At 39.7% G+C, this 51,591-nt stretch overlaps 1 long non-coding RNA gene across 2 annotated transcripts; it reads left to right on the plus strand.

Annotated features, from left to right (window-relative positions):
* The first annotated feature begins 1,866 nt into the window (after positions 1 to 1,866).
* Positions 1,867 to 37,692, plus strand: LOC106017894 (uncharacterized). Of its 2 annotated transcripts, XR_002403369.4 has the most exons (4): positions 1,867 to 1,930; positions 25,300 to 25,396; positions 26,162 to 26,283; positions 27,413 to 28,293. It is a non-coding gene; the product is annotated as an uncharacterized lncRNA (long non-coding RNA). The 2 variants fall into 2 exon arrangements; XR_002403370.4 differs by lacking the exons at positions 26,162 to 26,283; positions 27,413 to 28,293 and adding an exon at positions 35,566 to 37,692.
* The last annotated feature ends 13,899 nt before the right edge of the window (positions 37,693 to 51,591 follow it).

Consider the following 51,591-nt stretch of genomic DNA (forward strand, 5'->3'; position numbering starts at 1 on the left):
GTGTTTTTTTTTTTTGTTTGTTTGTTTGTTTGTTTTATTTTTTTTCCACTCTATGGAATTACTGCTGCTGACTTTCAATTGGGTTTCTAAAAATTGCATTTGCCTTTCTATTCTGAACTACTGTGTTGGACTCTTGCTCTTATGGCTCAGATTATGACTCCCTATTTCTCTAATATTTTTATGACCACATTACACAAGTTGAAAACGTACTGGCAATAAAGAACACCTGAAGACAGAACTGCAGACAGGAGATAAGGGTTTAGTGTAGATACGGCTTTGCCTTTCGGTATTCTTTAAACAAGCACTTGCTATCTTTTGCCAGTGACAAGTTAGCCCTCATAAAACAATATAATACAATTTCCCTGTGAAATATTTGTACTAAATAACCTATTAAAATATTTTACGTGCTTATGTGCTCTGTTAGGTATATTATTCCGTCTCCTGACCACACAATATATTTTCTCACTTCAAAAAATGTGAAAACAAGGTATATTCAGTTGGAAATCTTGATTCTGAAGTTTTAATCATTTTTTTTTCTTTACATGAAATTCTCCTGCTGTTGGGATAAAATCATTTACTGATACCAGATTAATGATTTGTATCCATTACATGCTGATGTGGGGAGAGGGAACCTTGTATCCCTCTCTCTAATGTTTTAAAAGACATTAAAAGTAGGAGGAACCCTTCAGTCTCTGACAAATTCTTTAAATTGGTGCTAAAGGAAACAAACAAACAAAAAACACAACTACATGTTGACAGGTGGAGAACTAAGTTTGAAGAGCAGAAGGCAGCTGACCCATGACCCTGGCTTGCAGGATCTCTTCCCTGCCTGTGATCTGGAGGTAGAGGCCCACTGTACTCTTAAGGGCTCATGAAGCACAAAGTTTGTTATCAACCTGCTGGGTAGTGAGATGGAAGAAACTCATTTCTCTCTGACCAAGGCAGTCTTCACAGGTGTGACCCAAAATGCAGCAAGAGCTGTTGTTTTGGTGTGCTCTATTTATTCTTTATTTATTCTCAGGAAGTACCGTTTCCTAATAATAATTTATTCCTCTAATTTTTAGTTTCGGTGAGTCATGGTAGTATTTCTGGGCCCAACGTTATTCTCCATTTGCCATAACACAGCAGGCATATCCCGAAGGTATGTGCCAGAACCTCATTTAGCGATCTGTTTCCTCCAACTATCCTTTAGATCAGCTAGTCAAAGCAAAATGCATGTATCAGTGAGAACTAGGATGGGCTAGAAATATTACATTCAAGGCTCATTTTGCTACGCTGTGGGCTTGTTGCACAACCTTTGTGTAGCTTAGGAGCCAGTTTCCAATGGATCCTTCAGCTGATGGGGTCCCTTCATGCTTGCATATTAACAGCTGTCAATTCCCAGTGTCGATTCCCAATTAAACTGATTAGCAGGTAAAGAACTGCAAAGCACATAGTAAAGATTACAGGATAAACTAACTACAGGCACAAGTTGGAAGATATGAAATGTGTCCAGGTATTTTCTATTGAGGTCTTTTGAGCAGTATGCTTGTTTTTTTGTTTGGTTGTTTTTTTTTTTAATCATCTTCTGTAAAGGCTCTATCAGTTTTGTATCAGAGCAAACTAAGCAGCTCCTTGGTGGAGGAAGGGTCTAGCCTAAACTAAGCGTAAACTTTGAGTGTGTAAGTCCTAGATCAAAGAGAAGAGGGAGATGTGGGAGACAGTTTAACAGGTTTGTATATGGTGGCAGATACTGTAGGCAGTCCTGTGTGGTGAAATGCTAAACAGCAGGCATTACTTAGAGACAAGCTAGGGAACTGGTGGGAGGAATGGTGGGAGGTGAGTAAGGTTAAAGGTAGCTGATACTGTAGGGTCAGCTGCAGCTCAGATGAGGTCTTGTTACAAGCCTCAGGAAGTGGGATATGTCACTAGGACTTAGCAGCAGCAATGTGTGAGTGGGGTGTTACTCCAGGGGGGAAAACAGTGAGTTGCTCTCACAAGCATTCTGGAAAGGAGATTTTAAATTACAATTTCTATGCTTTGGAAAAGGAGTAGTATATGACTAAAGTGCCCTAGTTTCTTTTGTTTTCTATAAAGTGCATTTTTTTAAAGTCATTTGATTCAGCATTTGGGAGGAGATGGCGTACAGCTCATTGAACAGCCAGCATTCATTTCCCTGTATGTCTGCCTGAGAAATGAGGTTTGACCCAGTGTTAATGACACTGAAGAATTGAACTGCTTTGTTACTGCTAACGAAGATCTGACAGAAGGGTTAAATTTAGATGTAAGCCTCTGGGAAGAAAGTGTCTGGGTTTCTTTAATACATACCATATTAGGTAAAGAAAAGATTTTGGGATTTTTTTTTTTTTTAATTACTGTTGTTATTTTTTTGCTGTTTTGCCTAGCTTGCTTCTATAGGCTGTTTAAAACTGGAGGAGATGACAGTTCTGATTTCATATATACCTTCCTAATGAAGGGAATAACAACATTAGATTTAAACATCAAAATCTTGGGGTTGGCCCATAAATAGCCATTGTTTTCTGGCTTCTGCACGTCAGACTTCTGTGGTAAATACCACCATCATAAATGATTGGCTTAGGTTTTTGTGGCTATAAGTTGGGTGTATTTTCATTTGCAGATCGGGAATCATAACAAGGCCATTACAATGAATGTTTTTTTTTAGCTTGTCAAGTGTAATAATTATGGAAATGAATAAATGAGTATGCTTTTATTGTTCTGTTGACATGGCACTACTGAATTTGTGTGTAATAGCATAATGCACGATAGTTGGAAGACCCCTATCCTATCAAAAAGCTGTCCAATTAACTCTGAAAAAAATAAATGTTGTGGTTTTGTTAATATTCTTCTATCACTCTGGATAAAAATATATGTAACTACATTTCACAAATAGTGAAGCACAATGAGACAAGTCAGATGTTTAGCTGGAGCCATGGAACAGGTCATCGAGAAATTTAGAAGCTGTTTGACCAAAAAAACAGCAGGGAGACTGTGGCAAACAGGTTTCTCTATGTATTTAGTAGGCTTTGTTTTTCTTGCTCCTTGAGGGAACTGTTTTGTAGCTTACAGAATCTCTGAGGAGATACCCAGAAGATCTAGTAGAAGAGAACAGTGGAGAAGGATAGTAAGTAGGGAAAGAAGAAAAGCAGCTTTCTTCTTTTTTGTGTGTGTGTGTGTTTTTAATAAGATCAGAGGTCAGTAGAGTGGAAGATGAGGACAGTGGTATATGTAACACTGAGGAGGAACAGAAGGCAGGATGGTTTGCAGACAGAAATGAGAATGAAGACAGGGTCAGTCATGTCAATAGCTGGGGTGCTTGTTAGAAGGAGTAAAAGCCCTACTTGCTGAAAATTTGATTTCAGAGTTGCAAACTCCCATATATTTAATGGAGAGAGGGGAATGTAGTCAATTTCATGGCCTTTTTAAGAACTGCAGAGAACACTTTTCATGACTTAGGCTGTCAGTTTTCAAGAAAGGTGTGTTCAAACTCTATCAGTTGTACAGAATAGCTTCCCAGGTTATCTGGAAAACAGATAGCTTATCATATCAGAGAACACTTAAAAGATTTTGTTTAGACTGGGTAGATAAGACGAGTTATGATTGCTGCTTACTAATATGTCAAGGGAATAAACAACAGAGACCAGGAAAGTAAAACACTAAGCTTAAGGTCAATATTAGCAGAGGGACTGTGAGTAAGTTCAAGTTGAAGAAAAAGTGAGGGGAAAAAAGAAGTGAAAAGTGATTCTGGTGTGATTTTCTACAGTACCTGGAGTCTGGAATGGAATATTGAAGTCCTGAATGCACCCTGCTGTCAGATGGGTGTCTCAAATTTGAATCCGCCATGCAGTTCTGTTTCAGGCACTCTCTAAAGCCTGGACTTTTGTCCTTAGTTTACTTTGAGAGCTGAGGGTAAACAAAATATCCCATGGATCATAAATGAGTTTGCTGATGTGGAAACCTTAAAGGATTTCAGTAATTTGTTCACTTCTTAATGAAACAATCTCTTCGCAATCTTTTCATCAAAAGGCAGAAAGAAGAGTGTCTTATTTAGAAAAGGTAAATGTGTGACTGTGTTGGTTTTGCACAGCTGGAGTAAGCAAAAACACAGAGCTTGAGACTGCTGTCAGCTGCAGTTACTGCAACTCTGTTGTTTTTTGGAAGACAGTGGGAATAAATGAGGGGAGGGATCACAGCAACGCATACTGCTCTGTGGTGTCCTGGCCTTTCAGGTTTAATGTAAGCAGCCGAATTTGGACAATTGAGCAAATCTTAGATGTCCAGGAGAACTACAGAAGTGCTCTCAGGCCACTAGCAGTTGCCTAGGAAGTCAGCCACGTTGCTGCTCTCACTTGATAAATGTGGCTAAATAATTAATTTCCATCTGGAGGAGATGTTACTTCTCTAGTTTGTCTAAGCCTAGACAAAGAATTTGCTGACTCAGCTGTACATTAGGGAGCTAAGCTTCATTACTGCTAATGAAGCAATTAAGGAAGTATAGAAAGAAAGCTTAGCTTTTTTTCAACCAATAATACATGAAATTTTGATACCTAGCAGTATGGTATAGTTCTTGTTTCCTGGATTGTACCCTGGATGTTACACGTGTGACAATGCTCAGCCTCCCTCTTGAAATGTAACAGCTGTAGCGAAAATGGAAACTGCTGGAAAAGCTGCTGCCATGAGTGGAGGATGTCGAGCATTAATGTGTTGTTTATCCTAATGAGGCAAATGTTTCCAATTTTATTTTAAATCTATCAAGTCTTTGATTACTTTCAGTAGGCTGTGGAAACTGCTTACTATGTTCCAGATTCTTCTGGAAGTCTCTTCCATTACTTTTAGAAATGTGGTGTTTTGTTGTGTTTTTTTTTTTTTTTTTTTGTTTGTTTTTTTTTAAAAAAAAAAAAAAGCTGATATTTTCTTAAAGGGCCGTAAAAATGATAGTTGACTTCTCCCCCATCTGAAGAACTACCTTTGCCTAGAAAAGGCACTTATAAGAAGGCACTTACACCTGCCTGCAGTGTAAGTGATGCCAGTTTGAAAGATGGTTAACAATGGGAAACTGGAAACTTTTAAGTTAATCTGCTTAGGTAAGTAAGACTTTGGAGTACTGATTAAGTTAACTTTTGGCAACATCTTAAGAAGACTATGGTGAGTAATTACTGGTAGCTATGTGACAGGTCATCAAGTATGACAGATGAAACCTCAACCTGTTGTGGGGTAGTTTCTGTAGTACACAGAAGCTCATGAGTGTTCGGAGGTTGTATCACAGCCCCAAGTACAGAGCTCCAATAACTCTTCTGTGGGTGCTTGGTTCCTCTCCTGTGCAGCACAATCTCATTTTCTTTAGCCTGTTGTCTAATTAAATGCAATCCAGTTGAATGGGTTATCTTCCATTAGTTTTTTGAATATACTCTGGAAAATCTTTTGCACGTTTTCTGTAAGCTTAGGCACAATGAACCTCAAGGATTCGTACTATGCTATAAGTCCCTTAACCTTGGTTAAGTCACCGCTTGGGTTAGTTTGATCTTATCAGCCCTTTGGAAACAGCGCTGGGTTTTGATGCGATTATGGGTGAGAGCTGATGGAGATAGTTTTAAAAAATTCTTTCTTTGGAAGTTAGGTTGTTAGTAAGTGGTGGGAAGAGCTATATTTAATTTTTTATCTGACATAAAATGAGATTTCACTGATAATCTTGATTTTTGTGATGAAACATATGTCTAACAACCCGTGAATGTATAGAAATTCTGTAACCAGTGTGATTGGTGACCTACATTTCAAAACCATTATTTTAACCACACTATAAAATTTTCCATCTCTTTTTAAAAAGACTCTTTTGAATTTCTATCTTTTAAAAAACCAGAGTTTCTGACTAACATATCCTTAATTCTTTCCCACAATGTTCTTCCAGTTACATTTGAATCTCAACTTAAGTTTGTCAAGTGAGCAAAGCAGCAGTCTATTATGTGTTTACAAAGCCAAATCTGTGTGGCTATGCAATTTGCATGTGCTTTAAGTATCTCCAAATGAAAATCACATGTTCTGAAATCCAATTTTGCTGTACTGTACTGACTTTGTTTCCTGTTATCCTTCAAGCTCTGAGTACGGAACAGTAGAAGCTGAATGTGTTGTCTGTTCCTGTGTTTTATCTAGACCAGAGTGCAAGGTTAAAGTTCTGAGATGTCTGGCCGCATTTTTACATGAAATGGAGTCTGCTGAAAGGTTTGTGTAACTTGAGGCTTATCTCTTGCTTCTGTTAGGGTAGATGTTTTTGAATTATTTTTGATAAGGAACAGTTATTATGAATCAAGCCCTAGTTATTAGCCACCATCTGTCATTGTAAAGGAAAAAAAAAGGGCAGCCAGAGCATAGTAACAGTGTGAGGTAACTGAGAGAGAATGAGAAGAGCCTTTCTATTGCAACTTTTTATTTGAAGGTGGGAGAGAATGTCAGGGTAAAGACTAAAGCTGTGGAGAATCCAGTATGAGTTAGAGTTTTCAACATTAAGTTCTGGAAGAGGTGGCATGGATCTGCGTATAAGGCATATCTGAGACTAATCATCCCTAGAATGAGATAGCATATGGGAATACTGCAGTAGTATGTGATACCAAGATTTTAAAAACAGGTACTGCTGCTGTGTTACAGTGAAAAACAGTACGCAAGTACTTGTCTCTTTCTTCTCACAAAGCTGAATTCATAGTGTTTAGAAGACAAATTGCTAGCCGTTCTGCAACAGCTGTTTCCAAAGCAATAAGCTAATGGTGAGTTGGATCTAAGTTTGTGGCACCTGCTGCTTCCTTAAGGTAAATGTACTTAATTTAAGAATGTATTCTTCTCAGAGCTTGGTAAGTAACAAGGATTTATCACGTTATGAATATTGACTGTCTCTCATTTAAAAAGAAGAACAAAAAACAACATAAACAACTAACCTCTAGGTTGTAATCTAACTCCCATGTAGTTATTGGGCTGGAACCCTGCAAAAGAACTACTAATATAAACCTCATAAAGAGTATGTCTGAACCGCTTTTTGAAATATTTGTGGACAGCAGTTCAGAATACGCTGGGAAGAATTAAAAGCAAGAAAACGTAGGTGGCATTTACAGGAAACGGTTATTCCATTTTTATACAAGAAACCAATTGCAGTGATGCACTTAAACTGTTTGGGTGGGGGAGGTAAGGGGGTGTAAGGTGGGAGGAATCATGAAATCTGAACATATGTTAAGTGTTAGAAGTGAGACTTCCAATTTCATTTATATTTAGTGCAAACAGATGGGATTTTTGTTTCCTAATCCTTTGAGTTGCCTTTCAGAATTTCACCCTAGATTGTGCCCACGACACTTTCTTTTTTTTTTTTTTTTTTTTTTTCTTCCTGTGGCTAGTTGCATGTTAGGAAGAACTGGAGATTCAAGGACATTCTTATAATTTATTCCTTCAGAAATTTCATCGAATAGCAAATAAGTTATCTGCTATGCATATGAAACCTAATTCTATAAACAGAATGTAAAAGGGTAGAAAATAATGAAGACTGCTGGATTACTGATGATTGATGAAAATAGACTTGTGTTTCTTTTGAAAGACAGCAAATAGAGAAACTAACAAAGGGTAACTAACAAGTACCTTTTGAAAACCATTCTCTTCTCCATTTTCTGTGTTCTCCTGCTTTTACTTATTAGTGAGACTTCCGAAAGGAGGACCTGCGTTTTCAAAATCAGATGACAAATGTAGACTGAAACTTCCATACATGAATAATTTTCCAGTGCTGCCTTATGCTGATGTCATTTAAGAGACATGCTAATTTTTTTTATTTTTTTTTTTTGTGATACTAGAATAGGTTGCTTTGGAAGCTAGTTTTCAATCTCAGTCTAGTTCTGGAAACAAATAATAGCTTAAAACAAGATTGAATTTTTCCCCATTTACATCACTGCTTAGAAGACACAGATTTTTTTTTTCTTTTTTTGGCTAAGCAATATGTTGCTTGCATACATTTAAGCAACACTGTATAATGCCTCAAAGAAGTATGTACCATGATGGCAACAATAGGCAGTGTAAAAGAAAAAAAGAAAGGTGACCAAGTGACAGGTTTGTTTCACGTGATCCAATAAGTATGTCTACCACTGTGATTACAGTTTGAGAACTTCAGTAGTTGGGATTTGGGCTGCAACCTCAGTAGAGGCTTGACTTAATTGACTTTAATGATCTTTGGCCAGACACTAAGCATCACAGATTTAGACTACACCAAGCGACTTCTCAAATTCATAGTGAATGTAATCAGTGAAGAGTTCAGTGTTGGCTAATCTTCAGCTGAAATCAATAAATCAACCTAGACAAGGAGAGATTAACAAAGTCAGAAACATTTACTGTGATGTTTGCTTTTGTAGTCTTTTTGAGAGTTCAGATAATAGAGACATCAGTTAAGAGCAGGATAAATATCAGACGACTTCCAGTGCAACAGCCTTTTCCTTTCTTAATGGGTGGTGTGCATTTAGCTTTAGAGTCAGCTGCCAAATCACTGGGTATGTTTCTATCCAATATCACAGATGTGGCCAGTGAAAACGTCAGCATTCAAACTTGTTTAATAGAAACCGGAGGGTAGATTTTGAGAGAAAACATCCATGTCCAAACCTGCTTTACAGAAAGCAGGGCTTTTTCAAACTCCATTTTCAGTTTTTGTTCTAATTACCAGGAAGTCTTCAACGTTCAGAGTGAAAGTTGGTTGCAATGCATGGATGTGCATGAAGGAATAATTGCTTGAATAAAACAGAGCAATTGTCAAACAGTGTGGCAATTCAAGTTCCTTGGACTCTAAATCAAACTCAAGTGTGCTATCACCTAAATGTCTGTGCCAACAATGGTAACTTCCATGGGGTGAAAATACCGTATTTATCCACTCTTATTATCCAGGTTGTTTCATGCAAATATCCTTTCCCCCCACCACCTGTAGTTCTGTAGACTTGGTAGATACCATGGTTTCATCCTCCATGTGATGTGGTTTTGCTGTGTGGTGTTTTTTGGTTTTGTTAGTTTGTATTTAGGGCAGGAGGATATTTTGTTTTGCACAGCCTTGTTTTATAGGCCCCAAATAATGATGCCTCTGGTAGTCAGGTGTGATCAATGAGGTTGTTGTTAAACAGGCACAGTGTCTGCTGAGTCAGGATGTCTGAGATGGAAGTGGTTTGGCAGTGTTTGTCCACAAAACTAGAAACTAAGCTGGCTCTCCTGATTCCAGTGGTCTTTGGCTTGTGCAGGAGAGAGAGGTACGTGGGGGGTTTGATGGGGTTGTGTTTTGCTCCGTAACACGTAAAGTCATTTGGTTGTGGCTCAGAACATTTACAGGCAATTGGTCAGAAAAGTGAGCCAAAATACAGCACTGTGGTAGTTGACAGTGATTTTTTTACATTGCTTTTGACACTGTGATTAGCATGCAGGAGGGTATAGGCAGCTGTGAGACAGATGGAGCTGCATATGTTTCCACACCCAAGAGGGAGGCTTGCATACAGAAGTACAATCAGGAATAAGGCTGAGTGAATGATACAAAAGGGCATTCGTACTGAGATACCTGAACTTGCAGGTAAATTCAGTTTGGTATGGGTGATGATGGTTTTTGTGTTAACTTTCTGACTATAAATGTTTTTTGCATTGAAGTCCATAGAACAGTAGAGTGGAGAAGTACTAGGAAGTGATGACAGCAATCCAAATTAAAGACTGTTGTATTCCTTGTGCATCCAGATCTGGGAACGGCTGGACCTTCCATCTCCCAAAAACCAGTGGCGCCTTGCCACCACTAACTAAAAAGGTCTGGTGAGAAGAGCAATGCCATGGTCTTTTATTTTCTCTCTTGCTGTACTGCTGAAAATGTCTGCAAAATGAGGTCAGAGATGCTGCTATGCTGAGCCTTCAGGACAGGCTGGATGTGAAGATGAGTTGTTTATTTTGGGGGCTACCTTTTCTCCCATAGATCAGTGAGCCAGAGCATGGAAGAGCTCCAGAGGCAGGAAAACAGAACTCTAGCCAAGCACCTGCCTGCTTGCTGTACCCTCATGTAGAGGGACGAAACTTTATTCAAATGTTTTGATCTCAGGTCAGCAACAGCCCTTGGCACTGGTCAGGGCTATATGCAGGCAGATATACCCAACATGTATGAAAGGAGCGCTGCCTTCAGTGTGAGATCAAAAAAAGTTTGAGTAAGGATTCAGATTCGTATGCTCTGTTATCACTTCCTCCTTTAATCTTTTTTTTTGGAGATAATAGGACTTAAAAAAAAAAAAGTCTATGTTTCAGCCTTATTAACAGCCTGTTATGTCAGCATAAAATCAGAACAATGATATAGAGGGCTAAGCTCCCAGGGTGCATGCACTTGAACTGTGGAGAACCGAATGAATGCACCAAAGGTAGCTCACAGAGAAAGACCTGGACGTTCCTGAAAAATCCCCTTTCCTCTCACAGCCAGTCAAAGGTACCGGAGAGCCATTTCTTCCCTTTTTAATGAAGAAAAATGACCGTTGACATTAAAGTAAGCATAGAGAACTTCAGATAAGTGAGAAGACAGTTAAGGTTACAAAGCCAAATGTTGTCAGTAATCATACATGTGAAGCTTCCATTCCTATGATTTGGGGTAGGACATGAATATCTGCACACGTAGCCTTTTATGGAGTCACTGTTTAAAAAAAATAAAAATGGGGGGACAAATCAGGAAGATGAATCAGGTTATGATGCCCCAGTTTACTTGTGTGTTTCCTTCCAGCCATAGCTGTACTAGAAACAACAACGCAGGAGTGAATATGAGAACACGGTTTCTGCTGTGCGACGTTACACTGGGTACTGGATGACTTGGGACATGTAGAAATCCTGCCTCCTACTGTGGTGTTGTCCTAGATAACCAGACTTCTTGTTTGTTTGTTTTTCTGCTGTATCCTGTAAAATGGTTTATTAACAAATTCTGAGGATGAGACCGTACTTAATCGTTCAGTGGGTATCACAAGCACAGTGTTACTGCTACAGTAGATTAACTCACTTGGTTTCTGATCAGAATATGTCAAGCACTGTTTGAATTACCGAATATTAGATAGGCGTTTCACTACAAGTTCTCCAGATACATAAAGTTCTGCCTATTTCAGGAAGAGCAGATAAAAGCAGCTCACCTGAAATATGTGATTCCCTTTATTCCGGTTTGTCACAGGAAAACAGTAGTGGGACCAACATCTGATATTTTGGCACCTCTGTTCTTGCTTTCTACCCTTTGAGCTTCATTTCTGTTACTGCTCTTACCATGACAGCAGGAGCTAGAAGACCTGCCCTTTGTTCCTGCTTGGCCTTCACGGTAGCTGCGCTGAGCTGTCCTCATGGTGGTACCCTGCCCAGAAAGATGGGAAAGGCAGAGGAGCTAGAGCTACCAGATGCACAGTAACATCTGCAAAATACCAAACAATATATTTCAGCTTAACTTTGTTGCAATTGATTTGCTCCAATGTCCTGGGAGCTTTTAACTGAGTTTAAGGACATAGCTGAATTCAAGCAACTTGGAGATTTCCAATCAGCAGTCATCTGTGGTATGCTTTGAGTGCTTCAGCAGAAATGCATTCAACACAGCCATGCTTTGAAGGCCAACTAAGTGATCAAACTTTTTGAATGTCGTGTGAGAATCTAGTTCTGTACTTTGGAAATCTATCCGTCCTTCTTGTGTGCAGACACTGACAACAAAGAACGCCAGTAACACGATGTTGTATGCTCCTCAACTCTCTGCAGACTGGCTTTTTGGTTTGTCACCACCCACAGTTTTCAATACGTGCACTCTCACCCCACTCTAACCTGCAGTTCTTCAGTTTTTGATTACAGATAACTAGGGCAAAGCCCAGAACAAAAAGGAGCTTTTATAGTCTTCATGTTACATACAGGGGGAAGGAGGCACTGTGTTAGTACACTCTAGTAGCTGTGAGAACACTGCTGCTCTTGATAGAACTTTCAATACACCAAAAAATATACTTTAATCTCCACTGAACTGAACCTCAGCCAACTTGCTGTGCTGCCTGTGCAAGAGCGTGCTGGTGAGATGCTGAACCATCTAGATTGAGTTAGTGACCTACGTGAAACTTGACATTGCCGCAAAGATCTTGCTCTGCAGCTTAACCACAGGGTCTCTAAAAATAGGAGTGTCATTGGTCAAGTCTGATGGTATTTACTGCGACTAGTAAAGTTAGTGACACCACTGGGGCAAAGCACTGAAGGCTGAGAGGCTTTCAAATCACCACTGGAATGCACAGTTACTTATCTTCAGTTACTAATGTTTTATTCAAGAAACAAGACCCAAACTGCTTTATTGCAATACTATGGTAGTGGTTCAGTGTGGGCATCAGGGATGCCCATAGAGGTAAAGCTGCTAGCGGTGCTTCAGACCAGAAGGTTAGAATGGTATTGCTAATGCTACTGAATATTGAATATTAACATCAGAAGGAAATGACCAGTAACCTTTGGAATAAGGCACTTATCACCCAAAAATGAATTTGGCCTTTGTATATGGATTATATAATTTGCCACATCTATATACACCTGCATAGTGGGGGCTGGTTGAGCTGTCCACCACAAGATTGTTTTGCTGGGCAAGATTTTGTGTTTGCTGGTCTGGTATTGCTGAAAATTTCTTGGTCCTATTGGAACTGCAGTGTAGGAAATTGCGAATCTATAACTGGTTCGAGACAGGCTGCAGTGGCTGGCTGCCAAAACCATTTCATATCATTCTCACGAAGCTATAACAACAAAAAGCTACTGAGGACTTGATATTGTGCTAGGAGCCTAACCAGTTAAAGTTCCACTTTTGCCATATAAAAGAGCAAAGAAGTTACTACACGTTATATATGAGAAGAATGACAGTTTTTTAAGAGGTTCTATGTTTACAAAAAATAAATCAGCTAAGTTCAGGCCTGGCACTGCCTGTCCTCCTTTCTTGTCATTTGTTCTCAGATAAGCCCATCTGGATTCAAGGAGTGGCTCAGTGCTGTGCTTCCATGACCTGGAACTGGAGCAGTTATATTTGACAACAGTTCTGTTCCTCCTGTTTGCCTTGATAACAAAATCCTTTTCCTTTCAAAGATGTTTTTTGTGTATCTGGGTATGTTGCTCTTGTCAATATCAGTGGTTGTTTCTCTGCTGGAGCCCTTTGGACTCTGCACCACTCCTTATTCACATGATGCTCTTGCATTCCTCCTGGAGGCAAAAACACGTCCATGCTGCTAGAGAGTGAAAACGTACTGCCTGCGCAGGGGTTAGCAGTAGCTCTTCTTCCCATCTTCTGGCAGGAGCAAAGCAGCTTTGTTTTTATTAGTGGTAAGCTGATAAAAGCTTTCCGATCTCTACGCCCATGTTTCTTTGTCCATTCCTCCAAACTCACACCAAGTATGCAAAGTAAGAAGGCTTCTTGTTCCGATGTCTAGTCAGCGGCACTGAGGAAAGGTTTGAAGCAAATGGAGTCCCACTGCAATAGCATTTCTGTCAGAGCCTTGGAACTAGAACTGCCTACAGCAAGTGTGCAGATTGTATTTAATGTCTGACACATCCATTTATATTAACATATTATGGCAGAAGATGGAACTGTTCCTGAGGAAAAGCCTCCAAATGAATTACCAGTGCAAGCTGGCTTTCTAGTCTTTAGAGCTCTGTCCACGCTCCAGGTTTCAGCTCTATCTTAGCTGCAACCAAGACTATGGAGAAAACCTCAGTGAAATTTGGAAATGGTTCTTCTACTGTTCCTTATTCAATCACTGAATGATTTTTTGTTGTTGTTGTTGTTGTTGTTGTTTTTTTGTTTTTTTTTTTTTTTAATTATAGTATTTGTTTGCTTAAGCTATTGTTTGTAGTAGAAGTAGAAATTTGCTTCTTGCAAAAGCAGTATCAATGTGTGACTATATTGGAAGAGAACAGCAGAGATAATATTTCCCATTTTTAATTTTTAAAATGTTCCTGGTAGTAAACTTGAAGGAAGTGGTTCAAACTCACCTGCTGACCCCAAAGACATTGCTATGTAGATGCTTTTGGGGAAGGTTCGGTGAGGTATTCCTGAAGACTTAGAGCAGATGCAGACAGTTTGTACCTTCCCTGAGATGTGCTGTGGGCACTGACATGGCCATGCATGTCTCCAAACTTTCAGCTAAATATCCAAGACTAGCTTTTCAACTGGGTTGTAATAAACTTTTACTTTTGCAGGCATGCATTTGCATCCAGTATGCTTGAATTTGTGATATGTATATTATATATATTTATAAACCAAGCAGAACAAATCCTTAGTGATCTATAATCATGCTATTGAAGTTGCTAGTCTGATACTGGGACATTTAAATCTAAAAGCAGGTATTCTTATGGTGGTTCTTATAGGATTATAAAAAATATCAAAATGCTAAATCCAAGTTTGTACTTCGATTTACTGTATTTAGTAGTGCAGTACTGAATGTAAATACACTATCAACAAATCTCTGATGGGTATGAGTGCTGAGAGAGGAGGATTAGGGCTATACCATCGTGTTGAGGTGTACTTTGAAGACTTAAGAAGGTAAAAAACTGTTCTTATCAGCAAAATACAAGAGGCTTGGGTTCGATTTAAAAATTCTGCTTTTCCAAAAAATATTTAAAGCTCTTAAAGAAGGAATCCAGCTTCCACTTCCAGGAAGGTGAGAGAGATGAGGTGAGACTTTTCTCCTCCCTGTTGCCTTGTTCTCCTGCGTGGCTGCTGACCGGCTGTGCTGTGACTCGCCAGCCAGCCTCCATGGCGAGCCTTTGAGCAGGAAGGGAGCAAGGGCAGGTGGGTGGTGGGTGACTGTCCCCACACCTGCCAGACAGTTTCTTCCTGGCTTTGGGGGGAAGAGTGTGCTGCAACACAGGAGCAGACTCTGCACTGTTCCGCTGGACAAGTAGTTACAGTTTAGCCCTATATTTATTCAGAGAAAGAAGGCTCCAAACTTGCTAGTTTTTCAGCAAGACGTGGACAGAAGATTAGTTCTTCTGTATGTATTTTCCCTTCCCTTGCCACTTTCCCCTCTTTTAGCAATGCACAGTCATTGCCTTGATGTCACTGCAGATTTATTATATGCTGCCTGTGCTGCCTCACTTTTCAAAGAGGCAGTATATTTTTTTCCAGGCAAGTTCTACCTCCACTGAGAGGCCTGAACTTTTCTTGTTCAGAGTCACTTGTAATAAACACATGATAAGGAAGATGCTAGCTTGGCTAAACTTAAGTAGCCTCTGCAACACAGACAGGGAGAGTGAAAATGTCAGGTAGTGGATGGGTGGAAGGCCAGACAGCATGAAACCCAAGATGCTGTTTTCTTGTTGCTGTTGTTCATGAGCATTGTCTTCCAGTAGTTTAGTCTTGTTGGCAAATGATTTTTGCACTGTTTGCCTTATGTGAGATACAAAGTATTTTTATGGGAATCAATGGGTAAAGTTACATATTTATATATATATATATATTTAAATTGTTTTATGTAGCTATGGCTACTATGAGAGATTACATATTGAAGTACTTTTCTTAGCTAAAAATTTCAAGAACAAGTAAAACTCATAAAATGGAGAACTCTCCAATGCAGTGAGTGGCTGGGGGCTTTGTTCTGGTTAGCTTGCCTGATTTCAGCAATGAACAGGAATTTATGGAGAACTATAATGCAATAGAGACAATTACATGGATTTGCGAATACTAACAGCCTGCTGGTTATCCTTGAGAGGTAAGTCCTTGGTAGGAGTGCAAAATGAGCCCAGTGTGTTCTTCTGGGTTGGCAAAAGCTGTTTTGAAAATATCACTGCTGTGAATGGAAGAAGAAAGAGAAAGTTAGCGTGATCTGCCTAGAAGAACAGCAGATGAAGGAAGCAGTGTGCTGAGTCTGATATGGATGAAGCTGAGGCTAAGACTGAGCACTTGGATTTGATTGCCCTGCGGTGTGGTAATGAGTTCCCTTAAGAGTCTGATTGCTTCTAGGCCAGAACTACTATTAGCCATAACATAGGCTTCCTCTCCTTCTAACACCCAGCAGAATTTGGATCTGGCCTTTATGCTCTGCCTCCTATCTGACGTGCTACAGCTTGGAGGAAGTTGTTGTGTCGACAACTCGTGATAAGGCAAAGGGGAACTTGTACTGGAAACGTTCCCTTTTCCAGACAGTTATCAAAGTCCTTGCAGCTTCCCGTCAAAACAAGCAAACCCACAACAACATGTATTGAACATGGTCGTTAACCTGCAGTAGTCCTAAATGCTTTAAAAGCAATCAGCATAAAGACATCCTAATCTTTTTGGCTGGCACTGTTATGTAATTGCTATGAACATTTCCCATCCTCACCTCTTCCATTTTCTCATCTCCCATCTCTCAAGCTGCTACCTGCCACGTTTTGATCTGTGCTTATCAACTCCCTTTGGGCCCAGCTTCAGCTGGAAGCGACCGCAGCCTGGGGTAGAAAGGGCCTGGGACTGATTCGTTGTAGCAGAGACACATAAGAGCAGAAGCAGACAAGGAAGTGTTAGGCTTTCATGCTGCTTTCCAGCAAGACAGAGCTGAGAATTGAAGCCCTTTTAAAAGCAGTAATGCAATTACCAGTCATTTAGTGAAAAACAGGTCTTTTACTAGCAGCAGTGTAAAAGCACAATGTCCTCAGCAACTCGGTGTGTAAAGCACCGCCACCACTGAGATGGGTGCGTAAGGCACCTACTGGGCAGGTATTTGCCAAAGCTCTCTAACAGTACTTTTTAGCTTCCTTCTTTGCTTCGGCCAAGGTACCTTTGAAACAGCTTAAACTCTGCTCTCGGAAGTCCATCTGGAGCCCATGTAGTTGACAGGATTATTTCTGCTGCCTTCGTGGAGCTTTGATGTAACAGCAGATATGAAATGGAATTTGTGTATTTATAAGCTTTAGACAGAATTAGCTCTACAAGGAATTTGAAAAAGTATGTGCCCTCTATTAGTCTAATCTAAATGATTGTTTATATAAAGATGGAAACAGGCAGGGGTTTTTTTTGTTTTTTAACAATGCCACAGTTCATTTCTAATATTAGTAACAACTTATATAACCCTGTCGTGTGAGTCATAAAGAAATCTGGGCCAGAGTTGTCATTTTCCAAATAATGCCTGTTTAGAAAGCTTCCATTCACATGCTGCCCATATTTTTCTACAGATTTTTTTGCAATGTTAACTTGATGTCAGAATAATCGGATGTCATGGTGCTTCAAACATCCACTAGATTCAGTAATGGTTAAGACGGGATGAAATGTGTTTTGGCAAGAAAAAAAAAAGAGTGATGTGCAGCTTCATGGATGATTTTTCTGAAGCCTAGGCCTGGTTCATATTTCCAGGGTTTGAATTGCATCCTATTTGGGTCCCAACCAACTCATTGCACTGTTAGACTTGTCTTTATCCAGCACAGCAGAGAGCATGACGACAGCAGCATGATCACTGTGTCCTAATGGCGAGGTGTGCTGGCACAGGACTCTGGAGTAGCTGTCTGATACTGACTGCCAGGGTGCAAAATCCACAGTCACCCAAGCAGCTGTAGTTGTAGTCACTCACATTCTGTTTAATTAAACTATGGTTTCTGGAGTGCTTCATCAATGGGAGTTTTTTTTTGTGTTGTTTTTTTTTTTTCTTTTTTTTTTTTTTTTTTTTTTAAAAGTTCAGTTCATAAGCTAGTGAGACAAATACAGATTTTTATGCTGTATGTACAAGGTTTCTAGTTTGCCTCATTCTTTGCATTTGCAGCTGAAATGTCTCAGATATCTCCCTGTGATAATGGACATGTAGACAAAAATTGATTGGTAGCACTGAGCGTAACCTTAACGGCTCTTCTGTTCTCCTCCTTTAGCACTTCATCTTATTTGAAAAGATAATATGATAATGAACAAACTTGTTTGAACATGAAACATAGCTGAAAGGGACTAGGTCTTGTGTTGCACCCAATGCAGTAGTGCTCAGCTTATCATGAGAACTTTCCAGTTAGCTGCAATAAATAAGTATGCACTTTTAAAATCTAGATCTAAGAGAGTTTTCAGAATAATCAACATCGAACATGAAGCATTTTCACTAGAGATGGTAGTTCACAGTCTGTTCTAAAACCAATCATGAAGAACAGAATCATTTTACAATAAGATTTGGGAAGCAGAAGAGTCACTAGTCTCTGGAAAATGTGGACTGAGCAGAAATCCCAGTGACAGCATTCTGGAGAAGCCAACATTAATGATACAGCTTTTTGTTGCATCTCTGGAGGTGGAGATAGGATTGAGGCTCATTGAGCTCCATCACCAGGGAGGGCTGCGCATACACTGGAGGAAGTACATGAAATATAGAAATGCATGTGCCACGCCCTGGACTGCCTCATGGTGCAGCTTTACAGTACTCTACGTGATACTATATTTGAACAGGTCAGCCATGGTCACAGTTAAATGGACCAAAAATACTTTGGTATTAAATTATAAGACTGTTATTTAAATTATAAGCTGTAACCATTTATTCAGCCTGTTATAGAAGATAAATGCAACTGTGTGTAACAAATTACTCTGAACTGATTACTAGAACTTATCTTTGTCCCTCCCCTTTCTGCAAAACAGGACAGTCTAGAAGCGTCATTTGAAATAATTTATATTCATAGACCTTATATTCATAAATTTGTTCCTCAAAACATGCTTCACAGCATGAAAGTCTTCAAACATCTGAAAACGTAAAGCAAAACTACATAAACAAATTGTTTGCCTTTTCTAGGGTTAATGCCAGCATTTACAGGACAGGTGTTCCTGCAGGTGTTTAACCGAAGGTATGGGAACCAAGGCAGACTCAAACACTTCCCTTGACTCAGATCTGACTTGCTCAGATCTTGGAACAAGTTAATGGCAGACAAGGTTAAAAAAAAAAAAATAAAAATCCATTTTGGTGATTCAGAGATCTGCAGTTGTGTTATTTTCCTTCTGTTCTGGGAGGAATAAGCAAAGAGGGATAGGTAGTTTATGTTGTTGATCTATGTAGGCAGTGAAAATGTCCCAAGTGTATATGGTAGTGCTTTTTGATGGAAAAGGGAAGGAAATGTACCAGTGTAGCTGGCTGTGAGTGTTGACAGAAAAACACTGGTGCTTCATTGATAGCCAGGGGCACCCGTTCCTCTGACAACAGCAGTTCTGCTTCCCGGTGTAATCTACTCTCCTTGCTACCTAGTTTTATTTGTGTCACAAAAGCACCTTCTGTGCAAAATGTGCTACTGTGATGATGTTACCTAGTCAGCAGATTGGAAAGAAAGCAACCTCTGATAGAAAGTATGTATGGAGAGAATGGTACTTTTTCAGTTGTATTTTTTCAGTCTCTCTCTTTTTTTTTTTTTAAACTTTAATTGCTGGCTCAGTAACACTAGAAATCAGTGTGCTTAGTCTGGGAGACAAGTTCTGTTTTCGCTTGCTCTGATTAACATGTCTCCTTCCAGAGTAGATACAGTGGCATAAAAAACATGAATGAAAACAACCACCAGACTTAGGACAAATAAGATGTGTGTGCAACCCCTGAACTTTCTTGATTTGCAAGTTTTCAGTGTCCCCACATGCTGAGGGTGAGATGTTCTGCTACCGTGCTGAAATTGGTTAATTGGTTTCAGGGTACTGCTAATTAGAATTTTTTTTTTTGAATTTTTTGTTGAGAAACTGAGAAAAAAATAAATGAAGGTAGCCTATGCTATGCTTTTGGATAAGTGTATATAGCAGCTCTTGGCAGATAGCAAGTCAATGTGGGTATCAGAAGCAGTGAAGTCCTGTTAGCAGAGTTGTGGCTTAGTGCTGAATGCTACACCAGAGCAGCCGAGTAGCCAGTGTCCATTCAGCACTCTGTGCAGTGATGCTCATTGGAGTTATTGCTTAATTGAGGTGTGGTGCCCAGTTCTTTGTATGAAAACACTTTCATCTCAAAGGTCGCTGTTGAACCTCTTTGCATAAAGAGGAGAAAGAGCAAGGAAGCTAGCTAACATGGGGGGGAAAAAAAAGCAAAGTGAGCTGTTTTCAGCAGTCGTAGATCTCCCCTAACTTTCAAAGAGTGATGCCCAATTCACAGGGGTGAATTTGGCATACTTATTTAATACATTAGTTGTACATATGAATTTGGGTTACTGTTGAACAAGCAACTTAAAAGTGAGGTCACTGGAATTAATCCAGTTAGGAGGATGAATATTCAAAAGGCAGGATAATTTCATGACTAATGCTATGGGGCCTGCAAGCTCAGGGTAATTAGGTTTCATATCTCACTTCTTGCACTTGATCTGTTGCCTAAGGGACAGCAGAATTTCCTCTGCTGTTCATAAATACAGTCCTGGCTGGAGAATCTCTGGACAACTCACACGACAGGTTTCCAACATTTTGTTTTCGTGTTGCATCAGTACAGTCCTCAGAACTTTAGATAATTTATTGTAGTCATCACTTCTGCCTGAGGAAAGTTAGCTGCATCACCTGCAGAAGCAACCTGGCCTGTGGATCTCAGAAACTTTCTTGTAATTTCTTATAGTGAAATAGATTTTTAAGAAAGGTTGGAACTTCAGCAAAACCAATCCCTTCTTTGAAAATATTCATCAATGAAGGGTTCATGCCAGCTCTGAAAAAAGCCATACTTCTTGTGTGCAGTGTGGAAGAATGGGAACAGCAGCTGGCAGTGATGCAAGCGTGAGGCACTGGGAAGGCCTTGCAACCGTCTCAGACGTATCTAGGCAATATCCAACTCTGCTGGTAAATCTTCTGCTGTATTGAATTTCCAGACTCTGATCCAGGAAGGAAAATATCTGAAGACTGAGGACTAAAGGATGTCATTCTGGTATTTTCAAATGCTACATATTTTGAATGTTTCACAGTGTTAGGAAGTGTGATAAACCGACACTCCTGTCACTGTTGTTTAGCTGTAACACAACACTTAAAAACATAGGTTTTACATAAAAACATTAGTCTGACCATCTCCTTGGTCAGACTAACTGGACTTTACTGGTCCATGTAGCCCAGTGCTTTCTGTCTCTCTGTGGAGCAAAGAGATGCTTTTTAGGGAGACCACACCAGCCCGTCCACTTGCTGAAAGCCATGCCCTTGTATGCCTTCAGCAGCCACAGTTGCTTCATTGGGGATATCAGTGCATACGTCCCTGCCTACTCCTTTAAAAATCTGACCAATATTTGATTTCCTTTTTCTTTCCTTATGTCTTTGAGATGCAGACATCAGAACTGCAATATTGTACTTAAGATGTGGGCAAAACAAGGATTCATGTAGCAGCAAACTGATACTTTTCAGGTGGTTCTCTTATTTAAAAAAAAAAAAAAAAAACAAACAACTTTGCATCTTATCTCCCTTTATATTCCATTTCAAAATCAGTCCTAGAAAAGCAGTTATTTGCACAGCTTTTTTTTTCCTTTGATTCAGATACAGGAAGAAGTAAAAACGCACTTCAGGTGCAGTAATGATTTACTCAGATTGAATTAGACAGCAGCTATGCCTCTTGTATCATAGCCCCTTACATCAGTAATTGGCAGGAGGAGATGAAATAGCAGCTGTTCTTGAAGTGTCTGATTCCTTGAGTGGTAGTGGTGAGATGTCTTCTGTCTCACTATTTGCCTTCAAGACATGCATCTGACAAGGTGTCTGAAAAATAAGAGATGCTGTTTGGTGAAAGTATCCCATGTAAACAGGAAATTTACTTTTATGGCTGTTTTGTGGTGTTGCAGTAGCATCCAGCTCTCATGGCAAAGAACTGGACTCTGGACAATTAAAGCTGTAAGTCATCCCTGTTTGCACAGTCGCTCTTGATGGGGGTGAGGATCAATAATCTCTCTGATCAAGGTATAAATAAGATACTAGAAAGGGCTTGTTGCCCTCAGTTACTGAGAAATCTGTCTGAATTATAAAAACAAAACAACAACAACACAAATGTTTAATTAAAAGATTTATTCCATCTCGTAGCCAGAGAAGCTTGAAGCAGGCTATCTGAACGAGTGAAAGCCTGTTAAGACCAGTTTGTTCAGAGTACCACTCACAAAAACACTGGTAGAGGAATTATTTTGGGAACTGCTTTTTAAAGAGGAAAAAAAAAAATCCCATTTATTCTTACTAATGCAGGGCCTGTTGTTTAACAGCTTCTGAAAAATGTTTAACCCTTTCACAGAGGTAACATATATCTTATTGTCATGGTTGTTTTATTTTTCCTTTACCATTGCTAAAGGAAAGCAATTTAAATGGAAAACTTTACTAAGTAGGATTAAATAGGACTTCATCTCAATCCAGTCATCCTTCTATATGTATTGCCTGTGCCTAAAACTTCATTCGAATTCACCAGCAGTCCCTAGGTTTATTCTGGAGATCCACAATCTCTGGAGTCTGATTTCCTCATCATTAGATGCTAGAGTAAAATCAGGTTTGTTTATTCCTCCAGTCTTCTGTAAAATATCTTTCCCATTTCTTCTTCAAACAGAACATGAGGAAAAAAAAATATTCTTAATTTGAAGTTTTGTGATTTTTCTTAATCCTGAGCTATTGACGTAAGCTTGTTTGTCTTGTAATAATCTTGATTTCTCAGGGAAGTAAGTTTTTGTTGGGCTTATACTTTAATCTTTCTGAAGACCTCAGTGTGGTATCTTCTGTCTGCAGCACAGTTCTGTCTGCTCCGCCAGCACCAGTTTTGGAACAGCATCTCCTTTCGATGTTCACATGAGGTCTAAATGGAAGGGCTTGGTATAATGCACAAAGTCATTATGTTCTGATTCTTTGAAAGCCTTTGTATTCCCTCTCTGCCTCAGTTTCACAGTCTTTAAGACTAAGGATCTTAAAACTTCATGCTAATTCATAATTAAAACATCTTCTGCCAGGCATTTTCATTGCATACTTTGGACTTTAACACCAATAGGTGGACTGTGTGACGGAGAATCTCTTATAACCAAAACAGGGAAAATACCCCTTTTGTACTCTAGGAATACAAAACCTGCCCTAGAAACCAACACCACTGAGGAAAAGAGAGAGTCTGGAGGACAAAATTTACTATCCTGTGCAGACAATGAATTATATTAGACACATCCACCTTATGCTTTGAAGACTTAAAGAAATGACTCACTGCCAAACTTATGAACATGTAGAGCCAACCCTGTCTTATTCAATGGTCTGGAAGGCTACGACAGCATAGAATAACAAATATGTTTCTACCTTCTCTTGCCATCATGCAGGAAGGCTTCTGCTCCTCTTCTGTTCCTTGATCCATCGCAGCATCCTGGCATGCTCATGTCATTACCCCTAGCACAAGGCGTCCTTCCTTCTGCAGTCATGTAGAAAAATTCCTGGTACATCTAAAACCTAGAAAAACTTTCAGCCTCAAAGGGACTGCTTTGTCTAGTATAATAAATCCCTGCAATAAGCAGAAAGACATTTGTTTTTCTCATCGAAGTGCTGTATTTTTCAGGTATTTGATTTACTTTTGTCATTGGTATGGCTAAAAACGTACTACTTCATATTCACTAATCCTTTGACTACTCTCCTGCTTTCCCTTCCAGAAAATGTAGGTCGTACATATTGTGAGCCTTCTTATTACTTTCCATCTTCCACCTAATGTCTGTGTTTGAACACACTTCGTACTTTATTCTAGCATTTTTCAGGGTTCTCCTTATTTTTTATGGTTTATTCTATATTCCTTCTGTGATATCTGTCCCTTTCACCTTTAAGAGTAGGTGCTTTCTGATTTTTATTTTTTTTATTTTTTCCTGAACTCTCACCAGTCCATATTCCCCTTTTACACAAGTTGACTGCCCGGCGAAGACATGAGGGAGTGTTCGTATCAGTTCAAGGCTGCTTTCTGGTGAACAGAGATCAGGGCATTTCTCCATTAAATAAAGTCTGGCTTCACTTCCAAATTCTTGATGCTAATCCAGAAGACTGATCCTTGTTTCTCTTCTTACTTTCCAAAGATAGAGGTTCCACATGGTGATATTAATCACGGCTATCTTTGTCTCTCAGGGTTTAAGGTATGTCTCCATTCTGTCTACACGGATTCCAGTTATGATTCCACAAATACAGATCAGTGATTCACTGAGATTTTTCTGCAGCAACATTTTCTTTGAAAGGATGTTCAAAGTTTTACTTGAAAAAACAGTGGTACAGCCTGGCTGAATAAATCTGTAGATATTTCATTATCTTTGGTCCTACAATAGTCCTTCCAATGACTACTATACACAGGGTGTTTTTTTTGTTTGTTTGTGTTTTTTTGTTTTGTTTTGTGGTGTTTTTTTTTTTGTTTTTTTTTTTTTCTGTTATGTGTTCACAATTGTAACTTTTTTTTTCTGATGCTATTTATTTATTCAAGTTAATTCCTCCTGCTGTGTTTTTCCCAGCTTGCAGGATAGAACGTACTGAGAATAGAGAAAGATCATACTTAATTTACAGCTCTGGATCTAGTCTTATATATTTAAAGTCTATGTAGAACTTCAGGTAGGGACATGAGAAATCAAAAGTTTAAGACAGGAAATTCAAAGTAGTAACTAAAATTGCCACATTCTTTTCTCTGATCAGTGTAAAAACAAATGAAGAAACTACTCACTGAGGACCCAAGCGTTAAGACCACGGAAAGTATTTTAAGGTAGCACCGGATGAAAAATTTCCAGAATAAGCGGAAACTGAGGTGGTATTAAATTACCAACTGTGCCACCAACTTATCACTATTTCACTTCAATACATAAGTAATTACTGTAGTGTCTTCACCTTGGAACAACTCTTTTTGAGGCAAAAATCCAAAAGAATTCCCATGTCCATTCAAGCATTTGTCTATCTTTTGGTATTGCCAAAATGTCTCACAGTAATGCAGTGGAGATGATTTGTTTCCTGAAAATTGGGCTGGGAATGTAAATGAGTTGATCCAAGTCTCAGCATCAGCTCCACATTTCATAATTCTGATTTCCAGTATGATTTGAAAATGTTATTGTAACTGTTTCAGCTCCCTCTTTCCTATCATAGTGGTAGAAAATCTGTGAAAGAATGGACCCTTTAAATATCTCAAGATGTATACAAGAATACTACTTTTAATTAACATGGCAAGCTTTTCTTGAAGTAGCCGAGTGCTTAACAAACCCCGAAAAGGACCACTGCCTCGCTGTGATGCGTGGTAGAACCAGCCTTACAGACTGGTGAACTCAAGCATGACAAGTTAAACAAACCAATGCCAAAGTAAGCCACAGCCAGAAACAAACCAAAGCCAGAAAACAAGTTACATTCAGATGGTGAAAACAAATTCTAGAAATATGAACTCTCAATCTGTCTGTATGGTAATTACTTGTAACATGCTTTTTTTTTTTTACTTCCTTCAATAGCAATATTTGCAGCAGTGATTTGAGTTGGTGTGAATTCACTCCAGTCTAGCAGAACTAAAAGCAAAAAGTGGACTTCTTGGAGGTGCTGTGCCTCGTGGTGAGTCGGGTGACTTCAGCCTACTTACGTGGTTTGTGTGGACTGGCCTAGAAAGGTTTGTGCCTTTTGGGATATGTCATGAGGAGAGCTCCTGCTATTCTCTCTCTCTTTTTTTTTTTTTTTTTTTTTTTTTTCTCTGAGTTACCTACAAAACGATCAAGAACATTGTGGCCTTTGCCATCAGGTGTTGTCTGAATATTATTTACTGCATGCACCTTTTACAGTTTAAAGCTTGTTTGTTGTTGTTGTTTCTTTTGCTGTTTTTTCCATCTATGATGAAGTGTGCAGTCTGCCTTCTTATACGTGTGTAGCCAGTAGGTGGCTACACAGTGCAGCAACAAGGTGTTGCATGCTGCTTTCCTATTATAATAAACTTGCACTGAGGAGGTGTGTTTCCTCGTCACCAGTGATGTGTCTATACAGATTAGAGGAAAAAGGCAGCCTTATGAAAGGTGTTTTGACTGTGGAGATGCATTTGCAGATGAAACATTTTGAAATCACTGCTCCGTGTGTTCCACAGCTAATTGTCTCATTTTCTGTATCAATTTATTTTAATTAGGACAGCCAAACTTTTTAATTACAAAAGATTTACAAGATTTTGCCATATTTGAGTCTATAAATCTGTGTGTGTGTTTGAGGCTTCTGTTACATGAATTCATAAAGCAAACCCGTTTGAAAACAGATGATGTTTGCAATAATTTCTTCAGCCTTCAGGTGTTATTTCCGAACAAATTAAATAATATGTCTTACTCTGCATTGTGGTAGATACCTCTGACTGCTAAAAGTACACTGGATCCAAGATGACTTGTGGATGAGTTAGAAATTATGAAAGTTTTTATCACCTTGATGGAAGAGCGATATCAAGGCTGACAAGTGTTTTGGCTGTGGTATCCTTATGCACCATTCCTCCTCCACTTATCACTGATCTTCAGAGCTCCTTGCCAAGCTCTCAGCTCCACTGTTAATTTCAGGAAAATGCTGTCACAGGTTACTGAATGTCAAGGCAGGAAAAACATTCTTTCCACTCCTTGTTTCTGTTTCTGTCTTTCCTTGTCATTTCTCCAATACAGTGTCTGCTCCCAGCTGCACCATCTATACTAATGGTATAGCTCATCCTATGCAGAAAGCCCATATGATTTGTTTTTCTACAGGCTAGACAAATGAGGTAAGGAACATGTGCTCATATTAAAATATCTTAACTAGGTCCTCGAGCACTTATGAAGAATACTGAAGTGTTCCCTTGGTTTTACTTCTTTACTAAACAGATTATAAACTGTTTGAGGGTGGCACTTCTAACTTCTCTCATTTATTTTAAATTGTTTTATTTGAGGATTCCCCCTTAGATCCTTATATTTTATGTTACTTCTCAGTCTTCATTCTCATCTTCTGCTTCAGAATTCATGTTAACACATAAATCTAGGTAAAGTATACAAACGAATGATAGAAACCAACTGTTTCTCTTTTACATAAGGCAGACTTCTTAGCTAGAAGGTAGATTAACCACTGAGTCTTGTCAGTATTATTAAGTGTTTCAGATTTCCCTGTTCTACTGCAGATCTCAGACTGTGCTCCTGGCTATAATCTCTGTAGCCCTGTCATCCTGGGACTAGAATAACAATTTCTAGGAAATTATGGTAAGGTCATCCTAGAAAGAGAAATAATGTTATTTTTTATTTTTTATCAAAACTAGACTCAAAACTAGTCATCACTGGAGGTAATGTAATGCAATGCAAAAATCCTGTTTCATTGTGTTCCTGTGAAATTGTAGAACTATTCAATCATAGAATGGCTTGGGTTGGAAGGGACCTTAAAGATCATCTCACTCTGACCAAGAATGATATTTCTGTGTAAGCAAATGGTTCTTGGGTTTGAAAGAGTCTTTCAACAATTTTGATTGCCAGCTGGTATTTACCTAGAATGTTATGAAATAGGTAGCAGTTTTCCCCAGGAACTGTATGTATGATTAATTCTCAAAAATGGGATTATAATCCTTTATAAAATTTCCATCTGGGAAAGATCATCAATGCAAGAGGAAGGAATGTCTACCAACAGATTGCATCCCCCAGTGCTAACTGTACCTCTTGGCTTCACGTTGCACTTTGGGCTCGAGGGGACTTTGGACCTGTGTGTGACAGTCCTACTGCTTGCTGCTCCTCTGGGAGTCTGCTGGAAGAGTGCTTTAACTGCAGTTTGAAATGGCAATCCACTCAAAAATCGTTCCTGAGAAAGACTGAAAGTGGCTTTTCTCATGATATTTGTGCCTCACAGCAGTAGCTGGCTGATAACTCCTACATGGAGAAACCTGCAAACGTGGAAAAGTTTGTTTATTTATTATAGAATAAACAAAGTGATGTCAGTACAGGTCCATCACATTGTGTCCAAATATCAAAACCAATATGACATTCACAAAGTGTTAGAACCTCAGAGTGCTTGTTCAGGGGACAGATGTTCTCAGATTGTGGTGGAAGAGAATCCTTGAAATTGAAGCTTGGTAAAAGTCAGGTTGCCCACAAACTTGGGGAAAAAAATGGAGGGAAAAAAACAAAACAAAACACAACATTCTTCCTTTAGCCTGGCCTTTGAGCAAAAACCTTATTTAAAAACAAACAAACAAAAAAAAAAAACATTGAGGGGAAAAATTCTCCTTACATTTCTGCAAACCTGATTTAGACACATTACTCTGCACTTACAGGTAGGGGATGGTGCATAGAGATCTCTATATTCATGATTTATTTAAATTTGGTCATTAATTCATTGGCAAAGAACAATAGAGTGTATTAAACTCTTTTCCTGGAGTTCAGACACAAACATACATCCCATGGGACACTGTTATTTATCCATAGGTTAGAACAATTTTGTTCTAGTTTGATAACTGTGGAATCAATGAAAAATGCAGCTTGCAGGATCACAGGCTAAAGAGGTTATATGCTTTCCCAAGATCATTTCCTTTTCTGTTTTTTTTTTTTTTTTTTTTTTTAAATGTGCTACTACAATTTATTTAGTTTTGTCTAAGTTCCAGAGGCTATATTTATCCTTTGCTTCTCATATTTGTGTATTCGTGTCGTTTTCAGGAAAGTTTATATACTTCTAAAATTGATGTTTTGGGTGCGTTTGTTAGTCTTTTGTCAAGCAGTTACATGGGAACATCTTGCCCTCTAGTGGTAAAGAAAAGCAAGACTAGATTCAGACTAAAATCTGATTAAAAAGGAATTAAAACCAATATGCAGCATTTACACAGTGAAAAATCAACTGCACAGAGCATCACCCTGGGTGCGAGCTATGCTTCAAGGGTCAGTGAGCCAGCAGAATTAATGAGTTTTGAAAATGTTCTTATATACAAGTGATTATTTCATGCACGTAATGAAAAGTGCTCTAAAGTCTCCAAGCTAAGTGTTTGAATATTAATAATAATTTGGGTAAAGTCTTCTTTGTTGTAAAACAAAGAGGCTAATCATAACAAATGCCCTTTAACCTATTCTGGAAAGCCAACAAGCATACTACATCACTATTGTAATCAGGCTTTAGATGGGAAAAAGAAAAGTTTAAAAAATTCTAGCCAAGAGACTTTTAAAAGGTGCTTTTGAAAAGCCTTACTCTCTGAGATTAATGTGTTCAATACAAATATTTTTAATTCTGCTGGTCAAATTCAGGGCTCAGCTGATTTATGCTACAGTCAGACTTATTTCTTGGCATTTGTCTATTTGCAGTCAGAGAGGCTGTAGAGAAGCTCCAGGATTGATGACATGTTGTTTTGCCACTGATGACACTTCTGGCTTCCAAAGCACATGAGGTTCCCTTTTGCTTATTCCAAAATATTTTCAGGTTTGAACAAGCCAGAAATGGGCTGCAGAGCTGCTGGCCAGCTGCCTCCCACCCAAGCCCTCCTCATGGCCATGTCAGCATGGGGAGAGGTGGCAGTGTTTGTGCACAGCTGAGCATAGCCAAGGTGTAAAGGTGCTGGGGGCTCCTGAGCCCCACCAAGGGCGAAGGTGGGCCCTGGCAATGGAGCAGCAGGGCTCACTTCAGGTCCCCGGGGAAGCTTTTCAAGACGCTGGGTGTTTCTGGGCTTAAAGCCACTAATGGGTGCCTCTGCTCTGATTAATGGCATATTTTGCTTGTCTGTTTAAGAAGGACACTGGAAAAAGGTATAAGCCAGTGGTCGGAGAACTGTGGTCACCAAAAGCGTGGGATGAGTTGGGTTGCTTCATCTCTTTTTTTACACGTAGTTGAGCAGTAGATGGTGTACAAAGGAAATGACAGCTGAGACGGTGATGCTGTGCTCTGTGGCTTTCAGGAGACCACAGAACTCACATTCAGTACTTTCCACGCCACGACCTTCAATAAGGCTTTTAAAATTTACATGCAAGGAGAGCTAGTTACAAAGGGAGCTGGAAGGTGGAGGGAGTTCCTCCTCCTTTTTGTTTTTTGTTGAAACTGACTGCTCAGTAGGCTTGGAGCAAACAGCAAGGCCATGCCCCCATGTCACAAAAATACCAACTGTTTTTAGGAATTACAGGTTACTGAGCTTTGCCTTAGATTAATTATAGTCCTTGTGTTTCCCATTTTAAATTGATGGCGGGCCAAGATCTGCAACACAGTCCTCTCATGACACTATATCAGGTGCCACGTTTGTAGTAAATATAGTAAATAGTCATTTTAAGACTTTCTATGCTGCATCATTTTATTCTAGAAATGCTTCTTCTCAGCTACTTTTGCTTACAGCATTGAGCATAAAATTTTGTTTTGTGAATAACATTTTTCTTTGATTGCAATGAAAGGACTGAGGACCTCAGAAAATATAGTTTATTCTCACCTTTCCTTGTCTGACGAACATGAATTCTGTTAGGTGCCTGTAGCACCTAACCATTAAATGTACCAACCCATTTAAAAAAAAAAAAAAAAAAAGCTATTTTTCTTCTTCAGAGAAATGAAATGGTGAGGAAAATAGACAGAGTTCCAATTCTTACTTCCTTTTCTGGGTTCCTAGCTATGCAAACTGGTCTCGTTAAGGGAGAGATTGGCCTACTACATTCCCCTTTCATCCAGCATTTTGTGGAGTATGCAGAGGGCAGATGACAAATACAACAAATACTGAGATAGATCTCGATTTCTTTCAATCATGTTAATTTCTAAGGTGCCACAGGGATCTATGAAACCCAGATAGTACATGTATTAGAACTATAAGGACCCCCAGACGATCTTCTAAAAGCATGGTGTCAAGTCTTGTTGGGGTCCAAGGAACCACAAGAAACACCAGTTAATTGCAGCCTGCTCTCTTGTTACAGTGCAGCCTGCACTAGGCACCATATCCAGTAAGCTATAAATTCTTTGTAAATATCCATCTTTAAGGAATTGATTGAACTGGCTCCCTGAGTAATTGCTTCAGACAATTCTTTGCGACAGCAGACTACTGCTCACTCATGATCAATTTAGCATGTAGAGATATGGGGATCTAAATGCTCTGAGTTGTTTTTAATCATATACATACACTTTAAATAACAGCAGTAGCACTGATAATAGCTGTTGCATTCCTGAACTTCATAACATCCTATAATTTCATCAGCTTTTATAAGCTTTCTGGAGCAGGAAAGCACAGTGTATATAATCTTTTAAACAGAGACTGCACCTTGTTGCAGTGAGACATCCATTATGTGGAAGTTACCACTTTTTCTGTTCCTTTTCCTCAAACAAAAAGGACAATTGTGACTTTGTACCTTTTTTCTTAAAATTAAAATATATATATATCAGCATGCCCCCATCTAATTTATTCCGACAACTTTTATACACGTGATACATCTTCTGTAGAAATGGGATATTTCTACAGTTGTCTTGCAGGGCCAGTTGATTCACAAAGACCCTGCTCCCTCCTTCACCTGGTCTTGAGAAAAAATGTTACTTACATTCTCATCTTTCTGAGAAACTTTCTTCTTGGTTGAAACTGAAAACGCAGCAGAGTGGTTTCCACTCCTGAGGTGAGGTTATCAGACTGTGCAATTTACCACGTTAACAGTTTGAAGCACTAGCCAAGAAGCTGGCAGTGTAGGCTTGTAGGAGATTGCCTCCTTTGCCTCCACTGAAGGAGACTGAAGTGTCTGAAGAGACAATCCTTGCCTGTGCTGAGGGAGAGGGGACTTTGGGAAATGCGAAGTTGTCTTCCTCCTAGCATGATTTCTTTAGGCTTCTGCAATGCCTACTGACGTGACAGCTCTCATCTGAAACCTCACTGACTCTTCTGTTCTCCCAAGATTGCATGACTCCTTGCAGCACCTTTCCTCTTAAACCCTACCAACCATTTCTGTTCCACAAATTACCATTGGCTCTCTGTCACCCCAAACCTGCACTGAGGTATGGCTGCTTGAAAGGGTTTTCAGTCAGCAAAATTTAATCCAATCTGTACTTCTGGGGAGCTTTGGACCCACTCTGAACAGTCAGAACCAAAGTGGGCACCACATTGTCTCTTGGAACACAGCTTTTGTTTTTAAACAAAAAAGGGGTCATCACAGGATGAAATATTATCTGCATTTATATACAGCGCCATGTTTCATGCAGACTTCCTCTGCATATTTCCCATACTCTACTCCATGCTTTGCATTTCTATTGTGGAAGCTCTGGTTCATGTTTTTCCCCACCAGTGGTGTAGAAGGGAAGGAGGAGTCTACATGATCCGTCCACCAGTGCGCGTTACTAGAAATGTGTCGTGTTTGCGGGCCCTTACTCTCTCAAAGAAAGACATGACAAACAAGCCAAGGAACTTCACGGGGGGTTTTCCACCTCACTTTCCACCCCCTGCTTGCAGAGAAGTTCTGCTTTAGAAGAATAATTTGGTCAAATGTTGAGTTCCTGTTTTCTATTCTGTGGGTCCTCTGAGGGGCTTTGGCACAACACAGCTGTCATTCATGCTCATTTCCTGCTCGTCGTACTAATACCTTTCCGGTTCAATATTCACATTTGCCTAAAGTCATTACTGTATTTGCTAAGTAGTGAATAATGAGGTTGCCAATAGAGCAGCACTTTATTCTTTTCATGAGGAAAATATGTACTGACACTTAGCTAGGAGTCTATTTTGAAATTTTCTGACTATTGATCCATATTCTGAAGTGCACAAGTGCACCTCAGACCTTCTGTCTCTTGACTTGATCATAATTTTTAGTCCTTCATTTACTGTGAATTAAAGGATCGTTTCCAGTAAAACCAAGTAGACCTCTGGAATGTTGCCTAATTTGCTGCAGAGTACTGTAACTGCTGTTTTCAGAAAGACATTTAGACATATATCCTTAAAACAGAGGCTTGGGGCCAAATTCTGACTTTGTTTACACCACAGGAAGTTTGAAGTAGTTATTGTGCTTGCAGTGGACCCCTTTTCTTTCACCATCCACTCCTCATTTTTGATTTGCTGAACATTTGTCAGGAACAGTAACAATTTCCCATGAAAATGTCTCCAGGAAATAGCCAGTGAGTGGCATATCTCATGTGATTTCCCTAGACTGGTTAATGAAAAATCAAGTAAGATAATGCTTGGCCTCTGGTATCTCATGTCCCGAGATCTGTGCTAGTATAGCATCTCTCAGAAACACAGGGAATATTTTCTGGAGCCTACCTAACTCAACTTTCAGCAAAGAGGCTTTTTCCTCATCCTTTCTCATTAGATTCTTATTTCTAAGAAAGAAAATATCTGCTGAGAGAGTGGGAGGAAAAGAGAGAATTGCAGATATACAGCCAGCTATCACAAAGCACTGAGCCTCAGCCGTACCGTGATGACTTAGCACAGAGCCGTAGCTATATTTGCAAGTGTGAGGTAAATGACTTTGAGAAGGGAAATGGGGTGCCAGTGCAGAGGGCACTGAGAAGTCAATGCACGCATTAGAATTCAAAGCACTCCAGTGTGCTTTCTGTCCCTCAGAGGCGAGGTCACAGATGGCTTGCAAAATGTACCTCAGCCTTTTGAATATGAACTTGGAGCTGCCAGCTGCTGCCCCATTCTGCGCTGCTGGTTGTGGAGGCTGCCTGGTGGAGATCAGACAATCAGACAATATTGCAACGTAAATTGCCTGATAGCCTCCACCACATGCAAGCTGTGAAAAATAAATAAATAAGCAAACGCCAAACCAGCCTCAAAAGCTCTGATATAAAAGTGCAACCACATATTCCTTAAGCTAAATTGTATTAACTATGTGATTTATGAATATGAATGTTAGTAAGGGAAGCCAACTTCTAGGATTATTTTCCTTTTACAAATGCTATTTTAATTACATCTCCCAAGTCCAAGCAGCATCTAGAGTAATTACTTTAAAAAATATGCCAGTTGAGAGTTTGAAAGACTAATGCATACAGGTCCACTTTGGCTTGCTTTTGGGCTGTTGAGCATAGGATTTGTTCTGACAGGGTTTCCAGGTTTTTCTCCAAATGCATGAAAGCTTGAAAAGTTTATAAATGCATCACCTAGCCCAGAAGTTTGGAGGCCCCAAGAGCCAGGAAGTCATCAGCTTAAATTCACAATGCTGCCCATGGATGAAATAGTCATCACCTTTCCAATACAGCTTGCAGAAATAGAAATTCAGTCTCCCTCTTAAAAAGAGGGAGAAAGAAATGGGATGGCAGGTATAAAACAAAGGAAAACAGACTATGTATGTATGACAGGACAGTGGGCTGAGGGAAAGGGTTTGCTCTAAGAGGGGAGCTGTATTGGTGGGGAAAGAAGTGTCCAGAGGGGCAGAAGAGCTTTCCTTATGCCCATCTGTAAAGGAACCAACCGAGCCAAACACCAGTCTGTCTTCTGTAGTCCTGGCAACAGCACAGAGGTAGAAGGATAAAGCTGCCTTAAGTGTAGCTCTGTTGTAGCTTACTTAAATTTGTTGTAGCTTATTAAAATTTGGAGCAGAAACAAAACTAGTTAGTTGCAATCTCTGGGCGTATACAGACCAAGCAGGCTTGGTCTGCCCTCCAACCAGGAGGGCGGATTTGTGAGTTGAAAAGCATTTTGCAGAACACAAACAAAAAGAGGCAGAAAAAAAATCCGAATTTTCTTTCTGTGGGCAATAAAATGGGCCACGCAAAGTTGCCTATTTCCTCTGCGGGCCTTGCACTGGCTCTGAGCAGTGTCTGTGTGCATCAGAGGCCTGGCACTGCCTGGTCCCCCAGGTACCTCCCAGGTGCTCTCATCAGTCTGAAACCCCTGGAGTGCCTCACAGGGAGTGCGAGCTACTCTCTGCTCACTTGGTAGGGAAGGGCAGTTGTATCCTGTCCAAACAGACGATATTCTCTGGGTTTGGTTCAAGCTTTAAGAGCAATTTTTGAAAATGTTGAAAAACTGCTGAGCTGGAGTCGTGTAAGGGAATGGGAAGGAGGCAATGTCAAGAGAATACAAAGAAAGCAACTGAACTTTGACATTTACTTTTAGCAGACAAAAGGGAGGCAGACATTTAAAATCTCCCAGACCTACAAACAAACCTTATTTGTTAGAAATTACTGATAATTTTGAGATCCATAGTTTTAAGGTCATCACTGTGTGTGGATCCAGGTATAAATGCCCTTCTCCTCAACCTTGGCTGTTTAAAGCCTCTGTTCTGTACAATCACAGCCCTTGCACTTTCTTTGATATTTCCTCTTCTTACAGTCTTTCTTCCACCCCCTGCTGCACAAAGGCATGTAGAATCCCAGTTGAAATGAGGAGTAAAACAGAGGTAGGGAGTCATTACTAGCTGGGCTGTAACCGTATTGTGGTGTGGATTCCAAGAGGATTGAGATGGTGCAGCTCGAGCCCATGCTTGCTGCAGTTAGCGAAGTTTAAACCAAACTAGACAGGCAGGCCTGAATGGGCTGAGCCACATAAACAGATTTTCACCATCTTTGTTATTTTTCTAGTAAAAATAAAATGAAGGCAATCTGGGAAAACAAAAACTAAATAGCTGCATCTGGCAACCATAAGAATTAGAGGTATGGTGGAGGGTCTGAAAGAAAGTCAGTTGGATGGTCATATTCTTTACTGCTTTCATTATGTTGCTGCTATGGAGATGAGAGCACAGTTGTGCTGAGCACTTGTTTACCAACTCAGATCCAGCTGGGAAAATGCAATCAGTACTTCTGTGAATAAGAGGTAAAGTTTTTGCTTTTGATACACATTCTGTTCACAGAGTGCTGGAACACTCCCAGAGGTATTTTCTGCTTTTCAGGTGAATTATGCTGAAGAATCCTGACATCCTTTTGAAGGCTTCCTGCAGGAAAGATGACATTTCAAACCTGTATGTTACCTGAACCTTCATCACATCTTGTCTGCTGCCGAAATATATGACCCAAAAGTGCTTCATTATGAATTAGGCACTCATCATGCATTTTGACCTCCTTGGAGAAAATTACACAGGCCTCTGAGTTGCCTGCATGAGTTATCTTTTATTCATTAGAATCCTAAATGTTATTGAAATGTATTCTTAATTATTCCCCGCTGAAAACAGCAGTGTTCCTGAACAAGTATTTTGCATTTGTTATATCCTGCTGCTAGCATAGTTGATAATGTATATAATAATAAAATAAAAAACTATCAGTGTAGAATAATAGAACTTATTAATAGGATTCAATTTAAGAAAATTGTTACTTCTGGCTTTTGTGGCCTATGAACAACATTGTCTGAATATTTCAAGCATGCAGAATTTCTGCTGTAGGTCTAGCATAGAAATACAATTGCCAAAAGAGAAGCTGGAAAGACGTCACCTGCTATCCCTATGTTCATACCTTCTAAAATCCTTTACTGCAGCAGTACTTTACTTAGTGGAACTGAATTGCCAAAAACTTTCAAAAGCAATCCTTGGATATATTTCTGGAATTAATGGCTTTTTATTCAAACAGAAAATAACACCCTCTAAAATTATGTTTTCTTCTGTGGTGTTTCCCCTGTCTTTTTCCATTGCTCTCCCTCTGTGCACACACACATTTTTCTTTTGCTGCTCTCTGTATGGGAAATGAAAAGGTTTCTAGAAACACAAAAGCTGGTTCTGAAAAACTGTGCAATATTCATGGTGTCTCTCTTGGTAGGAGATCTAGAAATGTCAAAAGAGTCACTAAAAATTACAGCCTTTTGTTGAGTAGTATTTCTTGCGCAGCTGCATCATACCCTTTTGACTCACCACACAGTGCCTGTGATTTGCCAGCCTGTCCAGATCTTTTCCCTTAGTCATTTCCAGCTGGCTGCAAGTCCTTAAATACATGGCTTTGCATGCTGTGCAATTAAACATAACCGAGCTTCTGTGCTGTCACCCCAAAGATCTTTCATTTCATTCTGTAGGTTATTTCAGTCCTCTCTGATTATTGGTAACAGTGCCTGTCTTTGACAAATATTACCTCCCACATCTTTTTAATGGCACTGGCAAAAGTAAGTATTAAAGAGACAAGTAGTCCCAATTGCAGGCCTTGAAAAGACCAGCAAAGATCCAATTTTCAGCCTTCTTTTTTGGGCACAAATTATCAGTTCCTTAGTTTCATCAGATCCCTAGTTGGGTTATACTTATTTCACTAAATGTTTTCCTCAGACTGAAAAAACTTCCAACACAAAGTGCTTTTTAAAAACAGCAGGTCTCAACTACCAAGAATTTCTCATCAAAGAAGATATGAGGATGATCTGAAAGACTTGCTGCTGATAATCTGATATGGGATATTATCTCAGTGTCCATTCATCATATGGTCTTCTGTGTTTCTTGCCTTTAAGATGCATCCAGAAGTTTTTCAACCTGTTGAAGATAGACCCTCCTCTTCTCAGCAGTGGTGAGGCCGCATCTCTAGCACGGTGTCCCGTTCTGGGTTCCCCGGTACAAGAAAGACCTGGACATGCTGGAAGGAGTCCAGCAGAGGGCCACCAAGGCAAACAAGGGCCTGGAGCAACTCTGCTGTGGGGAGAGGCTGAGAGGGCTGGGACTGCTCAGCCTGGAGGCTTGGAGGGATCTCATCAATGTCTATAAATACCTGAAGGGAGGGTGCAAAGAGAACGGAGCCAGGCTCTGCTCAGTGGTGCCCAGTGCCAGGACAAGAGGCAGTCGGCACAAATCGGAACACAGGAGGTTCCATCTGAACAATCAGGAAGCACTTCTTCCTTGCGTAGGTGGCGAAGCACTGGATCAGGTTGCCCAGAGGGGTTGTGAAGCCTTCCCCCTTAGAGATTTTCAAAAGCTGTCTAGATATGGTCCTGAGCAACCTGCTTAAGGTGTCCCTGCTTGAGCAGGGAGGTTGGACCAGATGGCCTCCAGAGGTCCCTTCCAGCCTTAAACATTCTGTGATTCTGTGACCAACAGGTTTGTAGTTGCTCAGATGGCTTTTCATCCCGTTATTCTCCAGACATAAACAGGTTAGCTGTCAGCAGCTCCCTGTAGTATTTCTTTCTATATCTAGGAATCGTAGCATCATGGAATAATTTGGGTTGGATGGGACCTCCGGAGGTCATCTAGTCCAACTCCCTGTTCAAAGCAGGTATAATGAGGTTAGATTGTGCCTGTGCTTGTCCAGTCAAGTCTGAAATACCTCCAAGGAGGGAGATCCCACAACCTCCTGGGCAGCCTGCTCCAGCATTTGATCATTCCTATGGTAATTTTTTTTTCTTTACATCTAAACAGTATTTCCTATGTTCCAGCTTGCGTCTGTTGTCTGTCATCCTGTGCACCTTTGAGAAGAATCTGGCTCCATCTCTCTGTCCTCTGATCAGGCAGCTGCAGGCAGCTGTAGAGAGGATTAAGGACTCCTCAGGGCTTTTCTAGTAGTCTTTTCTGCCTAGTCTTTTCTGCCTTCAGTCTTTTTCTGCCTTAAGGCACTTTTCTCTGCCTCTCCTCTTACATTGTGTTCACCAGCCCCCAATCATCTTGGTGGCTGTCCACTAGACTCACTTCAGTATGTCAATATCTTTCTTGTACTGGAGAGCCCGATACTGGATATAGTATTCCAGAGAGGTATCACAAGTGCCAAATAGAGGGAATGATCACTTCCCTTGACCTGCTGGCTACACAGATACAGCCCAGGATGCAGCTAGCCTTCTTTGATCCCAGGGCACCCTGCTGATTTGTATGAACACGTTTACATGGGTCTTCAGATCTTGTTCTGCAGAGCTTCTTCCCAGACAGTTGGCCGCAGCCCATCTGGGCTGCATGGGTTTGTTCCACCCCAGATGTAGGAATTTGCATTTGCTTTTGTCATTCTCTATGAAGTTCCCGTCAGTCCTTTTCTTTAGCTCATTCAGGTCCCTCTGAAGAGCAGCCCTGACATCCAGCATGTTGACTGCTCTTCCCAATTCTGCATTGTCTGCAAATTTGTTGATAGTGTACTCTGTCCCATCATACAAATCATTAATGAAGACATTAAGCAGAACTGATCCCAGCAATGATCCCTGAGGAACACCAGTAGTTACTGACTGCCAGGTATACTTTGCATAAATAGATACTATCAAAGCCCTGCATGTGCTTTGAGCAATTTGAGTTTTGGTCCTGCCTCAGATGTGTAAACTGGCAGTTACCAGAGAGGACTTCTAATTGATCTTATCTTTTCCTCTGTGTCTTTTATTATAGAAATTACTGAAAGCTGAGGTGATATTCATGTGTATTTTTTTTTTTTATTCAAATAATTTCCAAATATCCAAAGCATTTGGCTCATGTTTTAGCAAATCTAGTTCACAATGGTATTCAATATATAGGTGCTGTTTATACTGAGTCATTTCTCTCTGCACCTACTCTCAGGGTAATAAAGCATTGCAGTGATGACAGATACAGCAATCACACTGTGATAACTTTAATTTAGCTAGCAGCAGTAAGAAGGCAGCAGAGGTTTGGTGGTATTCTCTCCAGCACAGAACAGCAGCCACATTAAACCTTGCTATTCTCAGAGCTGGCTGCCACATCTTCATGGCAGGCATTAGCAAAGGCAGAAAGGTAAGTGCCAATGTGCCCTATTTTGCAGTATACACATAGCTTGGCTGCTTCTGTTTTGATGTTAAGCAGTTCAACTGCAGCCAGCTGATGCATGTCTGATTTTAAGGGGCTTTACGTTGTCTTTTGCCACCTTTGGGAAGTAGGACACAGGAGTTCCTCTATTGTTCTCAGAACTAATGAAACAAATGGCTACTGAAACCTGACAGCTGCTGATGAAGTTACCTATTTTTCTGGCACAATTGAACTTCTTGCATCAAATTGTGAGTAGATCTTCTGTCATATACCTCACTTATTTATATCATAAAACTGTCTGTTCTGTTACCTCAGGTGTTACTCAGTTGTTACGATTTCTCTCTCAACATGCCAGAAGCCAGCAAACCTGAGAGGGATTCAAGTATCTTATTCAGACTTTTAATGAGATCACTTTTAATGAGTGGTCAAGATACAGTTTGAAAAACAAAACAAATGATTACTTTACTAACAATTTCCCAGTGGATCTAGTTGGAATACAAAGTTCTGGGAACACCATTCAGGTTATACAACACAATTTAAGTTTTTCCACGTGTATTTCCAGCAATTGGAAGCAGTGGCTAAGACTGAAGAACTTAACACTGAATAACTTAACTCCCTGTACTGAGCTGTTACTAGCAATACCAGTGTACTGGAGAACATCCATCTTTCACCATGACCTGGGTTTGGCATATCATTTACTAGCCCTGGTTGTCTTGCATTCTCTTTCCATTTCTTCTGCTTACTTCAAGAAGAAGCATATTTAGTGCCATGAAGGTTTTGCCATTTTAAAAGAATGACCTGCAAGCAGCATGGGCAGTTATAGCCATCAAGGAGCTAATGCTGTTCATGGTAGCACATCGTATCACTGTTTACATGACAGTCAACCCTTGGATTTCAATAAAATCAGTATAGTTTCCTATACTTCATTGTGAGGAAGCTCTCTTATTCCCTGTATTTCACTGTAGGACATGGATGTATTTTATTTCCCAAGTTAGCTTGCTGCCCTTTTTTGTGAATGTGCAACTCAGTTTTTGATGCTTAAGAAATACATCCCACGAAGATTGCTCAGAGGCTAAAGTGTCTGGGCTCAGCTGGTGTTACCTGTAGTGGTACTAATACAAAAACTGAAGCATTCTGTACTCTCATGGTTAGATGTGTAGTGATAACTGTATAGACAGCAAACTTGGCAAAACATTGAAGGGTGGGCATTGCAGCATCATGAAGAGATGTTTGCAGAGGTCCCAGGAGGAAATTTGCTGCCCAAGTAAAATATTCTGCCCAGGCTAGTGATCTAGGACTGGAACAGTTTTAGTAGTCACTGCACTGAATAAAAATAAATAAATAAATCTACCACTTAGTTAATTTAATGTTTTAAGCAACATGATATTATTGGCTCTATATGAAGGCTCTGTTTCTGTAAATATCTGAATTTTATAGACTACTACCAAAACTAGATGAAGAAAATCCAAAGCAGAGAGGACAGTTGTTGCTAAAGCTCCAGGAAAATCTTTATACTGGGAAAAAATAAAATAAGTAACCACCAAATTATGTTGTACTCTATTCTCTGCTAACAGTAAATTCAGTTATTTGAGGGGGGAACAGTTTTGCAATCAAGTTTTACTTGATTGGGCTCATAATCCACTCCACAAAGTTAGAAGAAAGGAGGTACTTTAACAGGAACTTTAATATGTGGAAAACAAAACAAACAAAACCCAGGACAGTTAAATGTGAAGTGTTATATTAGAGAGTGAAAAAAATCCCAGGAAGAAAAAGATACGGAACTCTTTCCAATAATGATTTCTCATACTCCACACGTTTTATGTTTTTTAAACAGTGTGTACAATTGAAAACATTTTAACAGAATCCATCTGGAGATAATTGAAAAGGCTATCAAAATAAAATGCAGCAGTGGACTCAAAACAAAATATTGTTCTAATCAGTAATAATAACTGAACCTTTAAACCACTGTCTTATGAAGGAAAACAAAAGGCAAAAAGTAAGAAGTAAAACTGAAAGCAGAGAATTTTACACCATTGTAAACACTTAAGGAACTTTTAAGAGTTATTCTCACAGCCAGAATAACTGGCTGATGCTGAAATATTTGCTTGCCAGAGTAACAAGAATCACTTTCCTGAAAGAAAAAAATATAATTTACACTGCATTTTAATATAAACATTATTGTGTATGGGACTTCTGTCACTAGTTTTAGCAAAGAAGAGAAAGCAATTATTACAGCTGAAGTTTGCCATCACTTGTATATGAAAAGCTTCAAGTTAAAAGTCTGTATTGCACCAGGCAAAGTAATGTGTTAAAAGTTTAAGTTTGAAAAATGAAGGAAATGATTCATTTCTTATACAACTCTTTAACCTAAAGTAGTCAAATTGGTCCATATTTGATGTTGAGTGGCATTTCTGCTCTTTATCTCGTCACCAGTTACCTGAAGATAAAGCTCTACAAGAGGTCATAGGTATGGGGAGTTTGCTAACCCCATAGGGATTCTGATTAACATAAAAATTTCTCAGCTATACATGTAACCTATATCAAAAGAAACATGCAACAAGAAACTGAAATAATTAGAGGTAAGGCTGAGATACTAAGTGCAGTCTTTTGTAACAAACGCTGTAGGACGTGTTTCAGAAGCATTACCTGGGATCATACAGCATAAGGCAATTACCTTGTGGGCAGATCTGTCTGACCTGAGCATTTTCAGACTTTTTACAGCAGACCGGCAATGAAGCTGTCTCTTCATCTTCAGGGAAGAAATTCCTCAATATACAACAACTCTTTTAGCTTATTTCAGTTTGAAGTTTCATCCCTGTTTTATCAGGGTGCTCACTAATGAATTCCTTTGTGCCTACATTCAGTTGACTTCAGGGGCAAAAAGAGTACAAATCACACCTGACATATGGACTGCAATTCTAACTGGAGCTGGTCCTGTAATAACAATGAGACACTGCAGGAAAGCAGAGAAATCACAGTTCAGATTCTTTATATTTGGTGGATTGAAGTCAGATTTTTCTTCCACATTTCTTAGGATTTATTTTTTTTTTCTTTTGGTGGGGTGGGGGTTGTAAAATACTGGTTTACACTAAATTGTACAACTTTAAACCCACTTTGCCAGACTGCTGTTCTGGTCTTTATGTACTGCTCTCAACTGACACATAGCAAAGTCTTTCAGGGGATGAGATTAAATACACCACGAGTCTTCATTTCTAATGGAAGCTCCATGGGAACGCCCCTGGGATCCCTGCTATTTTGCTACAGTCAAACTTGTGTGAGCCCATGTGCCATCCCTTTGTGCATTACGGAGACACCGGTACCATAGATACAATGCAGAGTATTCTGCTTTTGATCTTTGGGACATTCATTGTGAAGAATAGCAATGTTTTCCTCCTGTCCTCAAAGGCACTTGTTTACCCACCTCCTTTTGTTCAGAACTGAAATGTTTAGCTTTAAACTAAACTACAAGAGAGGAAAACTGACATTTTGCATTTCTCAGCAGCAGGAAGAGTACGTGAAATTGCTTGTCTCCTTTAATAAGCTTATTTGTTTAAGCATCCAGTGTTAAATTAGCTTTCTCATCTGTATGTGCTTTAATACCCCACCCATCCATTGGCTGAGAACAAAACAGGCCTTACTGCAGTAACGCCTGCTGTGTTGTGGTTAGATTTTAAACCATTACATTATCAGAGCCAGTATCACAAGGCCCAAGTCCACCAAACCTTACACTGACTGGACTATGAACTGCACATTCGTTATAAGAGTAAGTAATTATGTACATGAGAGAGGGGAAACAATATGCCCAAGACAGTTGGTTGTAGATTTTTACAGAAAACACATATTTTACTGATTTCTTCTACCTAGTTACTATCTTCAGTGAGACAGCCATTAGGAGGCTGAAGGTGACTACGTTTAATCAGCAAATTATTCACTGTAAGAGTTTGAAGGCTTACTAAAAGCCTGCAATCAAATATTTTCTCCTCTGCAGGACATTTCTGATTTGACAGAGTAGAAAAATCCAAGAGAAAAAATACTTTCAATGCATTATAAATAGGGGCCTTCAAGAATTAGAAAGAGTACCCTTAGAGAAACACAGGTTGTCCTATAATCTGTTAAGAAACAAGCATTTGCTTCTCATGTGCAAAATGTTCAATAAACAAGCACATACAAACAGCATAGTCTCCCCTTACTCACAGAATGTTTAACCCATAAGCCTGTCTGAGACCTATGCAATGGTTTTACTTTTTAAGGGCAGCCAGGAAAACAAAAAGCATTTGTATTTCATACCACATCCTGTGTAGGTCTGGTTTTAGTTGTCCTTTTTCCCAGTTGCACACGATTACCCTCTAAAGGGTCATAAAGCCTTAACAGGATTTACCTGAGTAACCTGACATGGTTGGCCTGTCTGTTTGCAGTTGTTCCTTTGGGATACTTCTGCTCATCTTTATAGTTCCCATTTGGCGTGGTTTTACTTCTCGTGCACAGATGTGGAGTAAATCCGACACCAGTGTAGCTGAGAGCAGAACTGAAGAGCCTGCGTGCTTTGTATCTGTGCCAATTTAGAGGAAATTTGTTTTGTAAATAGTCTTTAAACAAATACCTAACATTTGCAGCAGTACGGTGGAAATCAAGTATGTATTAAATGTAAGAATGCTTTCCTCATTCAGAGCTTGCGCTTGGCCGTGGGATGCATTCCTTGCTATCTGACGTCTAAAAAGGGGTAATTCCCTTCTGCTGATGTAAACCCGAAATAAAGCCACTGAGGTCACTGGAGAGATGGCAGAGTGCTTACTGTAAGCCTGAAAAATAAGCACAACCAATATATGCTACTTTAAATGCTCTGAGAATCTACTAAGACTATCATAGCATACAGAGAAAAAAATGACTTAAATGGCATTTCAATTTCAAATTCAATTTTAGAACATCAGTTTTTGACAAAAAATGAAGGACAAATTTCAGAAGCTGATACTATTTTCAAGCTTTTGGAGAGGAATATCAAACTATTGGAAATGGGCAAGGGTAATGAAAGTCTCAAAATAGAAAACTCAGTTCACTGGAAGGCTGTCAGGAAAATAGCCCCCTGGTTTCCTGCAGCTGTAAAAGCCCTGAGAACTCGCTGTAATGGCTGTCAGTGAGAGAGATGCGAGTTGCTCTATTTTCTCTGTGCTCGAGTTGCAGCTCACAACGTGTATAAATGTTCAGTGCCAGGATACAGATCTGAATCCCAGTTGTGCCACAGCACAGACACGAAGAGGAGGTTCCGAGTTTGGAGCTGTTTGTAGACCTTTGAACAAGTGATGACAGCATGAGAGCACCATGCTCTGCCTGGCTGGCTGGTTGGTAAGCTCCATGGCACGCATTCTGTGGAGAGCTACACGTACAGCAGCAGTTTTTGGGATCCCTAGGGCCTTGATGCCTAGGCAGAACCTGGGATCCTTCAGGTATGATTCCTAACTCACATTTAAGGCAGCCTGCAGCTTTTTCCAGATAGCAGCGGTGACATTATTGCTGTCTCTCCTTTATCTGAAGATGAAGCTACAAAGGCTGCTGCAGCTGGGTCACTCTTCGTTTGGGACTGAGGGATTAATCAATTTGTTACTGACAGCTCCATTCATATGAATGTTTGCTTTCAGACACGTATTTGAGCTAATAAGCATTTGGGCCGTAGCTTGGTTGGTTCTTTTCATTATGGGCAATACGATGCTCATGCATACAATTTGCGTTATTTGGCTGTTCTCTGTGGTGACTATTATCAAATGGTCTTTTTTTATCATCAGACAGCACACAACTCATTTGTCTCTCTTGCATTCCTATCTCAGTACTCTCCCATCTTTTCTTGATCTTGTCCCGTCCTTGAAACATGCCAGTTAGCTGTATGCAAAAACTAACAAGACAAAGAAGTCACATTTTTTCTGAAAATATATGAGTTCCCGGAGCGACAATGACAAATGATTTATACAGACAGTCACTCTACATGAGCACTAAATGCTGACACACTCAGTATTCATGCTAGATATTGTTGACCTCTAGGACCATCATTTGGCCTGTTATTCATTCTTTTAACCTAAAAAAGATATGCAGCCTTTAGTATACTAAAAATGAAAGTATTACATTTCCCCTTATGATATATGCAACAAGGGGTAATCTCCAAATGGCATTTTTAGCATCTATCATTTTACAGAGCACTTCAAAACTTACAGGTTTTATCAAGCCTTCCTCAGACACACTGAGGTAGATTTTATCACCACTCCGTTCCATATACTGGATCCTCAGCTGTGGGAAGACGTTCTTTTGACACACTAGAGCATTTCAGCATACTATTCTGACTTTTTATGTTTGCTGTTCTTCACACATATCTGAACTAAAGGTGGAAATCTCCTACGAGCTGACTGTTGAGAACCAGAAATTGTATTTGTAGAATATTTAAAGGACTGATTAATACAAAGTCCTAATCACTGAGGAAGGTACCACTAGACATGGACGTAGAAAAGGGACATTTCCAGAGGTTCATACAGGAAGGCAGCATGTGTTAGGGCCCTGAGGCCACTAGCAGACCTTAATGATCCTGACCAGCCTCACCTTGTGTCCCCACCCAAGCATAAGACCTGCCTTCTTAGCATGAGGGTTTGAGCTGTTATTCAGTCCTGGTCCCCATGTCTGGCTCTGTGCTTCTTCTATTGCTCAGGTACTCTGGGGATGCCCCTGGCTGTTACCGCTCCCTGCCCAGCAGCATGCACCTGCGGTTTAGCAGCAGTATGAATACGGCATGCACCAAATAAAGCTGTCAGTATCAAAGGTACCTGACTAGCATTTTAAAAGTGTAGGGTAAGTTTGATATTTCTATAGCTTTAAATCTTCAGTAACTCTACCGAAGGTAGTGGAACTAAGCCCCCACCCCCTCCCCACTTATGAGATCTAATAAGTGCTACCAAATCACATTTTCAGAGGGCCCCTCTTCATAATTTCACAGACATTGAGAGCTGCCTGCATGGTCCAGATCACTCTGGTCTAAGTAAGTAAGCTTATTGTAATCTAGAAATTCTTTGCTAGAAGTTCATGCACCTATGTGCATGGTTATTTTCAGCTGTTATTTATTTCACACTTTCTGTTCTGTTTCAATTATATTATCAAAACCTGATTCTGATGGAGCTCTGGCTTCAATTACTGATGCTTCAGCTGTATATTATCTGAGAACTGTATGCAGAAAAGCAAAATACTCTGGTCCCTAGGGGGAAAAAAGGCAAGGGAAGGATTAGAAACTAATTGGCTAAAGAGTCTGTAGGTAAGGAAGAGAATGTTTTTGTGTGTGTTTTGTTTTCTTTCCAGAGTGTACCAGGTGAAGATCTGTAAGAACAGGAGATGCTTGAGTGACCTGAAAGGAATGAGGCAGCGTTGCAATTGCAATTTCCTTACCTAGATCTCAGAATACAGTCTTTTGCCAGTTTATCATTGTTAACATTGGGGGCTGTGTAACCTGTAATCCAGGTTGAATCAAATGCTAAAATACAGCGTTTCTTCATCTGAAAGCAAGTTCTTCTAGGGCTGGAGCTACTCTTGAGGTTAGTACTGGTTTTGTTCACTTGGCAGACTTAAAGTAGTGAGGAGAAAATGAATACTTGAAATACTCGTGCTATATGCAAATAGAAATGGGGAAGCCTAGCTTAGCCATGCTGACTGTTTTTCCTCTGCTGCTCAGAGACAACACCACACAAGTCACTCACTTCCTCCATTCTGTCCAATTTCTTATTTACTCCTACAACACTGGGGGAAGTGTCTACTATGCATTAATAGCAAAGGAGACTAGCATAAACGTGCACGATCTGTCTGTAGAATTGAGCCCTAAAAATGAGATGTATTTGTGACATGAATGTTAAATACAGTTAGAAATAAATTATATGGAAGCAACTGGCTTTATATCTGTTCAGTGCATTACTATTCCTGCCTTAGAGCAACTGTATGTGTTCCTACTGAAAGCTTGTATGACACAGTAGTATGTGCATGTATTTGTGTGGGAGAAGCCTTCTGCTGATTCAAAATATATCAGTCAGTGTTAATTTTAAGATGCAAGGATTAACAGCTTGGAAAGGTGGGCCTTACAGTCCCGTTTATCTTTACTTAAACAAGGAGACAGGTCCAGCCTCTACATGTCTTCCTTGCATTCTCAGCCAATTGATTCGTTCACAGAAATATGAAGATAAACTACTCAATTCTCAAAATTATTAGGTTTATATTTAATGTAACACTGTCTTAATATTTTTAGTTGTAAGTTGTTTCAACTACACCCATCCCTATTAGCTGAATTTTTATGTACATTCTTTCCTGATGGAGCACCAGGTCAGTATGCCAAGCGCAGCTGTACCTGCTGGCTTTAAAGCAGACCGGTGTTACTGGCTACAGGCTGAGGACACTGATGCATCCCGTTAGGTAGGACTTTTTTGCCTCCATGGTGAAAAAGAGTACAGTATGAATAATATTTGTATGTCATGATGAGCTTGTGTATGTCTATCCATTCCATGGCATTTCGTTTTTGTTTTTTTTTTTTCCTGGTTAAAAACAAACAAAAAAACAGGGCAATATGGGACATAAATATTTACTATTTGTTCACTCCTGGGGTTGGTTTTAACAAGAAAATGACTTGGCACAGCCATTCCTTCTCACCTCTGGGTGGGGCCCCTCGTGAGCAGATGTGAATCCTATGAGTGAATAGGGTAATAAGGAAGTTGATAATGATAATTTCAATGCAGAGGGCTTTTTTTTTTTTTTTTTTTTTTTTTCCTGGGTGGAATTCCCCAATTAGACTTTTAAAGTTGGCAATTTCCCTGTGAACTAAAAGCAATGAAGAAATAACATAATATGCTTAAAATTCACCTAGCTTTGGGGATTAATTCTTTAGTTCTGCCTACCGGAAGTGTCAGAAATCTTCACCAGCAAGGTATTTGGGAGTTCCTCAGGCATGGGAAAGCACTCAGATACTTAAAAACAGTTTTGCTGGCATCCGGTCCCAACTCACCCAGCAGCAGAAAGCTAAAAGCTGTCACTCTGAATAACTTTACTGCTCACCACTTTGGCAAGTCGAGTCTGAATTTAACTAAAATCACATCTTGCAGCAGGAATATTTATGAACCAGGAAACCCTCCTGTGAGTGTGTAAGGGCAATTTCACATATATTCCCCTCCCAGCCCTTCCTTCTATCTCCATGTAAACAGCATGTGGATGCGGCCACCCTGGTTGCCTAGGAAGCCGATGGCTGCTCCTAGGGGATCTGTTTAAAATTCCAATCCAGATTCTAGTCAGGTTTGTGAGACCCTGGGAATGGAGCTCTTGAAGTGGTGTGTGCTTTTCTTTTTTTTTTTTTTTTTCTTCCCTTCTCGTGTTCCCCCCCCCCACCCCCAGCCTCCAGCTCCTCTGGACTGAGAGAAGGCAGCTGTGCTGCTTTGCTAGACAGAGCAGCTGGACTTGGTTACCCACAGAACCAATTAAGTGCTGTAATAATGGCTTGCCTTATTCCAGAGAGACAGAAAGAGCTGTTTGGGATCAGAAATGACACTGGAGAGTAGTTGTGTATGTATGCAGTTATTTTAAGGGTTGTTTCTTGAGGCCTTTGCTTTATCTATGCACCTGCTGCCTTTTTGGGCATTTGTAGTTTCATCTGAGCTGTTTGAAATGCAAATAAAACCAATGATACATATTCAGATGATCTGAGACCTGTGTTCTGGAGGACTATTCTAAGCTCTTTGTAGGGTTTCTTTTCAGAAGCTAATCCTGGTGGAAAATTACCAAATGGAGCTTTAAATAGGTGAAATGATGAGCCAACCAAATAGCAGATGTACCAGAGTGGCAGAGGTGAGTGCTGTCTCCGAGGCTGCTTCTGTCTCACAGCCCTACATTGCTGGTTACTAATCCACGAGGCAGAGCAGGGTGATTTAAGAGCAAGGGTTCTTAACATTTAATTTTGCTTTAAAGCTGTTCTGCAAGAAGTTGTCTGTCAAGTCTCATGATATGGGATATTCAAATTTAAGATAGGTATTCAGAATAACACTCAGGTAGAAATCTATTAAAAGAAAAACTGGTTATCATTGTAATCAATACTCATTAAAGAGATTTTAGATTATAGCAAAAACTAGAGTTTGTGTCACTTGTTTTTGCTCTCAAATGAGTGTAAGCTCTTATTTAAAACTACTTCAAAATGAGTTATGATCGGGGGCTCTTTGATCTGAACTGACGTATGATGTGTCATAAGATATTATGCCAAAAACAAACAAACAAAAAACACCAAAAACCCTAGTTTTGGTGGCACTGAGTGAAACGAGATGTCATTCTAGTGGCACTGAGTGAAACGAGATGTCATTCTCATGCTGTGTCTTTTGCTAACGTGTCAATGCTGAAACAATTTGGCTACAAAGAAGATTGCCGAACATCTGCAAAGTGGAAACAGGTGCTTTGTTTTGGGAGGAGAAATCAGCAATGCATAATGCGTGTGTTTTCTTAATGTACTTACAGTCTATTTATATTGTGCACATTCTTCCATGAGTGTGGTCCCATGAGAACTTCCTCTTTTAAGAAGTTCAGCCCCACATACAAGTTGTGGTTTCTGCTGCTTGCAGAATTTTCTCCATTAAGAAATGTCAAGAAACTGTTTTCTTCAAAATATGACACCATGTTTTCACACTTAGCAAAAGCACAAATGGGATATTATGTGCAATATTGCCGTTTGGTGATATTTATCCCATGAGCACCAAAACTATCTCTGGTAGGTAGCTGACTGTATTGTTGTCAAGACTTGATTAAATGGTCAACGTTACTTTGACGTGCCCTGACAACCTCTTGTGACCACATAGGGTCCTACTGAGATAAGATGCAAACCTGCTGGGACAAAATGCTTATATTTTAATCCCATGATTGGTATGTGCACAGCTGCATGGCAGTGGGGAATAGAAAAGGAAGGAAGAGTAATGTAATGGGCCAAAATGACTGTTGAAGTTGTATTTGTTCAGAGGTCCTGATCTATTTTTGAAAATCCTGCAACTAAGTCATCTGGACTAAATCCACTTAGTCATTTGCTAGTATATGTTATGTATATGTTGATACTCCAGGAGGTTAGAGCCATGTGCAAACAGCAGACTTCCATTCACTCTGAAAAATAATAAAAAATGCTTTCGTTATCATGCTATCCAGAGGAAAGGAGAATATTGTCAAGTACAGCCAGATAAGGAATCTTCGGCTGTGTCTGTTTAACACCACCTAGAAACGATGTAGAATTTGTAATTATTATTTGAGGTTTAGTCAACCAGTTAAAGACTAGAAGAAAAACTAATGCAATGCATGGTAATATTCCTAGTATGTACTGTAATTTCTGATTGCTTGATTACTGCTGAAACTGATGAGGCTGAGTGTGATGTTTTTATCAGGAAGTTAAGCCTGAGAGTAAGAGATGAAAACATTACATTTAACATGAGCACGATATACTGTCAAACGGCATGTTTGATTCCTGAATCAAGTGACCCCCTGCAGAGATAATTTACATGCTGTAAAGCCATATATGTAGAAATGCTGAGGAATAAGATAATAGGCAGTCTCTAAAGAAAACCAAAGCTGCTGTAATGCAATAGAGCAGTTACAGAAATGTGGGTGAGTCACTTTGGCACCGTATCCAGACCAATGGTTATGACATGATTAAAAGATTCCTAAAGATCTGATGAGACAGACTGAGGTAATTTAATGGGTAAGAATGCTGGCATCCCTGGGAGGTTATAGAAATAAAACGTCAAAATATACGTGAGTCATCAAGGCATTCAAAACTGTAAAACCAGGGATAAGTTTGTTCAGGCACGGGGTGGATATGTCACGTGGCACTTGGAATGATGCAGAAACACGCACAAAGAAACTGAAAAAGATGACATCAGATTTCAGATATGTGGTAGCAAAAAGCAGACATAAACAACTGTTTTCAAATGGGTTTCTTCCCAAACTGCCAACAGTTTCTTAAAATACTTAAGAGCAGTAGGAATGAGACACAAGGCATCTCAGTCTGTAATTAGCAAACTGAGAATTGTACTTCCTTAAAGAACTGGGTATTGTCAGAAGTGACCTTTTGCTAGATGGAGAGTAAGAACTTTGTAAAGTATTCAGGAATGTAGCTGAGAAATGCAGCCACAGCCATAGTCAAACAATGGAACTGAAGGAAAGATGTAGACTGCTGAAACTCTTGTGTTTGTTCTTTTTTTTTTTTTTTTTTTTTTTTTTTTTTTTTTTTGAAGTCTAGAGCCTCAAACTACTACAGTGCAGAAG

This window comes from Anas platyrhynchos, chromosome 9, assembly GCF_047663525.1.
Source record: "Anas platyrhynchos isolate ZD024472 breed Pekin duck chromosome 9, IASCAAS_PekinDuck_T2T, whole genome shotgun sequence".
Lineage (NCBI taxonomy): Eukaryota > Metazoa > Chordata > Aves > Anseriformes > Anatidae > Anas > Anas platyrhynchos.